A 72089-nucleotide genomic window follows, 5' to 3' on the forward strand; every position below is an offset into this window, starting at 1 on the left:
TTATCCTCAAGCAGAGCTGCCGCCGCAAGCAATGTCGCCAACCTCCGCCTCTCATGATGTAGGTTCCTCCCGCCGACCTCTGCCTCTCCTGATGCAGGTTGCAATAGAGGGTAAATTTTGATCGTAAAGTTTGAGAGGGAGGGAGTTACCAAGAAATAAGGAGATCGTGAGTATTGAAGTAGATTAAAGCTCAAACAATTGATTAGTTAACTTAGCAATCGAAGGTATGATCTTTTGCCTTTTGTTCTTGCGATTCCGAGTACTGATGTGGGCCTCGTTTTCACCTACATTGTTTTGATTTACAAAATTAATAAAACCCAGATGTCATATTTTTAGGGAATTGGGTGCAAAATCTATTTACAAAGAGAGAGATGCATTGGTGTAAAGAATGGTGAAAATTAGGCCATGTATATGTCGATATCTAGATCTCCAGATGATGAATATAACACTATCACTTTGCAATACACACAGGAAGGTTTATTTACTCTAGATAAGAACAGAGAAGGTCATGACGTCATGTTGCAGATTTTGGTGATGAAATAGCAGTTGAACCCATTATATTTGGTTATTTAAATAAGTGGTACCCATTATATTGATCAAATTCATTGGTATTATGACATGAAACAACTAATTTTTTGGAAAAAATAAAAAAGGGTAAAATGGTCATTTCTAGCATTCAGCACAACCAGTCAGTTTCATAATCAAACAATATAGTTTCAATCAGATGCATGTTCAGTCAGAACTTCAAACCCAATTAGTCTCTGACTCGGTCAGAACTGACTCAGACAGAAACTATCAAACAACCCCTAAATGTTGCATTGTTATTGGTAGCTCGGGGAGCTAGTGGAGCAGGAGTTCAGAGAGTCGTCGGGCAGCAGCTAGAGGGGTTATCAGCAAGTTCAGCAAGTGCAGGTGAGTTTCCCTTTATGTGAATGGGTCTAAGGCCACCATGCCGGCCCATGTAGTTATGAGTAGAAGACCCAGGGGTTAGCCCTAGGCACAGTATGCTAGTATGATACCCAGGATGAGGTCCAATAATAGCGGACGGGTGCCCAAGGAATGGTTTATATGATAGTTTATACTTGTTGTCTGTGTGATACATGTATATGCCTGGTAAGGAGGTGAGTGTGGGCGAGGTCCCGTATCTCACCAATAGCAGAGTGTAGATGGTGTTCCACATCTTATTAGCAGCAGAATAGGGGAGATGCCCAAGTTAGGGAAAGAGTGAGTGTGGGTTGGGCCTGTATCTCACTATCAGTAGGAGCGTGGACGGCGTTCCATCACTCATCAGTAGCAGGACAAGGGCGAGGCCCAGGATAGGCGAGGCCTTAGTACATGATCCATTAGTATATGTTTAGCTTATGTGTTGTGATATGTTTATGTGCTATTATATGTTAGCGTGCGAGGCCCGGTGACAGGCGAGGCCTAAGTGAAACAGATCTGTGTCCGAGCGAGGCTCGAAGCCAGGCGGGGCCTGGAGCGGGCGAGGCCCGAGGTAGAGGGTGTGGCTCAATATGTGCAGTATGTGGTTAAGCATGGTATGTGGTAGGTTGGGGAACTCACTAAGTTTCTTGCTTATAGTTTTCAGTTTTGGTTTCAGGTACTTCCGGTAGCGGAGGGAAGAGCTAGGGGTGATCGCATGGTGCACACCATAGATTAGACAGCCTGGGATGTTTTACTTTGATAACGAACGTATGTTTTGGAATTTAATTCTTTGATTATGTTATGGATTGATAATTACGTTTGAAGTAATGTTTTTATAAAAGAAATTTTTAGTCTTGAATTTTGGGACGTTACAGCTCCTTCAACAAAAACAAAGTTCATATTGGAAAGTGATATCCCAACCTCATTGGGTCTGTTAAACATAGTTGATGTTAACTATGATTATCTCTTCGATCCCGCAGAGACAGCTCATCTTTCAGACATTTTGGTGTCTCCGGTAGCACAACAGCAACACGTAGAAGTATCTGGACCATTCCTATCTGAAGGAATGTCTTTCAATACTTCCACCTCGCCGGTTGAGAGGGAAAGTTCAATTCCTTTAGAAGTTAAAACCATCGAGGTTCCAGTATTTGAAGATGCTACTCCAACACCTACCCATAGACCAACCAATCAATAAAATGTATCTGAAGACTCTGAGGATGAAGAATTTGAAAACATTGATACAAGAATGGATCCAAGGATTATTAATCACTCATCAGTCCAGGGGGGACCAACGTCACTAGCACAGGGGGAACTGTCATCAGTTCAGGGGGAACTCCCATCTACAATCTAGGGGGGCTACCTACTGCGGAGCCAATTTTAGCCGTCCAAGATTCATCTATGGGCTGTTCACACATCGCGGGGGAACTACCTTCTTCAAGAAGGCCCGAAGATTCCTTAGACATAGAGGATATTCCCTCTACCGCAGCCGCAAACGATCAGCAATCTCGTGTACACATTTGGACGAAAGATCACCCACTGGGTCAAATCATCGGCAACCCGTCTTCAGGTGTTCAAACTCATTCTTCTATTGATTTAAATAACCATTGGCATTATGCATCAGTCATGTCATCTGTCGAGCCTAGAACCAAAAAATAAGCACTTATGGAGCCCAATTGGATCATTGCAATGCAAGAAGAACTTGTTGAGTTTGAACGTAATAAAAATTGGAAATTGGTACCGAAGCCAAAAGGTCACACCATTATCGGTACAAGATGGGTTTACAAAAATAAGTTAGATGCATCAGGTGTGGTAATTCAAAACAAAGCACGCTTAGTTACAAAGGGGTATAGTCAACATGAAGGTTTTGATTACGATGAAACATATGCACCAATTTCTAGGATGGAAGCCATACATATATTCTTAGCATATGTTGCTCATAAAAACATTATGGTCCATCAAATGTGAAAAGTGCATTCCTAAATGGCAAGCTGAAAGAGGAACTTTATCTACAACAACCTCCAGGCTTTGAAATCGCAGAGTTTCCACATCATTGTTACAAGTTGGAGAAAGCAGTCTACGGTCTAAAGCAGGCACCTAGAGCATGGTATGAGACTCTTTCATAGTTTCTCTTCTCTTTAGGGTACAAAAGAGGTACGATTGATCCCACTTTACTTAGACGAGCAAATGACAACCACTTAATGCTTGTTCAAATCTATGTGGATGATATCATATTCGGTTCAACGGATTAGGGAATGGTAGATGAATTTGAAAAGCTTGTGACAAGAAAGGTCCATATGGCCTTTGGAAATTTTATCCATCAAGAGAAATACACCACTGAACTGTTAAAGAAGTTTTCAATGGATAACAGTTCTTCAAAAAAGGTCCATATGGCCTTTGGGTACAAAATCTCAGCTGACCGTACCGGAGAGTCAGTTGATCACAAAATTTATCGAGGAATGATTGGCTCATTGATGTACCTCACAACTTGTCGACAAGACATCGTGTTTGCTACGGTTTTATGTGCTAGATACCAATTAGATCCCAAAATATCCCACTTGACCGCAGTCAAGCAGATCTTCAGGTATCTAAAAGGGAGTAAAACCTTGGATATTTAGTACCCCGCGGGTAACGAATTCAATCTTCAAGCTTTTACAGACGTTGATCATGCCGGATACAGACTTGATCGAAAGAGTACTTTGGGTGGATGTCAATTTTAGGGTGGAAGATTAGTTGGCTGGTCTTCAAGAAAACAAAATTGTGTTTCATTGTCTACCGTAGAGGCAAAATATGTGGTTGCAGCCAGTTGTTGCTCCCAAGTCCTTTGGATGAAGACACAATTGTTGGACTACGGGTACAGGATGATGTGAGTGCCCATCTATTGTGATTAACAGAGTGCAATAGCGATTTCTCATAACCCTATCCATCACTCAAAGACGAAACACATAGAGCTATGATACCACTTCATCAAAGACCACATCCTTAAAGGTAACATTGAACTTATTTTTGTGCTAGCTCATGAAGAAATACCCGAGTTTTCACTAAAGCACTCGACTCCACAAAAATGAATCGATTTTTGGAAATGTTAGGGATGATGAACGCTGATCCACAGTTCTTCTTGAAAGGATAGGTATCGCCGACCTCACTAGGTCTCTAGGAGTGAATAAATTGCTTCTTTACTTTTCAAAATAAAACTCTTGAAGCACCTTATCCACTGCAGTCTATCTAAAGAATAACTAATATAGTATACACTTCATAATTTCTCCTTGATATACTTTGTATACTGAAGTCACTAATGATCTATATACTCTGCGGGTCACCTTATTTCCATTATTTCTAACCTTCATGATCTAGTTTGTCTTTCAGCTACCGCAGATGCATTAAATGCTATCGCAGATGCATTACATGAACCCACAACCATCACTTCATAAATGCCTTAAATGATATTGTGTGCTACTTAATAAAATTAAAAAAAACATTCTTCAAACATTCATTTTGTCGCACATGATTCTTTAGTCTCTTTTCAAATGAATTTCCTCGTCAGGCCTATTTGTGGATAAAAATAAAGAAAACCGATTTGCCTTCGGTAAAATCTTTTTGAAAATCCTTTCTAATCACATCACGCAACCGTTGGGGTCTAATCCATTCCACTTCCCTATTTTTCACAACGGATAAACCATTCTCACCCAACGTTTAACCGACGTGTCATCATGGGCCTATGAAAACATTTAATGCTTCTCTTTTCCCTAAAACTATTTATTTTTTATTTATTTTAATTCGATCTGATAATGGTAAAAACCCAACGGTTTTTAACTTTAACAACTGTAATTAAATTAATACCAATCTTTTTTGAAATTCGAAGGTATAAAAATCCCCTTTTCTTCCCAAGAGAGCTTTTACGCTTTCTGAACTCTCAAACGATCTCCGTCTCTTTTAGCTCTTTCAAAAATACTTTCGAGCAAGTTCTTCAAACTCGTTTTCCTACAACAATGGTGAGTTCAAGCATTTCAAAGAAAGAATCCAAAGCTTCATCCAACTGGGTCAGAATCGACGATCAAAGACCTAACTCCTTCGATTGCTTCCAGCAATTATAGAAGAATCTTTGATGATCATCCATCTTATAATGAAGAAATCAAACTGATGATCAAGTTCCTTCCATCTTATCCTCTGTTTGGAGCTTTCGATTCATTCACATAAGTTGTACCACAAGAAGTCATGTTCAAGTGTGCATTCTCGGCTTTCAAACCTCATGACAAATCCCCAATAAATTCATCTTAATCTCATCAATGATTCTTTGGTGGTTTTGGCAAAAGAAAAGTTTCTTGATGCAATCAACCTAAGGGTTCTTCCATCAACAAAGTTCTACTCTCCAAGCACAACTGATGTGTTTTCTGCACTCTACCAAATGGGGTATCAAGCTAAACTCAAAGGAGTAGGGGAATTCAAGAAAAGCAAATTACCTGTTGTTTGGCAATTTGTTTGTCATTTCGTGATCAGATGTCTCGCAGGAAGAATAGGAGGGACATATAATATGGGAAAACAACTATTGGACATCGTTTGGAGTATCTACACTAGAAATGCAGTCAACTATGGTCAAATCATCTGGGATGATTTTCTACAATATATCTCCAAGGATGCACCAAAGGAAGGTATGACAGAACTCAAGTTTGCAAGGTTCTGGTCATTATGTCTCGTTGATCTACACAAGGATGCTATACTTAGCATGAGCAACGACAACAACTTATTCTCATCTCGCGATCTTAAGAGGTACAATCCTTCCAAGTAGGGATGTCAACGGGACCAAATGGGAGCGGAAATAGCTGCCCCGTCCCCGGTCCCGCCCCCGGATCCCCCGTTTACATAGCCCCCGGTCCCACCCCCGATTACCTCCATCGCCCCGTGTCCACCGGTTCCCCCGGTTCATAGGCTTTTGATTTTTTTTGCTAAAAAACTGCTTTGTTTTAGGCTAAAAACAACTATTTTTAATAACTTTAAAAGCTTGAAACCTAATCTTTTAGAAACTAAAAAATTAAAAATCCAACATTACAAAACGACAATTCCAACAATCTTACAAATATAAAATACGACAAATCCAAAAAAATATGATCAATTCGCTACATCTTCAACATCCATTAATTGAAAACGGGAAACAGAAACCTAGACTAAACCTAAAATTATAAAATCTATTTTGTATATGTATTCTATATTAAATAAATATTTTTTACATAAATGTGCAACCGGGGCCCTTGCGGGAGTACAGGACGAAAATACCGACACCCGACCCGGATCCCGAAAATAAATCGGGTTTAATTATGCCCCCGCCCCCGCTCCAACTCCCGATTTTTTTAAAATTTAGTCCCGTACTTATCAGGGTCCAGTGGGAGCGGGGTCCCACGGGGGTTTTTGACATCCCTACTTCCAAGGATCAAATTATTATTCTCCCCATTCGTAGATTGCCAATGTATATTTTGGAGTCCACTAGACTTACTACCATAGAGATGGCTGACCACATAATGGCTACGAGTGATATTGCTCCATATCACTCTTCCCCACCAAGACCCAGTCAGCCTAGCGCAGCCCATGACCAGTAGCCAAAACCCAAAAGGGTTAAATCCCTTGTTGTCTCTAGAAAAACTCTGATGAATATTGTGAAGAAGGGAGTTGTTTCCTCAAAGAAAAGAAAGGCTAAGACAACATATTCTAATCCTAAAGCTCATCCTTCCATGTCTAAGGCTCATGATTCCCCTGTTAATGTTATCGATGACAACCAAGATGAGCCTTCAAAATCCGCAAACATATTTCGAAGGAAAAGTTGAAGCTCACCCCAAGTCACAGCCATATGCAAACCAAGGCCATTGCATGAATCTCTCAAAAGACTCCTGCAGCCATTCGAGTCACCGCAGACTCACCCGCAAGAACCCTAACTCACCACTCAGATACAAACAGTGTATCCGTTTCATCTCATAATGGAGACAGACCCCCATCTAGAACCCAAGTGGGTCCAGATGTGAACAGTTTCCTTAAGGTCTCCAGGACTTCACAATTTCAAGTTTTTACTCTCGAGGAGTTGCACTCCATTCTTTTTTGTGTCACACAAACAGAACAATCACATGTTGCACCATAAGGCACTTCTTTCTCTGCCCTTTCCAGAATAGAGCTGAGGCCAAACTTGATTTTAGATTAAGGAGACCAAGGAACCTCTGGAAATCTATACCGCCTCCATTACTTACAAGAGGTTTAGGCATGGTGAGCACAAATGTGCAGGGATCCATGAACCCAAGGGACACCTCGACGAACAAAGTAATTGACGATTATGCATCCGATGATTATGATCTCGATACCGACCAACAACTAAGTCGGGGATCAGGAAATTTGAAACCTTTAAAAGGGCGCTGTAGGCGAGGAAAAACTCAATAGGTTCAACAACAACAAAAGGAGGAATCTCTTCTCCTGTTGGCCAAATATTAGGTTACCACGATCAACAACGCCAAAATAGTTCATGATATCCTTTCGGTTCAGTAATTGATGTCAACCATGGAAGATACTGTCCAAAAGGTTCTTGAAATGGAGAATGTTGTTGATACCTCCAATCCTCCTCCCAATGAAGAAGCTCATGATTTGAACGACGATGGAACCACAATCGAGATCAACTCTGCTCCAATATTTGGTCTTGATGATGATAATCTCGATGATGTTCAACAACCTCCTCCTTCCGACGACTTCGTTATGGTTGTCGATGATGAAGAATCGAGTAGATCGCAACATTCCACTTCAAAGCCTAAGCAAAAGAAGAAAAAGAAGATAGTAGTATCTAGAAAAGAATTCCTCGACCTTCAAGCCAAAGTCGATAAGGTGATAAAGTCTCTTCCTCAACCCCGCAAAGCACTGAGACTCCAACGCTGCAGTCACTCATTGATCGTCTTGAAGTCTAAGAAACACGTGAAAGGATGAAAGCACAAAGTGTTCTCCTAAGGATTGAAATGGGTATCAGGGATCTCGACAATCAAAGAACAATAGATCACAAGGATTTCATGTCCAAGGCTGAAGACTTCATCAACGAAGTAAAATAGTTGAAAATGATGTCCAACAAACCCTACAAACCTAAGCCAGAAAATCCAAGCGGCTTGTGGATGAAACTCATGCCGCATATGAAACCGGGTTTGCGGTACTCCAAGACACCATCAAAGGCTTGAGAAGATCACTAACATCCAAACAAACTGATGATGAAACTCTCCGACTCACAAAGGAGATTCATCAACATCTCTTCAGTTTTGCATTTCCCAACAACCAACAAGTGTGTGCTCAAATGAAAACTCATTTTGATGCCACCTTCCAAAAGATTGATGAATTATAACATTGGTTTGAGGAGCATATGGAGCTTGCTTCCTCAAAAGGGGGAAGTGAACAAATAAATCAAAATCAAAATCAATCAGACAATCACTTTATCACTCCTCCCCAGGATCCATCTTCTCCAGTGCACCGTAGAGAAAAAATGCCTCCTCAAAGCCAAACTCCAACCGTATAGGTCAACAAAGAACCAAATCCACGATCATCTCCTCAAATTCCATCTCCTCAGGGTTCACCTCAACAAAATCATTCTCACCTCAATACCGAAGAAGAAGAAATGTCATTTGATCATACTGATGACTCCCCTTCTACAGCTCGACGAAAACGTGACTGGAGAGCTGCAAAGTTTTTGGATGAAATTTAGAAGGAACAAGGGTTTGACACTATGTTTGACGAGTCCTTAATCAATTCTTGGGTAAACCCTACCCGCAGATTGTTGGATGAAGATTATAGGCCAATTCTCACATATGTTGAACCACCACCAAATGGCTATTGGGACATCCCCATCTCTCCAAATTCCAACTTTTTCCCAGTATTTCAACCTCTTGATCTTAGCATTCCTGGTGAAAGAAGACTCCAAAAATGAAAGTAGCTTATGAAAGGGCATGTGAATTCTTGAAGGCTTTGGTTTGTGACTACGGAAAAATTGATGCTAAAATACATCCTGTCCTTGCCAACAAGTTCGATTTTCCTCCCTTCGATCCTATGCCAACAATCACTAATGGATTTCAAGAAATGTCCCTTGGTGGAACAACCTACCCTGAGTTAGGGATTGTGTACAAAAAGACTCGATATGGTCCAAAGTTCTTCATTCGGTTACCACAATTCATCAACTAAAAAAAAAAGGCAATTGGATGTCACCATGACCTCAGTGCAAAGATAAAAGCACACAACTGATGAGGTTAAGTTCAAGATTACTAGAAGAATCCAATGGCTATTTGAAGCTAGAAAGTTTTGGTGGATTATCATCAAGTTCCTGAAAATGAACAAGTGAAGAAAACAGATGAGAGGTCACTTTAGGGGAAATTGTTGAAATAAAAAGTGACCCTATTTAGCTATAAGGAACCGCAGACTTTTACACATGGTGATACCGTAGAGAAGCTACTATCGGAGACTGTGTTTTGAATGATAAAGAACCGCAAAATCAAAAGATGAAGCAAAAAGTGAAGATTTGCATGAAGATAGCTTAGGTTACTTTAACTGACATTGCTTATATTCCATGTATTATCTGGTGAACCATTCATGTTCACCATACTCAATTACTTTAGATTATTTTTACTATTTCGATGTAAGTTTTGGAACTCTATAAATAGAGCTTCCCACTTCATGTAATCCTTACCGATTTACCAATTCACAAAATAGAAATCTATAGATCATTGAATGTTTATCATATCAGATTGTTCATCTCTTTAACTTAAGTTATCTTAATTGATACTTAACCGAGTGCCTCTTCACTTGTGTTGTTCAACTTATACTAACTTGTGTGTGCGTGCAAACCTTGTTACAATTCAACCTCGTGTCTACTTGTTTACTGCTTATTGATATAAACTTGCTGCTATTTATTTTCCTTACATTTCCGCAATCTAACTTGTATTATTGTTGAGCTAACAAGATCCATTGAGATTAACTTTAATTCCACAACCTATTATCTTGTAATGAAGTTTGTTCAAGTTTTTCTCTCAACAGGGATATCATGGAGTTTGTGGCTAACACCATATATTGGACATTGGATGCGCTTCAGACCAATCCCAGGAGGAGAGAGATCGAGTTAGAGACTCAGGCTAGGGAGGAAAGGGAGGCCCAGGTTAGGGATAGAAGGACAGTGCAGTGGCATCCGGCAAGTAAGCGGACTAAGCCAGAAGGGCCGCACTTGCGGGAAGTGTGGCAAGGTTCATGAGGGGTCATGTCGGACTGGGTCGGATTGCTACCTATGTGGAAAGGAGGGCATTTGGCTAGGGAATGACCCAAGGGTTTTCGAGTTTGTTTCAGCTGCAATTAGATGGGCCACGTGAAGGCCGATTTTCCACAGCTTGCATCCATGGTGGTTCAAACTCCCACCCCAACGATATTGTGTATCACTGATGGCTGGAAGGGGAAGGCCGAGGCATCGAGGGCCCGGGGGAGAGCCTTTCAGTTGACAGCAGAGGAGGCCGTGCAGCTCCAGAGGTCATGATTGGGATGTATTATTTATATTTTGTTAATTTATTTATGTTTCTTATATTGTCAACTATGTAGGTACGTTCCTTGTGAATTCTGTATCTACGCTTGTTTTATTTGACTCGGGTGCGAGTTGGTCTTTTGTGTCACCATCCTTTAGTCGTAGTTTTAGCATTCCGCGTGAGGCCTTGAGCAGGCCCTTGAGGGTCTTGATATCGGACGAGCATCCTGTCTCGGCTACGGATGTCTACCGGGGTTGTTTTACTTGAGATTTTCGGTGTAGGATATCTGATTTATCTCATTCCTATCCCGATGGAGGATGTTTGTGTGATCGTGGGTATGGATTGGTTGAGCCAATTTGGGGCTCTTATCAATTGTGAGTGCCAGATAATGACAGTCTGAGATCCTAGTGGGGGAGTAATAATTAACTATGGAGAGGGTACTAGATTGAGATCAACCTTGTGTTCTGCCGCCAGGGCAAGGCACAGTTTACTACATAGGTTTATGGGTCTTCTAACATATGTGGTGGATACTCGGGTAGAGGAGAAATGGTCAACTTCTGTTTGTGATGTTCCAATGGTATGCGATTTTACTGATGTTTTCCCCGAGGAGTTATCAGGTATGCCTCCTAAGAGGCAGGTAAAGTTTCGGATTGATCTGATTCTGGGTGCAACACCAATCACCAATGCACCATACTGTCTTGCACCTCCTGAGATGCAGGAATTATCCTCTCAGCTACAGGATTTGTTGGGGAGTTCCAATCCTTTTTGTCAGGAAGAAGGACGGTTCGCACCGTATGTGTATTGATTATCGAAAATTGAACAAGTTAACGGTGAAAAACCGTTACCCTTTGTCGAGGAAAGATGATATATTTGACCAATTGCAGGGGTTGTCTTGGTTTTACAAGATTGATTAGAGGTCCGGCTATCATCAAATGAGGGTACGGGATGAGGATATTCAGAATACGGCCTTTTGACCTTGTTATAGGCATTACGAGTTTGTGGTGATGCCTTTCGTGCTTACCAACGCACCGGTCGCGTTCATGGACCTCATGAACCGGGTGTGTAGGCCCATGTTGCATCGATCAGTGATCGTTTTTATTGATGATATTCTAATATATTCAAAGACTAGCGAACAACATGAGCAGCACCTTCGGGAGAGTCATGGGGTTTTGAGGGTGGAGAGGCTTTATGCCAAATTCTCCAAGTGTGATTTCTGGTTACGAGAGGTCCAATTCTTGGGACACCTCATTAATCTGAACGGTATTTTAGTTGACCCAGCCAAAATTGAGGCAATGATGTACTGGGAGGTGCCGAGATCTCCATCCAAAATTTGGAGTTTCCTTGGTCTGGCAGGTTATTATCGGAGGTTTATTACAGATTTCTCCAAGATTGTTGTTACTCTCACCAAGTTGACCAAGAAGGATGCTGCTTTTAGTTCGGGATCTGAGCAGCAGGCTGTTGGATTAGGTGTCTAAGCCCATAACTATAATTGGTATGTACTTGACCCGATAGTGGCATGGTCCTTTTGGGTTGCCTTCACTAGATCAATTTGATAGCATGGACTTTTGAGAAAAGTTTATATGTGACTTATTAATATATTATAAGTATAATATATTAATTGAGAAATCATATTATTTAATTAGTATTGATCAAGAATTAATTTGGAATTAATTTAGTGATCAAAAGACTATGATTAATTTACGGGGACTGATTAAGTATATCAATAATACTTATAGTATGGGCTAATGATCCATGGTTGATTAGGATGGGTTAAACCTATATGATAGTCCATGAAGGTTTAAACCCAAAGGGCCTAAGAAATAGGAAGGGCCATGGTCAATTAGGGTTTGCATGGATGAAACCCTAGTCTTTGCCACACTATAAAAGCACCCCCTTAACCTAAAATCGGCCCATGCATTCTAAAGAAGAACCATAATCGATTTTGGAGCTACCTAGCCTCTCCTCAAAATCCTCCTCTTTCATTTGGTGTTTGTGACACATTAAAGGCATCACATTTGAGGTGATAAAGCTTTTGAAGGCCAAGAACTACAAGCTACACTAAGAGGTAGTCATATAACTTGGTTTTATGTTGTATATCTTAAATTGTGCTCTAGTTAAAGTGTGTGCTTTGGAAAATTGAAACTGCATGTATAATTAGAGAAAACTTAGATCGAAAGCATCTAGGGTTGCATGTGCACCATATGAGTGTTATAGTGCTCAAAACCCAACAGTGGTATCACAGCCTAGGATGGTTTTCTTTTATATTGATGCTATTGTGCTATTTTCAAAGAGAAAAAATTGTAATTTTGGACTCAACAACTGGACTCGACGAGTCCTATGATTGGACTCAACGAGTTGGATAATTAGATGATAAACTCAGTGAGTCCATTGCCTGACTCGACGAGTTGGATCATCAGATGGCAGTTTTCCTAAGTTTTTGGCTAGAATTGGATTAAGATCATTACCACAAACTGTTTTGATCATTAAAATTGTTTTTTCTGATGATTACAGTAGATGTGGCAATATCTACTTAATCAAGCATAAGTCAGAAACCTTTGAAAAGTTCAAGTGTGTGCTTTGGACAACTGAAACTGAATGTATAATTAGAGAAAACTTAGATCCAAAGCATCTAGGGTTGCATGTGCACCATAGGAGTGTTATAGTGCTCAAAACCCAACAGTCGTACAGAGCCTAGGATTGTTTTCTTTTATATTGATGCTATTGTGTTATTTTAAAAGATGAAAAATTGTAATTTTGGACTCTGACAACTGGACTCGACGAGTCCTATGATTGGACTCGACGAGTTGGATAATTAGATGATAAACTCAGCGAGTCCATTGCCTGACTCGACGAGTTGGATCATCAGATGGCAGTTTTCCTGAGTTTTTTGGCTAGAATTGGATTAAGATCATTACCACAAACTGTTTTGTATCATTAAAAATGTTTTTACTGATGATTACAATAGATGTGGCAATATCTACCTAATCAAGCATAAGTCAGAAACTTTTGAAAAGTTCAAAGAGTTTAAGCAAGAAGTGGAGAATCAATTGGGCAGGAAGATAAAGATGCTCCGATCCGATTGAGGTGGTGAGTATCATAGTATCGAGTTTCACGACTATCTTAAGGAATGTGGAATTGTCTCATAGTTGACGCAACATAGGACACCGCGGTTGAATAGTGTGGTTGAGAGTTGTAATCAAACCTTGTTGGACATGGTTCATTCCATGATGAGTCGAGCATCGTTACCTACCTCATTCTGGGGGTATGCCTTAGAGACAGTTGCCCATATCCTTAATCTAGTCCCAACTAAGAAGGTTGCCAAAACACCTAACGAGATGTGGACACGGAAGGTTCCCTCATTAGCACATATCAAGGTTTAGGGTTGCGAGGCTTTCGTAAGACGAGAGACTCACGACAAGCTCGAACCTTGTAGTGAGCGATGTATTTTCATTGGCTACCCGCAGAAGTCCATTAGGTATCTCTTCTATAGACCGAGTAACAATGGTGTCTTCGTTGCGAGGAGAGGGGTTTTTCGAGAGAGAGAAATCATATGCCAAGAGGACAGTGGGAGGCAAATTGACCTTGAAGAGATTCAAGAGTTAATTGATGAAGGAACCTAAAACACTAGCGTTCAACCTGAGGAGGAAACTCCTGTTGAACCGATTGATGAGTCCATACCTCTAAGACGTTCCAGTAGAGTTAGTGTTCCGCCTCTGTTATATGGTTTTTATATAACAACCACAGGTGATACGTTTATCAGTGATAGTACATTGATAAATCTAGATGAACCTAATAACTACAAGGAAGCCACAGCAGGCCCTAAGTCTGAAAAATGGAAAGAGGCCATGGACAGCGAGATTCAGTCTATGTATGACAATAAAGTTTGGAACTTGGTTGAAAATATGCCAGGTTGCAAGACATTTGGGTGCAAATGAATCTTCAAGAAGAAGACTGACATAGATGGGAAAGTACACACATATAAGGCGCGACTGGTTGCAAAGGGCTTTACTCAAACTTATGGAGTTGACTATGATGAGACATTCTCACCAGTAGCAAAGATTAAATTAATAAGGGTCATGCTAGCCATAGTTACATTTCATGATTATGAAATATGGAAAATGGATGTCAAAACCGCTTTCCGTAATGGAAAGTTGGCTGAAGATGTTTACATGTGTGAGCCAGAGGGTTTTGTCAATGAAAAGTAACCTAATAGGGTGTGTAAGCTAGATAGATCCATCTACGGATTAAAACAAGCATCTCGCAGATGGAATCTTTGTTTCGATGAGAAAGTCAAAGAGTTGGGTATTTTGAGAAGCGAAGATGAGTCCTGCTTATATGTAAAAGCTAGAGGGAGTATAGTTAGCTTTATGTTATTGTATGTAGATGACATATTATTCATAGGAAATGACATCCCAACCTTGCAGTAGGTTAAGTCCTGGCTTGAGAAGTGGTTTGCTATGAAGGGCCTTGGGGAAGCTGCTTACATTCTAGGGAGAAGGATATTGAGAAACATGAGTAAAAGACTAATAGGACTTAGTCAAAGTACCTACTTGGACAAGGTGTTGAAGCGTTTCAACATGGAGAATTCCAAGAAAGGTGACTTACCTACCCAAAGCAATACCAAAGTGAGCAAGGCTCAGAGTGCGAGAACTGATGAAAAGATTGCAGATATGAGTGAAGTGCCATATGCCTCTGCTATCGGCTCAATCATGTATGCTATGACGTGTATTCTCACTAATGTGGCTTTTTCTTTGAGCATGGTTAGTCGATATCAATGAAATCCTAGTAGAGCTCACTGGACTATAGTAAAGAACATTCTTAAGTACCTAAGGCAAACTAAGGACTGGGTCCTTACCCTCGATGGGAGTGATGACTTGAGAGTGACAGGGTATTGTGACGCCAGTTTCTCAGAACGACAGAGATAATTTACGCTCTCATTCGGGATAGGTGTTTACCCTAAATGGAGGAGCAATTACATGGAAAAGTTCCAAGCAGGAGACTGTAGTTGATTCAACGTGCGAATTAGAGTATATAGCAACAAGCGAAGCATCGAAGGAGGCGATATGGTTGAAAAACTTCATTGGAGACCTTGGAGTTGTACCATCCATAAAGGAGCCAATGGAGATTTTTTGCGATAATGAAGGAGCGGTCGCCTTAACCAAGGAACCGAGAGATCATGGAAGATCCAGGCATATCGACAGAAACTACCACTTCATAAGACATCGAGTAGAAGGACTCCTCGTGGTAAAGAGGGTATCATCATAGGATAACCCAACAGATCCCCTTACGAAGGGACTCAGTAGGGTTAAGCACTTGCAGCATGCTAAGAGTATCGGGTTGAAGGACGATATTCATTTTAGTGATTCGATAAATATTTTGAAACTTGTAATAGCTAAAATGTAATTACATTTGATGATTGAATAAAAGGAGTTTTATTTATAACTAAAGTTACTATCTTGTGTCAATTGTTTACTATTGTTTCACTTTTGCAAGTTTTTGACTTCCAGAATAATAAGATTACTCAAACTATCTACATTCGATCATACTTTGGGAGTAGGTTATGAGGCTAGACTGTCATGAATTGGCTTGTAGATTGTCTAAGTTGTTACACATAGCAAAGGTATGCTACAACATTCATGAGTGCTCTTGAAATAAGATTTGAGTATTGGATTAAACCCATGCTTACATGAATCACTTCATGGAATTCATCATGAGTGATTATGAGAAGATAATATCATATAGTCTTCAAACCAAGATATATGAGTTGTTGACTACAAGTTGGTTGTGCATTGATGGTATGAAAATGCATCGGTAACTTGATGTTATAAAACGTATTGTTGAGTATGATTTAGTGAGTAGTTAGTACAAGCATATAAGTCAAAGTTTATCTGTTCCTTTTATCCTGAGAGGATTAAAAGCAATATATTGGGCCCCCCAATGATTTTGTTTTGGCTTATGTGTCGGGCCCGGTCAGGACTTAATTGATTTGTTCAATTAAGTTCTTTGTCAAACAAATCAGAAATCGGGAAACAAACTATTGGACAATGAGTATGAATTTATTCCATGTCTTTGTCCACATGATATCTTGTAGAATGGAGGATTATATGTTCCCTTATCTAAAGGACACGTCATTGACTAGGTCAGAGTTCGACACTGACTTTTGAGAGCTAAGATTGCTAATCGGATTTTGAATTTGCATTGGCAGTTATAGTTATCATACTTATCCAAGTGCGAGACTGTTGGATTAGGTGTCTAAGCCCATAACTATAATTGGTATGTACTTGACCCGATAGTAGCATGGTCATTTTGGGTTGCCTTCACCAGAGCAATTTGATAGGATGGACTTTTGAAGAAGAGGTTATTTGTGATTTATTAATATATTATAAGTATAATATATTAATTGAGAAATCATATTATTTAATTAGTATTGATTAAGAATTAATTTGGAATTAATTTAGTGATCAAAAGAGACTAATTAATTTACGGGGACTGATTAAGTAAATCAGTAATACTTATAGTATGGGCTAATGATCCATGGTTGATTAGGATGGGTTAAACCTATATGATAGTCCACAAAGGTTTAAACCCAAAGGGCCTAAGAAATATGAAGGGTCATGGTGAATTAGGGTTTGCATGGATGAAACCCTAGTCTTTACCACACAATCAAAGCACCCCTTTAACCCCTAAAATCGACCCATGCATTCTGAAGAAGAACCATAACCGATTTTGGAGCTACCTAGCCTCTCCTCATAAGCCTCCTCTTGAACTTGGTGATTGTGACACATTAGAGGCATCACATTTGAGGCGTTAACGCTTTTGAAGGCCAAGAACTACAAGCTATACTAAGAGGTATTCATCTAACTTGGTTTTATGTTGTATATCTTAAATTGTATGCTAGTTAGGGTGTGTGCTTTGGAAAATTGAAATTGCATGTATAATTAGAGAAAACTTAGATCCAAAGTATCTAGGGTTGCATGCTCACCATAGGAGTGTTATAGTGCTCAAAACCCAACACATGCATCATTTGAGACTCTTCGCCATAGGTTGTGTGAGGCGCTAGTGCTTGCCCTCCCAGAGGGAGTGGAGGATTTCATAATCTATTATGATGCATCCATTGCTGGTTTGAGTGTCATGTTAATGCAAAGAGGGCATGTGATAACATACACATCGAGGCAGCTAAAGCCTCACGAGATGAGATATCCCACCCATGATTTGGAGATGGGGGTGGTTTTCACCCTTAAAATTTGGCGTCATTATCTCTATGGTGTCTGGTGTACCATTTACACTGACCATAAGAGCCTGGAGTACCTTAAGGATCAGCTCAATTTGAATATGAGGCAAAGGAGGTGGTTGGACGTAATGAAGGACTACGATTGTGAGATCTTGTATCATCCAGGCAAGGCCAATCTGGTGGTCGATGCCCTGAGCTGTAGAGCAGCAAGTACCCCGATCCGAGATGTATGTATGAGGATGTCAGTGATGACTTCAGTCTTAGAGATCATCAAGGAAGACCGGTCGAAGGCCATAAAAGAAGAAAACCGCATGAGTGAACAGGTGGTCGGGTAGGTTTCGACATTTGATATAGACAATAGAGGGATTTTGACTCTCCACGGGCGAGTATGGATGCCATATGCGGGTGGAGCCCGACGGATTTTGACGGAAAAGGCCCACAAGTCAAGATTTTTTATCCACCTAGGGGCCACAAAGATGTATCTTTATTTGAAGCATTATTATTGGTGCCATGCATGAAGAGAGATGTGCCATGGTTTGTAGAGAGATGTTTGACCTGCCGAAAGGTCAAGGCAGAGCACCAGCACTTTCATGGCAAGTTGCAACCTCTGGAGGTTCCCCTATGGAAGTGGGAAAATTATTACAATGGATTTCATTACTAAGTTGTTGAAGACTGTGAGGGGTGTTGACACTATCTAGGTGTTGACACAACTCTTCTACAGAGAAGCTGGTCGAGATTTATATTTTTGAGGTAGTGGCTCGGCATGGAGTGCCGACATCTATTATGTCTGACCGGGATGTGCGATTTACCTCTAGATTCTGGAAGATGTTCCATGAGGAGTTGGGTACCCAACTACATTTTAGCACTGCGTACCATCCACAGACGAATGGGCAGAGCGAGTGGACAATTTAGAAGCTTGAGGATATGTTGTGTGCGTACATTATTGATTTTGGTGGGAGTTGGGACTCTACCTTCCTTTGGTTGAGTTCACATATAATAACAGCCATCATGCCAGCATGAGTCTGCCCCCGTTCGAGCTTCTTTATGGTCGTAGGTGCCAAACTCCTTTATGTTGGGGCGAAGTGGGTCAGAGGGTCATGGGGAGCATTAAAGTCGTGGTCAAGACGACAGAGCTTATACAAAAAGTTCGGCAACAACTTTTTACTGCGCAAAGCCATCGAAAGAGTTATGTGGATCGGAGGCGCTCAGAGATGGAGTTTTAGGTGGGGGGATTTTGTACTCCTAAAGGTGTCACCCTGGAAGGGTGTTATCCGCGTCAGAAAGCGGGGCAAGCTGGGGCCCAGATTCATTGGTCCTTTTTGTGTGTTTTCCAATTTAGGCAAGGTGGCTTACCGGTTGGAGCTTCAAGAGGAGTTGCATCAGATCCATGATACCTTCCATGTATCCTAGCTGAGGAAGTGTATAGCCGATGAGGCGTCTGTGATTCACCTAAAGGACATTCAGGTCAATGATCATCTGCATTATGTGGAGAAGCCTATAGCAATCTTGGATCGTAAAGTAAAAAATTGAGGAACAAGGTCGTGAACTTGGTCAAAGTTCAGTGGCAGCACCGCAGAGGTTCGGAGTGGACATGGGAGCCAGCGTCCGAGATGCATGAGCAGTATCTTGAATTGTTTGCGTAGGATGACTTCGGGGGCAAATTCAGATTCTAGTAGGGGAGAATTGTAACATCCAGAAATGAAGTAGGATTGTTATTCTTGAATCTTTCTTAATATGTCAAAATTGGTCCTTAATTGTGAAAGGTGATGAGTTGGTACATGGGGTGTACGCATGAGTACGTGCAACATACTCATGCACTGTAACATTCCAAAAAATTTGAACAAATTTAAAACTTTTCAAAAGACAAAACTACAAATTTGGTCCTTGTGGTTTTCAAAAACCTTTGGATGGGGTCCAAAAAGTTTCCAACTTGCATGGAAGGTCCAAAATCAAGGTTTTTCTGGGTTTTTGGTCCAAAAAAACTTAAAAAGACGATTATGCCCTTTTATTTTCTTTTTTCTATTTTCTTTATTGTTTTGGTATTTAAATAATTAAAAAAAATAAAAAAAAATAAAAGGCGTTCGATTCCACGTGTACTCTCTTTTCTCTTTCTTTCGTCTTCTCACCAATGAATCCAGCTTAGCTACTTCTTCCCAACATCGACTCTCAAACCCTAAATTCAAATCCCAATTCTTCAAATTATCAATTCTACGATTCTTCAACTCTTCAATCTTCTCCTCGTCCACAACCAATGCTCTGCTCCAAGTCATCCAAATGGCTAAACCGCCTTCGTTCATCCAGAGGATATCCAGACTCCGATAACATCAACCTCGAGCACTTCCTCTCCAATACCCTCGACAAAATTGATCCCCAAACGTCGACGGATCCTTCGCTTCCCGATAAAAGACCCAAACTTGACAAACGGGATGATAGTGGAGCTATCCAAGGTCGTGAAGTGATGAATAATGTACTATCGGAGCTGTTTCAGATGGGAGAATTTCAGGATTTATCGAGAATTAAAAGGAAAAAGAGCTGTAGGAAGCAACAGTGCCCTAGAATCTGTATTGTTTCTACAAATTCGAATGTTCAGAACGTGCCTGTTGGAAAGGACAGGGTTTCCTCGCCACCGCCGTCGCTGTCGCCATTTCCGTTGACTTTGAGCAATCGACGTACAGCAAAGGATGTCAATCGAGAGTTGAAGGTGACTGGACATGTTGAGGAGGAGGAGAAAGGCCATTGGGATCTAACCGCGTATTCGCAAACAGAGGTTACTGTTATCGATTCGAGAAGATGTTGTACAGGAGAAAGAATGTATGGAAGGTTGGGGATAAGAAAGGTAAGGGATTAATGACCAGTGACAGAAAGAAGAGAAAGGAGCGTCTGATTGAGAATGGTGATGTAGAGAAGAAGAAATTGAAGCTGTGTAGTTCATTATCCAAGTCGGGAAATGCAGAACAAGGCGGAGAGAATAAAAAGAAAATGAAGAAGAAGAAAAAGAAGTTGAAGATGTGCAATTCATCGAAGTATGAAGATAAAGAAGAATCCATGGCTCGATCAAAGTCCCCTCAGGAGAAGATTGAAGAGTTGAAGAATCGTAGAATTGATAATTTGAAGAATTGGGATTTGAATTTAGGGTTTGAGAGTCGATGTTGGAATCGAACGCCTTTTATTTTATTTTTTATTTTTTTTAATTATTTAAATACCAAAAACAATAAAGAAAATAGAAAAAAGAAATTAAAAAGGGTAAAATCGACTTTTCAAGTTTTTTTGGACCAAAAACAATGAAAAACTTTGATTTTGGACCTTCGGTGCAAGCCAAAAACTTTTTGGACCTCATCCAAAGGTTTTTGCAAACCACGAGGACCAAATTTACAGTTTTGTCTTTTCAAAACAACCCTTTTTCTAATAAAGATGTTTACAAAATAGTGTTCTCAAAACATTATTTATAAATTAGTGCCTCCCAAGATCAATGACATAAAAATCAGGATGTGTACGCTCACGCCTTCACCTTGCCACGATTCTCTGAAATACGTGAAACCATAAACCACAAAAATTGTAAGCACGAAGCTTAGTGAGTTTCCCCTAAAGTACCAACACAAACAGATAATCATAACAACCACAATAAACAACATACATACAGAGCCTCCAGCCTGTCCGGACTGCCTCATTGGGCCTTCAGACTGTCTGGACCGCTCAGAAAACATCCAACATGTTTGGACCCCCTCACAGGGCCTTCAGCCTGTCTGGGCCGTTGTCCAGGCCTTCAGCCTGACTGGTCCGCCTCAAATGCCTTTAGTCTATCCGGGCCGCCCTGGGTCTATTGGCCTTCAGCACAAAGTAGGACTGCCTCAACCCAACCACACACAAACCATGTCGACACATACTAAATAAATATAACTACCCAATAAACAAACAAACATATCTTACAGGTCACTAGGCATATCATCATCCTATCTACCAATATACCGATCTAACATATCACTACAACATAGCAACATCCTATCCACCAGGATACCGATATAACAGATCACTACATCATACAATCACAAGATAAACCAGGATAACAATCCAAAGGTCCGAAATTGGTGCCTTCGACCCGAGAGTATAGTGAGTACAACTCACCTCGCACTACCGAATCACACAGACAATCCCTGGCTGCTGGCTGACAGATCCCCGAACTATCAATATCAAGACAACACCCCATCAATAGTTGATCCCATGAATAATCTCTGACTGCAGATCCACTAAAATCCACGCGCTATCAAATACCACAAATGACAACCCATTAACATCTAGCCCCTCACTCATGCTATGAGAAAAAAAATTGGGGTAAAAGACCTTTTTACCCTTCCTGAAGCTTTCCCCAAGGCCAAGGCCCAAACTAGATGACCAAAGGCTCAAAATCCAAAATAAGCATCTAAGGTCCAAATATAGCCCAATTTTCCAAATTGGCCCCAATTCCTTTCATGGGCCTACACCCACGAAAGTCCAATAAGTCATGACAGTCCAACCATAAAATCCAGATGGCCAACATGACCCAAAACAACCAAGCCCAAAATGAAGAAGCCCATGTCAGCTGAGTACGCAGGGCGTACTCAACATGTATGCTCAACATACAACTTGGAAGGCTTGTACGCACAACGTACATACTTGTACGCCCAGCGTACTCACCAGCCATGGCCATCTTTCCATATTATCACTTAATCCATTAACACTTGGATCCAAACTCCGATCTGACTTCCCCAAGGTGGTTAATCACATAAAGTTGCCAACTTTATGTGCATGCATGGCTAAATGGCACTCTAGAGCTCAAAGGAGCTTAATACATGCATAGAACAAAAACCAACATAAAGTTTGCTCCTTTATGCCCAAGGAACCCATCATATATCCAAATCTACAATTTACAAGCTTCAAAACCACTTTAACTCCCATTCATCAACCAAAAGAGTCCAAAATGACCAAAATGAACTAAGAAGAAGATCCATGAAATGAAAGAGCAAGGTTTGGAATTTATACCTCCCTAGCCACCAAAAGGAGATGCTAATGCTAGGTCTCAAAGCTTTTCTTCAAAGAACAAGTCTTCAAGCTCCTCCTACTTCTTCTAGATCCACAAAACTCTCCACAAAACCTCACAAGAGCTTCAAGATCGCCAAACAAGGGCTAAGGGTAGAATTAGAGTTTTTAGAGTATGGAGGTTGGCTTATAAATGATCAAAAAGGGGTATCATAAAGCTTATATGGGGTACAAACACGAAAATTAGAGTTTTCCATCCTCCCCCTTGTACGCCCAACGTACGAGGCTATTGCCCCGCGATTCTTACCCACTAGTATGCTAAGTGTACACCAGAGGTACGCCCCGTGTACTAGCTTCTCAGCTAGTATGCCAAGCGTAACTTGTTGTACACCCCGCGTACTAGGGTTCCCTCTTAAACCTTAAAACATACTGAAGACCATAACTTCCTCGATCTAAGACCGTTTCCGACGAACTTTATATTCACGGAAAGGTGACGATAAGCCTTATGCTTCCGACAACTCACTTTAGCCTTAAAACTCCCCGAACCAAACCCATCATTCATAAAGGACTGAATTAACAAATTACGATTATGTCATTGGGCTCCGAAACACAATCGAACACTTAGATAACTTAGACTTTAACACCCTTATCCAATAAGGGCCAAATTATTTCTTCCCCAAGGTCCCAAACCTTATGATAACTGATGATCGGGCCACGGACCCAAATAATGAAGCAATTTGAAACCGGGTGTTACAACTCTCCCCTACTTAAATTTGATTTTGTCCTCGAAATCATTCCTTACCGTCCCCTGCATACACGACATCCCGAGGGACATAAAAACAACCTTGAATGTACAACGACCTTCCTAGGACAACCAACCCAACATAATTTTCCAACATGAATGAGACGAATCCATAATCCTATGTAGGAACCCAACCTACTTTACCTGAAATCTAAAGTCTCGAATTGGTCTGACTCCCTGACAGACCGCCCATACTGAACCAATGTTAAATCCATGACACTTATCCATAAAAAAGTATCTATTCAACTCCTGATGATACCAATTCCATGAACTGAATGAGATACAAGATATTGATTTCTTTAACTGTCGTACCGATATGTTGTTGCTATGATTCTGAAGCCCCATAACTTGCCCGACCTTCACACAGGTAGAACCGTTCCAGGGAACAAACACATAAGCTAAATCCAGAACCCTCCAGCTGATGCTTTTGACATGCAGATATGATCCTCAAATCATACCGATCATGAACTTCACCCAAATCCAAATCCATATGATGTACCACAACCTTAAATAACCCTTGATTCTCTGCCCTGCCATTACTGACCATTTCTCTAATGAGCAGAGATGATCAATCCAAAAAATTTCGCATTGCATCCAACCCCTATCCACTCAGGTGTACCCCCACCTGGAAAACCACTCGAGACATTCATAAAGAAATTCATGACTTGCGACCTCATAACTAGTTCCCAACTTGAAAATCAAAACCCTAACAACAGCTTGCGAACAACCGGAATTAATGCATACATCCCACATAGACTTTCTGATACCTGACTAATACTCCCTACAACCCTTACGACTCCCTTTATCCAAACCATCTTATTGTGAGTATCCCGACTCCAATCAACGGTCAACATCGAAAGTACCACCAGCAGGTGAAATAAAAAAATCATGATTACTAGGCCCACAGCCTATGACTGGAATTCTCCCGACACCATACCTACCTAGGCGTCATTACATCATTCGCCTAACATTCTGAGCCTAAACTCACCTCATTCCATTTCCTTGAAGGAACCTAATCAACGTCCCTCACGGCGCCATCCGAGCACAACAATGCTGCCACAAAAACAAAACCCTACGAAAAGATGGTCGCGCACGACCCAAGAATAGGATAATGGTCGAACTATTGATCCAATTCAAAAGATATAGCCCAACAGAACTGTGAACATAATTCGAACCAAGTGCTCCAATGTTATCTTGCCCAGCTCACATACGCCCCTCACGACATTATATATAAATTTACCACAATGCACATCATTAGGGAACCCATAACCTCATCCAAACAGGGAGAAATACCAGAGTTTAATCAAAACACCACCTCAATCCATAACAGAAGACATCCTCATGATCGGTATAAACAAGATCCCATACTTGATTGAGACTGAACAAATTCCACCAATACGAAACTAGATCGAGAAGACTTCCAAGGTGATCCCGAAAGTTACCAAAACCTGAGTGTGCTATGAACCAAGTTCCACTCCACCATTAAGGGTAAACATACCCAAGGACCAAAGGAACATAGGACATACAAAACTTGATGGTAGGTCGACCCACCCTCTGAAATTTAACCGTCCCAACTTGAATTTTCAGAGACCCTCCGTTGAATGATGATTGAAAAGACCAACGATCGAAGACGAATTGACACTTAATCTAGAGAACCAAAAACCAACCGGAACTGAACATACCCGTCCCTAGAAATGATTCACTGATCGACATTTGCCCAACCTAATATGAAATTAGCAATCCAAACAGTGAACTAAAAAATCCCTCAATGACTGATACTCCACCCAAGAATCCTAGTTCTCCCCCACTTAGGGCTCAACCACCATCCACTGGTGTTAAAACCAAAAATGATGCCAACCGGCTCAACTAGGTACAACCATACCTGACCCTGGAATGAATAATATACTCATAATGATCCTCCCGATACGGATCAAATGAATCCCAAGAGAATCCTAAATTTCAGTCGAAGACCTCTAAAATTCCTAATTATAACCACTTAGAATTAAAGGTTTCACACAAAAGCATAAAGAACTATCGATTTATGATCCAAACATACACTCCTTGCCTGCAATCCCAAATGACAATCTGGCACCTGGATTTCCTATATCCCAAGAATTCGGGCCCTTGATCGTATCACAAAGTACCCATACCACATCAATCCACCTGCACGTACTGGCGCTGACATACCTTCGCCAACAATTGTGACCAACAGACCCCCAAGCGGATTTTACAACCTAACTTTGAATGTCACAAGCCTGTTCACTCCTCCGAACTCAAAGACTAAAAGTTCACGATCCTTTCCACAGATAGCGACAATCCAATCTGCTAATCAACCACTCAACTTCCAGCTGAAACCTCTAAGTCGATCATAACCACCGCTTCCTTCTGGAATCTTGCGACTCAAAGCACGACCTCGAACAAAACCCTCGAGACCTCCAAACCAACATACTCATCTAGGTCTGATCCATTCAACCTAAACTGATATCGCTACTGGGGCCCAGACAAATACCAGACCCATTCTCACGCCTAGAAACCATAGCCAAAAGATCAACACGTACCGAACCACTGCCACGAGTCATGGTATCCCACCATGCCATCACCCCGACCAGACCTTAGAATCCCTGAGACTCTCCTTGATTCGAGTATGGATCCTGTGATTCCAATAGTACAGGACCAATACTACCTTCCATACCTACCCATACTTTTCCTCAAGGATCATCTCAAGTGCTCTAAGACCTATCCAAAAATACTCCCAAAACCTGCTTCACAACAAAACAACCGCACTAAAAAAACTTCCTAAACTCTCCTGGGATTCTACACACACCTCCTCTGCCATCAGCTGCTGAATAACCCCTACCAATGTCAGCTAACCTCTTCATGAATACAATTACATGCAATAAAGCTTAAATAATCCTTTGCTAAAGGACTCAACCCTACAACGGTTAGACTCAGACAAGAGTTGCATAGTAGGTCCAAGTCCTTCATTATGAGATTATTTAACCTTCATAGCATGTAACTTAACATATTCATTTGATGGTTAACCCTCATCGACACAGGCCCCACATAGCACAAAGCAAGCAGCATTTGAGCGGAGGAGCCGACTAGCACTAAAATGCAATAAAATCAGACAGATCCTCATATAAATTCTCAATCTCAAACTCCTAGCATCTCGAGCACACCTTTGCCTTGACCTCACTCTCTCAAGAGTGGCTAATCATTCCTCACACGCGAAAGAGTCATAAAACAATCGATCAGGGATTCTATATGAGATAAGGCATCATATATTCAGAAAATTCTCTCATGCAATTTCTGAAGATCCCTAACCTATCACTAGCATGTTATTCTATCATATCACAAGGTCAAATAACAGTGTGGTAATTTGGGGTCTACTTACTGGCTCCGACTGATCGTACACATCGCATACTCCTTGATTATTTTGAAAAAAATTTGAAAATCATTTATAAAATCTATTTCCTTAGTTTGAGTCTGGATTGACACGAGTGTTCCTCCAATTCATTCAAACCAAGGCTCTGATACCAACTTGTAACATTCCAAAATTTTCAACAAATTTTAAACTTTTCAAAACAACCCTTTTTCTAATAAAGAGGTTTAAACAATAGTATTCTCAAAACATTATTTATAAATAACTGCCTCCGAAGATCAATGACATAAAAATCAGGATGTGTATGCTCATGCCTTTGCCTTGCCATGATTCTTTGAAATACCTGAGACCATAAACCACAAAAACTGTATGCACAAAGTTTAGTGAGTTTCCCCCAAAGTACCAACACAAACACATAATCATAATAAGCACAACAAACAACATGCATATAGAGCCTTCAGCCCGTCTGGACTGCCTCACCGGGCCTTCAACCTGTCTGGACCGCTCATAGAACCTTCAGCATGTCTGGACCACCTCACCAAGCCTTCAACCTGTCTGGGCCGTTCTCCCGGCCTTCGGCCTGACTGGTCCACCTTGCAGGCCTTCAGTCTATTAGGGTCACCCTTGGTCTGTTGGCCTTCAGCACAAAGTAGGACCGCCTCAACCCAACCACACACAAACCCTGTTGACACATACAACATACATATAACTAGCCAATAAACAAACAGATAGATCTTATAGATCAATGGGCATAACATCATCCTATCAACCAGGATACCGATCTAACATATCACTACAACATAACAACATCCTATCTACCAAAATACTGATCTAACAGATCACTAGAACGTACAATCACACGATAAACCAAGATAACAATCCAAAAGTCCAACATTGGTGCCATCGACCCGAGAGTATAGTGAGGAGAACTCGCCTCGTACTACCAAATCACACAGAGGATCCCTGGCTGTTGGCTGTCAGATCCCCGAACTGTCAATATCAAGACAACACCCCTATCAACAGTTGATCCCGTGAATAATCTCTAACTACAGATCCGCTAAAATCCACGTGCTATCAAATACCACAAATGACAACCCATTAACAACTAGCCCCTGAATCACATTATGAATCCAAATTGGGATAAAAGATCTTTTTATCCTTCCTCAAGCTTGTCCCAAGGCTAAGGCACAAACTAGATGACCAAAGGCCCAAAATCCAAAATAAGCATCTAAGGTCCAAATATGGCCCAATATTCCAAATTGGGCCTAATTCCTTTCGTTAGCCTGCACCCAAGAAATTCCAACAAGTCACGACAGCCCAACCATAAAATCCAGATGGACCAACATGGCCCAAAACTGAAGCCTAAAACAAAGAAGCCCAAGTCATCCGAGTACGCGCGGTGTACTCCGCCTGTTACATGCACTAAGAAGGATCGTGAAGGCCACCTAGTACGTTGGGCATACTAGGTTCACTTTGCAAACCCTAATTATTCTTATGTCCCTATTTAAGGAACGTGGTGGCCTCATTTCTAGCCACCTTTATCAGCCTCCAACCTTTCCTTAACCCTAAATCTCGAGTGTGGGCTTGTGGGTGTGATTGTGTAAGATTAAAGTGGTTGTTTCTTGGCTCTTGTAGTGTAAGAAGGAAGTTAGAAGAAGAAGGAGGTGTCATCCAACTTAGAGATCAAGAAACCACCCATCTTTATGCATCATTTCCAGGTATAAAGCTTGTACCTTGGATAGTATTCTCTTAGATCTCTTTTAGTGCAATATTTGAGTTTAAGTCCCCAAAGTTTCGATCTTTTCGAAGTTAAGACTCTTTAGAGAGTTTAGGCTCTCGTAGATCAATAAAAATGGTTGCTTGATCCTTCATTTGACTCCATGCATGAGTAAAGCACCTTAGAATGAATGACATGTTGTTCTAGCCTCTCCTAGCCATGCAAAGGCTTAAATCCCACGAATTTGTGGATTAAGAGACCTTGATTAACTCAAATCTGTAGTTTGAGTATTTGTCTTAACAGATTAAGACCAAAAGAACTGAGAAATAGAGGCCCGAGGAGTACGTCGGGCATACTCCTAGCTACGTGCAATGTAGATATGCAATTCCCCTTCACATGCATAGCCAACAGTACGCCCAACATAGGGAGGTGTACGCCCAACATACTCGTTAGGTGTTGACTTCGGTTGACTTTTGTTGATTTTGACTTTAGGTCAAAAGTTTTGATTGGACCTAGGGAGGGGCAAAATTGTCATTTTTTCCCTTAGTGGGCTTAGCTGTGGACTTGGATTCATGATTTGGTTATGGAACTTAATTATTAATTAAGGGTAATTTATTTGGTTGAATAGGCGGTGTCTAGATCCAGCAGTTCAGGTGCTAGGTTTTTGTGTCATCAGTATCAGGTGAGTCTCCTCGCTTTCTCTTACATGTATGGTAGGATATTTGTAATATTATGACCAACTGGGTCTAGCTGTTACGTTATATTATGTTGTGTTACGTGTTGATTTGATGATTGTCGTGCTGGGGCTGCTGTTAGCCAACTTGGGGTTGCGGATAACCTCTCGAGCATATTATTAGCTCATCGGGACTGTTGATAGTCTCAGGGTTGCTAATAACCCATAGTAGTTTATTTTTATGATATGTTGTGTGTGGTGTCTTGGGGAACTCACTAAGCTTCGTGCTTACTGATGTTGATTTGTATGTGGCAGGTACTTCACAGGACTGCGGGAAGGCGAAGGTCTAATTGTATACACGAACTGGGAATTTATTGTTGGGACATGATCTTTTGTACTCTGCTAGCTAGGACACTTATGTTTTGAAATGATTTGCATTCGATGTGGTTGTAAACTCTGTTTTTGGAAGTTTTAAAAATCGAAATATTTGGTTTAAAAATTTGAGGTGTTACAAAAATCTTGGTCCTTTGAAGTTTTTTCTTGGGATTGAGTTAGCCAAGATAAATGAAGGTTTAGTTCTAAGTCAACGCAAATATATGTTGCACATTTTAAAGGATAGTGGAATGTTGGGTTGCAAACCAAGTTCGTTTCCCATTGAAGAAGGTTTGAAGTTAAACAAAGGGGAGAATGAAGCACGCGTTGATGCAAATCTATATCATCGATTGATTGCTCGACTCCTTTATCTTCAAGCCACTGGGTCAGATACAATGTATTTGGTAAATGTGTTAAGCCAGTTTGTAGCATACCCACAACATAACCACATGGAGGCAGCTTATCATGTCCTTCGATACTTAAAGGCTACGTCGGGCCAAGGCATTCTTCTCTCCCGTGAAGGAGCTCCTTTTTTGACTGCCTTTTGTGACTCTGACTGGCTAGGGTGCCCTTATATGAGACGGTCGCGAACTGAGTATTTTGTTCCACTAGGAGGATCTCCTATTTCTCGTTCTACAGTCACTGAAATTATTTGGCTTCGTTGGTTACTCCGGGAATTGTAAATTCCCATTTCATCTCCCACGTCTTTATTCTGTGATAACGAGGCAACCCGTCACATTGCTAATAATCCGGTTTTTCACGAGCGAATCAAACATGTTGAGATGAATTGTTTCTTTGTTTGGGAACGAGTTGAGTCTAAAGAGACTATTCCCTTTCATATTGACAGCAAGATGCAAGTTGCATACCTTCTAACTAAGGGGTTTGGAACACAACATCTTCATTTCTTACTTGAAGAGATTGGCATTGCAAATTTGCATGCTCCATCTTCAGGGGGAGTATTGTATTCTATTGGATTCCATAATATCTTTTATTTTTCTACGTTATCTTGTGGGTCTATCTCACCTATATTTAATTGATTTTATTTTTGGTACTATGAGACTATTTATGTCCCTTTCTTTGTACGTTTTCTTTCATCAAGAGAATATAAAATAAAATAAAAATGTTTTTCCTATTCCTCCAGAATTTTGGATTTATTTTATCCAATCAATAGGCACTAATTTCACCTCCCAGGTTAACATTAGGTTTAAGCATATGTATTAAATTCCTACAAGGACATTATGACTCACCACCACCATATTAGGTTCCACGATTTGTTACTTTCACTACTCTAGACCGGACTATTTGCTAATATGGTCACTACATCGATTATACTGGGCAACTAAATACTTGATTTACTCATCACATGATACTCCTTAGGAACGAATGGTGTAGCATATTTGGAATTGTCGGATATCAACATTTCGGGGTTTTGACTAAATCTTATGTGCCTCTTTATGATACATTGATGTGCATCAAGTCATTGGAATTCAGGAAAGAAACATGTTATTTGGTGTAGTTAGACGGAAAATATCTCTAAAAGAGTTTTGATTGTCAACACCACGAGAATGTTGAATATGGGGAATTCTATCTACAACATGATGCAAACCGTTTAAGATAGTCAAAACCACTGCTGTTCAAGTCATACAATAAAACTATGCGAATCCCCGTGCGTTGCGCGAGAATAAAATTATATAGTTAAAATAATAACTTTTACCAAATTATTATTTAATATTTCTACTTTGAAATAAAAGGCTAGTAATAAAGCAAACATATAGTTAACATATTAGTTTTATTAAACATTATAGTTTTATTTTTAAGTCATTGTGATATATACAATTATTTAATAATTTTATAAACTGTTTAAAATTGTGTAAATTATATATCAAATGAATGATAATATAACGGGTAACAAAACATATGAACAAAAATATGAACTGCAACTTTTAGTAACATAAAAATAGAAAAACATCTATTATAAAATTTGTATTACAAAAAATAAATATACAACGAATAATAAAAAAAATATGAAAAATAAACACTATAACTTTTAATAACATAAAAACACTAAAACATCTATTATAACATTTATATTAACTCTTCGTATTTAAATCACAAATCTCTTCAAATACATTAATGTTTTTAATGTGAAAAACTTTATAACATTATAAAAGAAAGGAAAATAAAAGTTATTAGTGATTACTAATTAACAATCATAAGTTAAAAACTCTTGAGTTGTAACTAATAAATATACATAAATTAGAAAACTCTTGAGTTGTAGCGTGAGTTTCAAATGAATGCGGTATTTGAAAATGTATTATTATTATTATTATTATTATTATTATTATATTCGTTTAATAATTGGTTTTGATGCATCATTTTAATCCTTCAATTATTAATTATAAATTTATAACATAAATAAGTGCATATACATGTTAAACAAATCACATAATATATATATATATATATATATATATATATATATATATATATATATGTATATATATATATATATATATATTCGTAAATGTCATATGTAATTCTTGTCGTAGTAATATGGATAAATTACTTTCATATGAAGAACATATCATGATAAGTCTATCATAATTACATATCAAATGTTCAAAATTATGTTATCTTTTAAATATGTTGTGTAGGATAACCCAACAAAAAAATAATAGAAAATAAACATAATCAAAATAGAAAAGCTACAATCAAATAAATAAGAGCATTGGGTTGTTGAATATATAAATAAAGATGTTACATAAGCATACATTTAAATCAAAAGAAAAAAACTAACAATCGTCAACTTTGCTCAAACAAAAAAAACCTATATCCATTTTATGAATCTTATTTCTTCATTTAATTCCATTCAACCATAGAAACTTGATGACAATTATTCACTAACCTGCAATCAAAATATTTTTCTTGAAAATGAAGAACCAGAAAGATATATTCCAAGCAAAACATTGATGTTTGGAGAGTCACAATCAAGATTGAGTAATACACACAAATGACATATAAAGATTAAATGAGAAAGTTAATATAAAGAAAGAATAGAAAAGCTTCATTTATTTTGGTTGAAAGAAAAAATCATATTACAATTACCATAGATACGACATAACCCATTTCTTCAAATCATCATATTTGGATCATGAATGCTTCAACTATATGAAGACTATTGAATCACAATATCTTCAAATCTTTCTTACATGTAAAATTTTATATAACACAAAAGACACAAAATATTGGCCCTTTTATAGTAAACTTTTCACTAAATGCTAATTAAACATAATATAAGTTATAAAACTTTTGAGTGTTAAATCATAATTAAGAAATCTTTTGAGTTGCATTAGTTAAAAAAGGGAGTTTCAAATGAATGTGGGTTGAGGAAGTTAAAAATGGGGGTTTCAAATGCATGAGATTCAAGAAAAAATGCTAGCTTTATAAGTATGTATGATATTAAAAAATTAAAATAATAATATTTAATTAATGATAGGCTAATACGATGATGGAACGTCAAATTTCCTTCTTTTTTTACGCCAATTAAGATATTTTATTTTTACTTTTATGTTTAAACTAATTATTTTTATCTTAATATTTATAAGTATATAATTTAATTTCTAAACTTTATTTTGTACATTTTTTATTGATGTTATAATCTCTAAAATAATTTTTCAAAATAAAAAATAAATTTGTTAAAAATATCATAATTTTTTCTTTATGTTAGATTAGTCTCGTGTTAATAATTTATGTCTTTTTTCTCTATGATTGATTAAGCTCATATTGATATCTTACTTGTCCTTAGACGATAGGTGGCCATGTCAAGCTAGCTTGACTTGTCCTTAGACGATAGGTGATTGTATCAGCCGCAACCACATCCGCACCTAACGGATTAATTTTTGTATATGCAATTAGTAAAAAATATAATATTAATCATTTCGGTGCTGCCACTTTTTGTTTCTTTTATTATTATTAACGTCAAACAAAAAACATATTAGAAAAACACAGTTATCACTTGTAACATCCAATTTTCACAACCAAAATTTTTAAAAATTTTTCAAATTTTTCAAAATTTTTCAAAAGTATATATATATATATATATATATATATATATATATATATATATATATATATATATATACTAGGCGAATGCCCGCGCGTTGCGCAGAAACACCTATATAGTTGAAGTCTTACCAATATATGATTTTTTAAATATAAGAATAACGTCATTGTTAAATTTGATATAATAATTTGTATATACTAAATTTATATAATATACTGATTATTTTGAATTATATGATAATATATACATTTATTATACCTTCATAATCTCAATCGTTTGAATAACTTCTATCCGCGAGTTACACATGAATAAAATTAAATAAAATATATGATTTGATGTTATTTATAGTTGTTTTTATTGTTAAATAATTTTATAAAATTCATTTGTTTAATGTTTTAATTTCTATCATTATAATTATTTAAAACATCAAACATCGTTTTTTTTATTTTAAAACTAACAATATAATCATTTATATAGAGTTGTTTTTAACTATTGTTATTGTAAGTTATTTTAAGCTACATATTTGGAAACTTTTAACGATTATAAAAATATATTTAAGAAATATTTTAGTTAAATTGAGATTACAATTTAGTTTTTGCTTTTATCACTGCAATTTATCACTTTTAACTGTTTACAAAATATTTTTTAGTTTTTTTAAATGGAAGTGAAATTTATATTTGAGTTGACATTGTAATGCGCAGAAACACCTATATAATTGAAGTATTTAGAAATATATATTTTTAAAATATAGCACTAACGTTGTTGTTAAATTTAATATAATAATTCGTATAATATATTGATTATTTTGATATGATAATATATAAATCTATTATAACGTCATAATACCAATCGTTTGAATGACTTCTACTTGCCAGTTACACATCAATAAAATTAAATATTATATATGGTTTAATATTATTTATAGTTGTTATTTTTAACTAATTTTTTAAATTTTATTTGCTTAATGTTTTAATTTCTATCATTATAATTATTTAAAACATCAAACATTAGTTTTTTATTTTAAAGGTAACAATATAATCATTTATATAGAGTTATTTTTAACTATTGTTATTATAAGTTATTTTAAGCTTCTTATTTAAAAAATTTTAACGATTATATAAATATATTTTGGAAATATTTTAGATAAACTGATATTACAGTTTAGTTTTTGCATTTATCACTATAATTTATCACCTTTAACTATTTACGAAATATTATTTGATTTTTTTAGTGGAACTGAAATTTATATTTAAGCTGACACTGTAATGTTATATTTAAATTAACAATTTAAGTATTTTGTCCAAACTATTCAAAAATTATAGCTTTAAACTGATAATGGTTTACATGCAACAACATTTTAAATCTAATAAATTAAGTATAATATGTTAAAATTTAATGACATAACTTTATAAATAGAAGTAAAGATATTATTTTAAAATTGAAATTTAGTTTATTTATGATTACACTTTAGGTTTGATATTTATTTAACTTTATTAACCAACTTACAATCATTATTATAAATACACTACAATTTATCACTTTTAACTATTTATAAAATAATTTTTGTGTTGTTTAAGTTAAATAAAATTTATATTTAAGTTGAACGTATAATGTTATATTTTAATTAATAATTTAAGTATTTTATACAAATTGTTCAAAAATTATACCTTTAAAATGATAATGGTTTACATCCAACAATATATTAAAACTAATAAATTAACTATAATATGTTATAAGTTAAAAACATAATTTTATAAGTAGAATTAAAGATATTATTTTAATATTGCAATTTAGTTTATATATGAATACACTTTAGATTTGATATTTATTTAACCTAATTACCAAATTATAGTTATTATTATAAAGAAATTGAAAAGTCCTGGGAGTTTCAAATGAATATGGTGAAAGGAAAAAAGAATGGAGGTTTCAAATGCATGATATTCAAGAAAAATGTTAGCTTTATAAGTATGTATAATATACATATATATATATATATATATATATATATATATATATATAAGGGTTTGAATATTATTCTTATATATTACAGATTGAATAATCATATATGATTATGACAGTTGGTGGCAAAAGAGGTGGTAGTGGCAGAGGTGGCGGTGGTAGAAGTGGCGGGGATGACAGTGGTGGGGTCAGCTGGTGGTAGATGTATATATGTATAATCATATATGATTACTCAATCTGTGAGCAGATATATATATATATATATATATATATATATATGTATAATCATTTATGATTAGATATATACGTATAAATATATATAATTATATATGATTATACCTCTCTATCATATAATTATTTATGATTAGGTATACCTCGCTGCTGCCGGTACGCTGAAACGTTAGAGCGGTAAATGAGAAATATGTGGTTGAGGTTGAATCTCAAGATCTCGAATTCTTTTTTGAATCACAAGTGAATCGACTTATATATATATATATATATATATATATATATATATATATATATATATATATATATATATATATATATATATATATATATAATTTAATTAATAAGGATTGAAAGTAACTTTTCAAAATAAAAAACGATATAAATTGAAAATAAATTTTAAGGGTATTTGTCATAAATGCCCTCAATTTTACACAAAAAAACCGGTTATGCCCAAAGTCGTTTTTTTTTTTTTTTTTGCCATAGATGCCTCAAATACCGGAAAACTGGTTCGATTTTGCCCTTTACCCGGATTTTACCCTCTCTACCTTCACCAACATTGTCGATTTTTCCCTTCACCACCGTCTGCTTCTTCAATCGACGGGATCCAAAGAAACAAGAAAAAAAGATCGTAGCTCTCTTACTCTCCAAAATCGATTGAAGGTTCTTCTTCCTCTTCTGTTTTCACAGCTCTCTCACTCTCTTTTTTTGCTTTGTATTATCGATCCACACTCACCCAGTAAGACTATGACAACCCGAAATTTCCATTCTGTACAATCTATATCACTTCAATAGAAGTTATAGTGTCACTGTTAATTTTCAAACTTTTTCACATAAGTTTGAGTAATTCAAGGTTTACACTTCAGGAAATATCAGGAGAGTGGGTGCACTAGGGTTTTGTGCAACACTATTATTCCAACACTCTATTATATTAGAGATCATTTCTGGAATAAAAATATTTTCTGCCAAAAATATTTCAGGACTATAAATAGATTTCTGAACCAAATTCATTCATTATTCACATTTCCAACAAGAGAAAAGCCATTTTCTCTCTGACGGATCTTCGGGTTTTATCCCAAATTGTGAGTACCCTTTTCTAGTAGTGCTAGAATGTTTATTATGTGCTTATAACATGATTTAGATGGCTAAATCATTAGATCTAGGAGTTTACTCCCCAAGGTGTTCTTGGGCGGTAAACTCCCGAAACGAAGCCAAAACCGACCTTTGTATTATACAACTGCTTAGGACTCTTATGTATGCATATTAGGAATAAGAAAACATCCATAAATCACCCAAGTTTGGGGAGTTCACGGCCAAAGAGATTCTTAGGCCGTAAACTCCCTTTCCACACTCAAAATGGTGTTTTAAGGACTCTAACACTTTAAGGCTTTTATCTAGACTAGATCCCATTTAGTGTAAGGCATTAAACACATCAAAGAACACAAACAAATCAGAGTTTACGGCCCAAGTGTATCTTAGGCCATAAACTCCATAAAAATGGACAAAAGGGGTGTTTTCATGACACCTAAAGCCCTAGACCTTTACAAGGAATTGTTTCCACTTAATTGAAGGGCCAAAACTCATCCAAATCACCTAGCAAAGTGAGTTTACGGCCAAGAGAATGCTCTTGGGCCGTAAACATGAAAGAATGGCACCAAAGTGTGCCTGGGGTCCTCATTTTCCTTAAACAATTGTCTAGAACATGTCCTTCAAAAGCAAGAGACTTGAAAACAACAAAAACACCCCATACTTAGAGTTTACGGCCGTAAACTCTAAGGGGATTGGCCTCAGGGCTGTAAACTCCTATTTGGAGTATTTCTAGACCTTAAACCCCTTCAAGAATGGAACCACCAAGTTAGAATAATTCTATAAAGCATTTGGGACTTCAAAACACACCAACCACACATGTTTGGGAGTTTACGGCCGTAAACTCAAGAGTTTACAACCGTAAAATCCATGTGTGATGGTTTAGGGGGAGTAAACTCACTTATAGGGTCCTTTGGAAACCCTAAACACAAATACCCTGTCCCACAATAGCTTAGATGCAATCCTTACGGCTTAAAACACTTATATAAAGTGCTTATTATGTCTAGGATGTCTTAACTTTATCAATTAGTGATTTAAGACTAATTGAATGCATATATGTGTGATTATATGTTCATTAGGATCGTAGTGTGTGTACAAGTCCTCGCTTGACACCTAGCCATCCTATACCGTTCAGTTCATCCCAATCACCAACTACAGGTGAGTTCATACCCCTAATCAATATTTTAAATGATTTTAAATGCTTTAATGGGGGGGGGGAATACAAGTAGAAACAAACATGTTATTAAATCATTGATATGTATTTTATAACTGTGTTTGTCATTTAACAGATTTCACATGCTACAAAATGTGATGCATGAAATGGTTTTACATCTTAAAAGCACATTGTTACCAAATGTTTTACCCTTGAAATGTTTATTAAAATGACATCAAGTCATTGTTAATTATTGTTCAAAACCCATAAGATGTTTTACAAAAACCATTTTTCATTCTTGAACTAAACTATGCATATACACTTATATTCTTATATATGTATTGATGTTATAGTTTACATTTTTCATTTAGTTTCCCACACCCTTGAGTAGTAAGAGTGTATAAACCTACATGATCAACCAGTTATATTACAGTAAATTATCATAGGGATAATTTGAAGATATCAAACATTACTCCTATTACAAGGAATCACACAAGAGTCAGTTCATTCATGAGTCTTTACTAGTACATTACCTGATACATGAGTACCTTTACATATGCTTACATGATACATGAACACGCTTACATGAACACATTACATGAATACCTTTACGTAGATACATCGACCTGTGTATACTTACATGAATATCTGAACCTCGGTTCATTAGGATGAATTATTAGTACCTTCAGTAAATCGTCCTGCCCATCCCAGTTCAACGGGAGTCAGTTACGGGACTAACCATTCCTGGAACCTATTGTTCGCTACAGAGGTTAATTGGACAATCTTCGGATGTTCATTAGGTTATCTATTTCGCTTATAGCAAGGTAGAGTCAGTTACGGGACTAACCATTCCCGGAACCTACTGTTCGCCACAGAGGTTAATTGGACAATCTTAAGATGTTCATTGGGTTGTTATTACATATATTAGGAGACAGTTACAGGACTAACCATTCCTGGAACCTACCGTTCGCTACAGAGGTTAATTGAACAATCTTCGGATGTTCATTAGGTTATTTACTTCGACTACATCGATGTAAAGTCAGTTACGGGACTAACCATTCCTGGAATCTACTGTTCGCCACAGAGGTTAAATTGAACAATCTTCGGATGTTCATTAGGTTATATCTTTCGCGTCAGCGATGTTGTGTTATCCCCGGGTAACCCAAGAGTAATACTTTCATGGTTATATTTTCCTATTTACTTTATTTTGTGATATATTCACATAAGCGATGAGTTAGACTAGTTACTGTATGTAGTAGTCAAAAGAAGGAAAAACTATCATTTTACACTTCATACTTACAAAACATTCGGGTCTTGGTAGAATACTACATCTCAAACTGATAGAAAATAAGGGATTTTCTAGGGTTTTTCATACGTACATCAACATTTTCATTTAACGTTTTACATGGCCTTCATAACAGATTTTCACAAAACAAAGGCAATGACACTTATATACTTATGAATTCACCAGCTTTAAAGCTGATACTCGCTTTCAAAATAACTTGTATTCTCAGGTCATCAGTAGACAGGTACGGAGGCCAGGTTTTGAGAAGACGGAGCAGACAAGTCTCGTCTTTTATTTTGATTGTATATTTTTGGTGTCTTACTACAATGAAAGAACACATGTATTAAAACTTTACTTATAATGCAATGGATGATGTTGTTGCTTGTTTATTATATTACACTGTTGTGATACTATACATGACGTCCTCCACCCCTGAACGTTTCCGTCGTTCGTGGTTTTGGGGTGTGACAAAGACCTCCGCCTCCAAGCATCGTATGCAATACAGAGGAACACACAAATTGGTTCGGACCTGCAAATTAATTCATCAATGAAGAAGAGAACTTGTGGTCTCAATTCATCTAGATTATCAAACACAAGGGTGTTAGAATTGAGATTAGTCCCTATGATTTGCAGGTCTCTCTTTTCTTACTTTGTATTATTGATCCACACTCACCAAGATTCACAGCTTCATTCTCCCTTTTTTCCTTCAAATTGTATAAAAGAATTTAGTTTCACCCCTTAGGTCGACTAACAGGTTAAATGTTTCTTTTTTGCTTTCTGTGTGTGCACTCTTCTCAGAAAGAAACCGACTTCAAAATTGAAGTATCAATCCCTTTCTTTTTCTCTTAAGCGATGGTGGACTAAGGTGATGACAATGTTGTTTATATGGGTTAATGTTTTTTTTTAGATTTTTATGTTGCAATTTTTGTTTTTGGTGTTCAGATGTGCTTATCAGGGCTAGACGGTGTTTGTGTGGGTGGTATATGTTGATTTTGAAAAAGTGAAATAGGATGATGGTCGGTCCAGATGAGGTTTTTCAGATCTGGGTTCTTCATCACCGAACACCCACCTTCATCATCAACATTGTTGTTCTTTCTATTAATAACCTGTAACTAGTTAAAAAGAAGGGTATGGGCTGATTTTGTAATCCATCGTCTTTCATGGCACCTGCTCAACTAGAAATCGAAAATTGGTATGTAGATCAATGATTTGTTTCCGACCAGAAGATGGGAGAGAGATAGGAGATCGATTTTGATGATCGATGTGGTGGTGATGGTGGATGATGGACGGTAGTGGTGGTGGTGGTTTGTGTGTGGCTGATGGTGGTGCTGGTAGCAAAGGGCGGTGGTGGTGGAAAAGTATGGTGTTGGAGGTGATAAGTAAATATAAGGGCTTCTATGACAAATGTGACTAACCTCAGAAGGTAAAATCAGGGTAAAGGGCAAAATCGAACTAATTTTTATGGTATTTGAGGCATCTGTGGCAAAAAAAATGATTTTGGGTATAACCGGTTTTTTTGTGTAAAATTGAGGGTTTTTATGACAAAAACCCAAATTTTAACTAGGAGGATTAGAGATGTAAAAGTTGTTTGATAAAGTGATTGTTTAATTGGATGTAAAAATTGGTTCAAATAATAATTGATAGATAATATGCAATTGTATAATATATAACTATTATCAAGTCCCATCAAATTGGGTTTTTTTAACCAAAGTTAAAATGGTTTTGATGTAAAAGCGGTTTTTGACCATCTAAATTCGAATAGCATCATCCGTTGAATATCTAATGAAAACTTATTGATATGTGGATATTTAAGTGGAGGACTCACCATCTCACACAAATTGAAAAAAAATGTGAATGAACAAAAATAATAGCTAAAAAGCGAAATACGCTTCCGCTTTTTTAGCTACTATTTTTGTTAATTCGCACTTTTTTCAATTTTCGTACTTCAAACACTTTATTCTAGGTTCATATGGTTTCCAAGTACTCCCCATTTATCATCACAATTCACAAACATTGAGTAACATTGGGCTGATGGACTGGAATTTTGACTAATGAGAATGAGAGTATTCCACTTATAAACACATTCAATTCCCAAACCCATGATCAATTCGAAACTCAGTTAGATTCCAGTTAGGCTAAATACCACTTTAGTTTATGTTAAAAGACTTTCCTGAAGTTATAGTTATTATAAATAGTACTTGATTAAGAGGTCATCTAATATATATACACATGGATTAACAAAAAACACACATGGACGAAAAAAATGTAAAAGAAAAACATAATTAGTAGGATGGAACGATGCCGTATGAGGAATCTGGGGAAATGAAGGTGTCTTCCACTTCTAGATCGATTTCAGTTCGCTTGGCGAATCGTCCTTTAATTCTGGGTCTTGTTTCTGCGTATGCCTTCCTCGAAGCATATCGAATCGTTTTCTCAAACCTCCTGTTCTTCCTCTTTTCTTTGTATCTTAAAACCCTGGCTTCACGATCGAAACCCGACACAGGAGTCGGATATACTTCCGGTAATGATGGGTGGTGGTGGTTGTTTGATACATCCGCCATGGTTGCGTTTGCGTTGTGGTCCGGTACGACGCCTACTTCGATTTCCAGTGAAGATGATGATACCTGATGATTAAATATATCCTGATTAGTTGATATAATGAAATTGAAGTTGTTATAATGAATTATAAGTATTCGGATTTGGTTTGGATTGCACTTACGCTTTGGCTGACGGATTGAGAGGTGAAGTTGTACATGAAAGGCTTAGATCCGGTGTAATCGACGTCATATGCAGGTAATCCCTCCACTACATCTGGAGAAGAAGCATGTGCATGTGGTGGCATCTGGTAATGGCGATTTTCGATCTTGTTTTGCACCGGAACAACTCCATCGGTTGGGGAATTGTATCTGCGAATGATCTGATTAGCCTTTTGATCCGGCGTTTTCAGATCTATATCAAGGTATGGATCGATCTCGTTAAACAAGTACTCCGATTTATTATCATCCTCAGATCCATCAACGATTTTGTTTATATTTGGATCTGGGATAAGCCACGAAGCAGCTTCCGCTTCTTCAGCTTCAGTTCCGGCGACGTTAACATCAAAATCCAATAGGAAATGGTGGTCGTTGTTATCATTATCATTATCACCTCCACCACCTACCTTCGACACGGCAGTTGCAGGATCATAAAATGGCACCACCGGAAACCGCTCGTGACGGCGGGCGAGGGGGTTTGCTGAGTGGATTTCGCGGTCACAGGTAACACAGAGGGTGGCAGCGTCCGCCTTACAGGTGAAGCTCGCCGGAGCTCGCTCACAAACATCACACATCCACACACGCGCGTGGCGAGACGCGAGCTTGTTCGCCGCGTGGACCTTGCCGTCGCATGGTATACAGAGGAAGGCGGAGTCTGCTCTACAGAACAAAGCTGCCGACGTTGTTTTGCAGGAATCACAAAGGGTCGCAGCCATGTTCCAGCTCTCTTTGCTCATGGAGTATATTTGATGGCTTTTGTTTAATTGATTTTGGGTTTTGGTTCTTCAGTGAAATCACATTCTCTCTCCGATATCTTAAAAGCTATCCAAAAGGAGTAGAGGACGAATAATGGATTGACACGTGTCGGAATCTTACCCAAAATGGGTGGAGGGGACTTTTCTAGTATAATTGAGTGAGGACCAAAGTTTGGATTCGGACAAAGTTGGCATTATAACTCGAAAGATTTATGTTTACATTGTAAGACAGTAAGAGTATTTAGTTACTATTTATATAGCTTTAAACGGATAATATCAAAACTTCTTACACAACATGGTTACGGTTACGGATCTAAGGAGTTAAGAGTTTCATTTATAAAATTTTCCGGTTAGAAAGGATAGAGTACCCACACTATTTTTTCTTTTTTATTTTTCTTAATTTTTTCTAACCACAACAAATAACAATCCTATTTTTTTGAATCCATTCAACCCATTTAATTAAAAAAATACAATAATCAAAAGTAAAATCTTAATTAGCAATAGAGTTACCGGCGATACCACTCCCGCTTCAATGGGTTGGTTAATTGGTTTCACTGATCCACTTAATCACCTCTCTACTTTCTCTCTTTCATTTTCTCTTGTATCATGTGTTTTAAAACTTGTATCTTAGTTGTTTTGTATTTTTTAATTGGGTGGGTTGAGTGGTTGAGAAAGATATGATTTTTGTGTGTTGTAGGTTGGAAAAGATGAAAAAAAAGAAGAGACAAAAATTGATGTGATAGTGGGTTGGGAGGGAACGACTCCCTCCTCCCTTATTCGATAAAATTTTAAAAAGAAAAACTGCAATAAATTCCCTACATATTGACCTCATAATCGATTTAGTCCCTATATTTTATTTTTATTCCCTTAAGTCTCAAATACCGGTAATCGTATTCAATTTAACCCTTTGACCCGGTCAACATGTCATCCAACTTTCAAAAATTACATTTCAGACCCAGATTTCAAAAATTATTACTAATTTGGTCCAAAATTTACACTTTTGCCCCATATTTTGAAATTTTGTTACAAATATGGTCCAAACTTTACAATTTTTTGCCCAAATTTAAGAATTTTATTATGAATTCATCCTAACTTAAGTCTTTTTTACAACTTTTTTCTCAAAAAATTGTTCTAATATGTTTTTTCTTTATAAAATCATATTTATACAAAAAAAAAACGTATTTTCACATAAAAATCTTATATTTTCTATATAAAAAGTTTTTTTAAGAAGATTTTGTATATGAAATATCTAGTTATAAAAATATGTATTTATTAAGTATATAAATATATACAAATCCGTTTTTATAAAAAAATGTATATAAAAACGTATTTTACAAAAAAAAAATGTACACAAACACCTATCACCTTTATATATATATATATATATATATATATATATATATATATATATATATATATATATGCACATAAATAGGTGTGTATCTATATTTTTTTTATAAAATCGTGTTTGTGTACATTTTATAAAAACGTGTTTGAATAATTTTTATATAACACATGTTTGTATATATTTTATAAAATCGTGTTTTTATACATTTTATAAAATGTATACAAACACGTATTATATAAAAAATTATTCAAACACGTTTTTATACATTTTATAAAATTTATACAAACACGTATATATTTGATAAAATAGGTGTTTGTATACATTTTTTAAAAATACGTTTTTGTATACATTTTTTTATAAAAATGGATTTGTATATATTTATATACTTAATAAATATCTATTTTTATAACTAGATATTTTATATAAAAAAAACTTTAAAATTTTTTTTATATTGAAAATTTAAGATTTGTATGTGAAAATACTTTTTTTGTATAAATATGATTTTATAAAGAAAAAACATATTAGAAACAATTCTTTTAGATAAAAAGTTGTAAAAAAAACTAAAGTTATGATGAATTTATAACAAAATTCAAAACTATAGGCAAAAAGGGTAACGTTTGGACCAAATTTGTAACAAAATTTAAAATCTCGGCCAAAAGTGTAAATTTTGGACCTAATTTGTAATAAATTTTGAAATTTGGGCCAAAATATAATGTTTGAAAGTTGGATAACCTGTTGACCGGGTCAAAGGGTTAAACTGAATACGATTACCGGTATTTGAGACTTAATTGAATAAAAAATATATATAGTGACTAAATCAATTATGAGGCCAATATGTAGGGACTTTATTGTAGTTTTTCCATTTTAAAAAGTGGGAAAAGAACATGATTAGAAAAGAGAAATCGTATATTCTTTGTTCCTATTTATTACATCAAAATAAATATCAAGGAATATATATATATATATATATATATATATATATATATAGAAAGAGAGAGAGAGGTTCAAATATTTTTCACATCTATTGTGTCCTAGAATATACATATATATAGGAATTTAATATTAATTATATGTATATTAGATGTTATCCTTACTTATAACTCATTTTTATGGAAACTAATTAAATTCATCAATAATGTCAACAATAATATTCTTTCAGAATGAATTTATATCTAGAAGAATGAGAGTGTATTCCAGCAGAATGAGAGTATATTCTAGTAGAATACACTCTCGTTCTTCATATTCCATGCAACTTTATTGTATTTTAAGCGAGTGAGTCCTGAAATAAAATACGAATTCATATATAAACACCTAGATGTGAATTCATTCTGAAAGAATGTTATTGCTGAGATTAATGACGAATTTAATTAGTTTCCATAAAAAGAAAATTATAATTATGGATATCATTTAATATACATATAATTATGGAAATCATTTAATATCTATATTTATTTAATTAAATAATTATTTAATTTACTAAATTCCTATTGGTGCATTCTAGCACACAATAAATATAAGAAACAAAATAACCTAGCCATATATATATATATATATATATATATATATATATATATATATATATATATATATATATATATATATATGCATGTATATAGAGTGAGGATCAAATAAGAGCACCAAAAAGGTTGAGAACGCTAGAACAGTTATAAACCAATCAATATATAAGGGTATAAATGAAATTTTAATTAATTGATTTCTAAATTTTTGGGATTATAAATTCAGTTACCTTATTTGTCTTATTAATTGATTTTTATTTTGTTAAAAAATAAAAATGCACCGATTTATTTTATTGACTTACTAGAAATTTAAAAACCCATCATATTACAATATTGCTTTTTATTTTTTATCGGAACATACCAATAATTGGAAAATTAATAATTTAATATTTTTTTGTTTTACTTATTTCAACCATTATTATAATCACATATGAGCACAATGATAATTCTAAATGAATTATAAATAACTTACAAATAAAAAATCAATACAATTATAATCATAAATAAATTAAAAACAAATTACATAGAATACACCTTTTATTTATAAAGGAAAAATACAAAAAAGAAACAAAATACAATTAATTTGCAATTTTTCTATAATCATAAATAAAATTAAAATAAAGAATATAATAACTAAGTATTATTCTAATCATAATTGAAGAAGTCGTGATCTTCTCCACTTTGTAGCGTTTTCTTTCATATTCGTACTCCGACATTGCAATCAAAATTTTGATCTTGATTATCTGTGGACATTTTTAAATTCAAAATAAATATCAATACCATTAACTAAATAAATAAAATTTGGAAAATTAAATTATATTAACATTAACAGAATGTACCTGTAATCATAAATGGTAGGCATCTAATCATAATAAATACACATAAATAAAATATAAATTGCATCTGAATTCTTACAGTTTAGTTATATTCATAAATGAATATATAAGTATAGAGTAAAATTTACAAAATACTACTGTACACTAAAATTAATGATCATATAATCATAAGTGAATAAAATAATTATTTTTCTAATGTAAAATTGTAATTACAATTTTGGTTTTATATGTATGAGTTCTTATGATCAAGTAATCAAAAACTAATGATCATGTAAGCATTGTTTTGGTCTTTAAAATATGTATTCGGTTCTTATGATAAATAGTCATAAATGAATATGAAGGCTCACTTACAAATACAAAACAACAACAATTAATAAAAAAAAGGCTCATTTAAACTATGTTATTAGTCATTAAATAAAACAAAAATGACAACAATTAATACAAAAGACTTGTATAAACAAAAATAACAATGATTCAACAATAAAATTGCAACATAAAGGGAATTGTACCATATAAACAATAACTTGGCAATCACAAATGAACATAAAAAACATTTTTTGTATGACATACAGATCAATCACTAATGAAACAATAATCACACTGCTTAATTAAAGATTCTTTGCTAATAATGAATTCAATTTAAAAGGTTTAAGAAATATACCATACAGTAATCAAAAATTGCCCGGATACAAGCGTGTTTTGTTTCTATGTTGAGGGTTAGGGCATAAAGATCCAGAAGGGACACAACAAAAATTGCGACCACCAACTCTACCCTTGGATCCTTGTGCCACCCCAATAACGACGCAACACAACCACATCACTGCCAACATGCTTCTAGTGGCCGAATAGAAGGAACAAAGAGATTAATTAGGGTTAGGCAGTGGAAAAACGGCTTCCTAAATGATATCCATTGATTGGATTTTAGATGATAAGAAACCAATGTTGTAGTATTTATCACTTCTTCTTCCTCCTTTTAACAGTGAATGATGGTCATTTCTTATATTTTTCGTCATTATTACTTGTCTGCATAATTGATTAGAAGATATGAGGTAGTGGATAATGTTAGTGGTGGGGAGACTATCATTCGATCTTTTGATTCTGTGGCCAATCGTTAAAAGCCTTAATTTTATGAGAAATATGGTGATTTGGGTATGGTGATGCAACTGCCTTCTGATGGAGATAGCGGAGGTTTTTCTCCCACGAGACGACGGTAAACCCCCTTTCTTCCATCAGAATCTAATCGTCGCAACACTGAAACGCAGGTCTGGTCATCTTGAATCGAAGATGATGATGGAGGTTGATGGTTAAACCTGATGCAAGCGATGGTGGTAGATCAGTGATGTAGTTGTGCAAAATGGTGGCATAGGGATGTAATTATGACGGTGAACAAATGGTGTTGCATAGAATATGGAGGCGATGAAGGCATGCTGGGGTTTACAGCGAGAGATGAAGGACGAGAAATGAAAGGAAATATGTGAGTCATTGAGGAATTATAGGAATTAACTAACGATGCTAAAGGTACAAGTACATTTTAATACCTGTAATTTTTAAAATTTACACAAATTGGTTGTTTAATAATAATAGCCTTTGATTTGATTATTTAAATGATTCAGATTTGTTCTCACGTTCTCAACATTTTTGGTGTTCTCATTTGATCCTACTCTTATATATATATATATATATATATATATATATATATATATATATATATATATATATATATATATATATATATATATATATATATATATATATATATATATATATATATATATACACTAGTAGCGTACCCACGCGATGCGGCGGCGGCGATTCTTTTCATTCCAAAGATTTGATTCATGCGGCGATTCGTTTCCTTTTTATGTTAGATAGTTCATTTCAGACTTTTGTGGATTGTTTGTGCCGGATAATTACCAGCGTGATGCAGCGACAGAAAATAGTGTTTTTTTGCAAGTAATTTTATACATATTGTTTTGGGACCGGTTTCTTTGTTGCAATAGTTACTTTTTGCAAGCAGCATATAATTTTTTTTTGGTAAAGAGTATATTCTCGACTTTTAGTTCATTTTCGTAATTAGTTTTATTTCATTTCTACCGAAGATGAATAATTCATTTTAACGGTTGGTTTTCTTTTCAAAAAGAAATAGCAAAAAAAACATCATATTTTATAAAAAGATATCTTTAGTCAATGTTAGTAAAAATAATCATTAAAAATAGTTTTACTTTTTTAACCTTCTAACCACTAAAAAACATATTTAACAATTAGGTAATAATTATTTATCTATTCTAATTATTTAATATATTATTAAAAAGTGATTGTAAAAAATAAATTCATCAAAAATTATTGTTGTGATTTATTAAAAAAACAAATTCTAAGAAAAAGTTGTGCAACTTTTTTTAAATAACCCTTAACCGATAGACCTTTTTTTGTATAAATTTTGCATGGTTATATATATATATATATATATATATATATATATATATATATATATATATATATATATATATATATATATATATATATATATATATATATATATATACATATATATATATATATATATATATATATATATATATATATATATATATATATATATATATATTCATTTGTGGGTTTGGTATTGATAAACATAAATTGTTTATTGTTGGAGGACTATTTTTTTGAGTTACACACACAAATACATTTTTATTGTAGTTTCAAAATATATGTATTCTTATGTTTTCGTTTAAATATAAAAGGAAATTGTTTTGGTTTATAATATGTGTAGTTGTTTTTGAAGTTAAAAATAAAAATAGGTTGACGTTTTTATCATTTTTTATCCAATTTTTTTTTATCATTTTTTAATTATTGCAAAATGAATAACGTTAAAAGTGTAAAATAGTCAAAAGAGGCTATGTTAACATATCTGCTCTTTTCATATTTTTTATAGCCATGTAAAACACTAAATATATTAAACATGATTTAGATATTATTAATAAAATATATTTGAATATGTGATGCAAATTAATGTAGTACTTGATAAAACAAAATCAAAAGAAGGGAAACATGATTCAACGAAATACAGTAACTATAATTTTTCATTTAGTTACAAAATTTTGAGAAGATGATATTTTAATGACCGAATAGCTGCTTAGCTGCTGCACAAGCTTTCAATAAAAAAATATTATCTCACTGCCATCACCATCACCCACCCATCTGCCAACAAATATAACCCATTAGTTTACAAAATTTTGAGAAGATGATATTTTTGTACAAGAAAACTCATTATTTCGCTTGCATCTCACCCACAACAGACATCAAAAGTCGGCAACCCTATTTCCTTATTTAAAAACTATAAGAAAGGATGCACAACCCAAAACTTTACAATAACTATTATCCATCTACAGTGGATACCAATATCACAATCATGGGTTATCCCCTTCTATATAGAAGAATACCTAGAAAAGAAAGAAAATGACATGAACAAACAAATTAAACTTTATGGTAAATGTAAGAAACAACAACATGCATTCATGTCTTCATATGTTTTTCATGTAGCATGCTTCATTCACATTTGGAGCATTGAAAATAGTTTTCCTACATGGTTGATACTTTTAAAATTGTGTTATTTATGATATACAATACTTGTCTTTGTACAAAGCTCCACTTTCCAATAACCAAAGCATCCATACCAACATAAATAAAGATAACTATGAAATATATGACAATGTTGCAAGGCATGCCTAAAAAATTATGGAAACATATAGGAAATGAGCTCTACAGTTCTGAAAAAAATGGTCTTATTAAGACAAAGGAGTAGACGTATTTGTGGAAGTGACTTGATTTTCCTGACATTATGCCAGGTGTGATAGGAAATGACAATTACATAGAACACTGAGAATTCAACCCAGATAGAATAACTGCAAATAGGATTAAGTGTTACTTAACGACTATCCACAACTAATCATCATATCATATCATATCATACTATATTATAAATGAAGCATCTTTTCTTTCACCACATTCATTTGAAACTCCTAACGTTTCATATTTCCAAACAATATACTTAATTTATTAACTTAAATATGTTTTTAGTTGTAACATTATCATAAATGGAAGAATTTGTGACTTATTAATATGATATACTTAATTTGTTAACTTCAATATATAGTTAAATACATAACCTACATTAATATATCAAATAAGCTTAAATATTTAGTATAAAATTTAAGACCTAAAGTAAAATATCAAATAATGTTTAAAAAAATTTCAATATATATTTTTTAACATAGTTAAAAGGAAAACATTAAATATAATAATAATAAAAGAACCTAAATTGATGAATAGAATTAACTAAAAGGTGTCTGAAAACTATATTCTAACAATATATTTTTAACCTGCGCCGCGCAACGCGCGAGAATTCGTCTAGTATACTTATAAAGGAAACATTTTTCCTTTCACCACATTCATTTGAAACTCCTATAACTTTTTAGTTTCTTTCTAATAATAATTATATACGTTGGTTAATAAGGTAAAATAAATATCAAACCTCAAGTGTAATCATATATAAACTAAATTTCAATATTAATATAGTATATTATATCTACTTATAAAGTTATGTTTTTTAGCTTTTAACATATCATACTTAATTTATTAGTTTTAATATATTGTTGGATGTAAACCATTATCATTTTAAAGATACAACTTTGGAACAATTTGTATAAAATACATAAATTGTTAATTTAAATATAACATTACAGGGTCAACTTAAATATAATTTTTAGTTTAACTTAAACAACCCAAAAATATTTTGTAAATAGTTAAAAGTGATAAATTGTAGTGTCTTTCTAATAATGATTATAAGTTGGTTAATACAGTTAAATAAATATTAAGCCTAAAGTATAATTATAAATAAACTAAATTTCAATTTTAAAATAATATCTTTACTTCTACTTATAAAGTTATGCCTTTAACTTTTAACATATTATACTTAATTTATTAGATTTAAAATGTTGTTGTATGTAAACCATTATCGGTTTAAAGCTATAACTTTTGAATAGTTAGGACAAAATACTTGAATAGTTAATTTAAATATAACATTACAATGTCAACTTAAATATAAATTTTAGTTCCACTTAAAAAACCAAAGAATATTTTTTATATAGTTAAAAGTGATCAATTGTAGTGATAAATGCAAAAACTAAAATGTAATCTCAATTTAACTAAAATATTTCCTAAAGATATTTTTATAATAGTCAAAAGTTTTCAAATAGGTAGCTTAAAATAACTTACAATAACAATAGTTAAAAATAACTCTATATAAATGATTATATTGTTACCTTTAAAATCAAAAAACAATGTTTGATAATGATAGAAATTAAAACATTAAGCAAATAAATTTTAAAAAATTAATTAACAATAACAACAACTATAAATAACATTGAACCATATATTATATTTATTTTTATTTATGTGTAACTCACGGGTAAAAGTCATTCAAACGATTGAGATTATGCAGTTATTATATATATATATATATATATATATATATATATATATATATATATATATATATATATAATTCAAAATAATCAATATATTATATCAATTTAGTATACGCATTATTATATCAAATTTAAGAACAACGTTATTGTTATATTAAAAAAACATATATTTGTAAAAACTTCAACTATATAGATGTTTATGCGCAACGCGCGGGCATTCGCCTAGTACATACTTATAAAGCTAGCATTTTTTCTTGAATCTCATGCATTTGAAACCCCATTTTTAAACTTACTCAAACCACATTCATTTGAAACTCCATTTTTTAACTAATGCAACTCAAAAGTTTTCTTAATTATGATTTAAAACTAAAAAATTTTATAACTTATATTATGTTTAATTAGCATTTAGTGAAAAGTTTACTATAAAAACGTCAATCTTTTGGGAAGACATGCATACAAATTATATACAAATATCAGAAAGAAAACAAACTTAAAGGTTTTGTGTTGGGTTGAGGTCTTATGACCACTTTTGGAGATATGTTATTATATTAGAGCTTTTAATTTGTAAGTTTGTTATACTAATTCGTGTTTATATTTTCTTCGTTTTTGGATTATTGTAATACACTTTTGGAGATATGCTATTATATTAGAGTTTTTAATTAGTAAGTTTGTTATACTAATTCGTTTTTATATTTTCGTCGCTTTTTGATTATTGTAATATAATCGTTTTATATTATGGATTAATCGTTAATATATTGATCATATGTTATATAGGGTGATGTGGAAAATGTTTAATTAAATATTTTAAATATGTTTTTTGTTTTGTAATTGTACCGTTTTAAAAAGATAATTAATTAAAACTCATACATATATTATACTTTCCATCTCTCTCTCTCTCTCTCTCTCTATATATATATATATATATATATATATATATATATATATATATATATATATATATATATTAATAGAGGTCAAAACACTTCAACCAAGATTCATTTAAAATCTAATATTTCAAATGCTTTTTAATAATGATTATAAAAATTTCAACATGTGTTACTTAATTGATTGATTAATAAAAAATATTAATGTTTTGAAACTCCTAACTCTTAAACTTATATTATTTAATTTGTTAGTTTACTAAAATATTTTTCCTACATAAAGATAACATTTTTATGTTTGGTTACTCATATTTGTTTATGTAATTAGAAAATAAGGTGTACATAGAATGACTACTTCAATTTCATATAGGAATCGATATCACTAGAGATGTATGTTATTTTTAACCGGTGGTAAGAGATCCACATACTCTTTTTAATTATTTATATTAATTCTTAGTAATATCTATTTTATATTCCTATTCACCTTAATTTTTTAGGTACAAATTAAGGAAGAGGATTCTCGGCGCACCAACATAAAGTCAAACGTACGCTTTTGCAAAATATGTAATTAAAATAAAATATCATATTTCCTAATCGACTTATTTTAAAACTCTTGATGACATTTATGTATAATGATATATTTTGTATGACTTCATTCTTAATTTTAATGTTTGATATTTGAAAGTTCATATATGAAACCTTGGATATTTTGGTGTAATATAAATAGTGTAATACAAAGTTTATTAGTTCAATATTTTTTATTAATAGCTCAGTCAAAACAACTTATTTCTTATTTTATCCAAAAAATATTATCGGACATAAGAAAAGTAGATTATATTAATGTTATACAAAAACTTATAATATATATTGGATATTATAAAAGTAAAAGTAAAGTTTATAAGGTATGGACTATATTAGATAGTATGAAAATATAAGTTGATGAATTTTTATGTTATTTGATAATTTGGTTAATGCCCAAAACATGACTAAAAATGTATATTTGAACATATTTCTATTTTTTTCCATATTTCTTTTAACCGCTTAAATGCATTCTTGCGCAATGCGCGAGGTTACGCATAGTTTATAAATAAATCATGCAAGTCAAATGTATGGGGAAATATCACTTTCAGCAAGCATATATTTTTAGTTGAATACAACATCGTAGACTAAAGGGCATAACTGGTCTTTTACTTATTTTAAAGAAATCAAGATTTCATGTACTTAAACAAACAGAGCTCAACATTACAAGTTGACAAAGACAAAGACACTAAAGAAGCGATAACAAACCAATACAGAAGCTATAAAGAATCCTAGAAGGCTAGCAAAACCCTTTTTTCCTACAAAAGCCAGAAAAAGGATTAATACCACAATCATTGAATTCTTATAAAAAAAAAAAAATTCAAACTACACTTTTAAACAGGATTTAAAAAGGAGTTACTATTCTTTGCTCTGTTGGAGGAGCATTTGCAAATATAGAAACTAAGGAAACAACCATAATGTGTTGTGTTATTCCAGCCTCACGCAACTACATGTGGGTAAATGTACATTCAACCATTTGTAACCTCCACCTGATCACATTTATCACAAAACAAAATCAAAATAATGACAAACCATTATATGAAAAACATAATCAAATCCCTTACTTCTTTATTTCCCAGACAAAGAACAAGGATAAAAACTAAAAATAGACTACATGTGTGCTTAATACTAACGATATACCTTACAATCAAGCTCTTATTTAGAGCCTCCATAGCTCCTTGCTCTTGATAGATATAGAAAAAACCAAAATTTTTAAAAAATACAGAGAATATCTTACATTCAATTTGTAAGAAACCATAAAATTATTTATGGGAAATCATCGTCTACCAGATGCCAAAAGTCAATTGAAAATAGAGATAACAAATACTTATACTTTATCAAAACAATGATATGTAAACAAAATAAATTAGATCAAAAAAAACAGATTTTGATTTTAGTAAAAGGCTATACACGTATGAGCATATCCTGCTTTGGAAACAAAACAAACAGATTTTGATACAAATAAAGATGGAAAAGAAATAAAAGAATATACAATTAGTAAAAAAAATCAGAATGAGGGTTACTTTCAGCCACCAAATTGAAAATAATACTTACATAGATCGCATGTTGGGTTAGGGTTTGGCTAAACTTTAGTGGTCACAGATCTACGCATTCTTCTTCACTTGACGTCTGGCCAAGCTTTTTTACTCACAAATATGAGAAAATAATAAACAAACTCGAACCTAGTTCTGTGAATATGAAGGAAAATCAAAACAAATCTCAAACCGAAGTTGATTAATACAATCTAAGAAAACCAAAGAATGAATAATGGTTGTTAAATTTTTCAATGGTTGAAGATTAAAGATCTTCCTTTTAACAAAAAAGGTTTACTGAACATGAATTTGGACTTTTGGACGTATTTACCTGGTTAGAAGATAACCAATACCCCAAAATCATTGATTTTCAAAATCATCATTTAGGTGGATTAGGGTTTTTAGATAATAGTGAAAGTAGCATCGTCTAACACTGATGTTAACGGAATGAGGCAATTGGCGGATGTGAAAACGAAGAAGAAGATGATGGCTTCCATATCTGTACAACCAACAAAAAAACCAAACTGATTATCATGAAAAAATTTTGACTATCTGTTCTTTGCATCTATTCAAACAGCAAAAAAACCCAAAATAAAAACAATTTGTTATTGTGATCGGAAACCAGAAATATGCAAGGGAATTCAGAAGACGGATCAGAAGAGAAAGAATATGTATTTAATTTTTGAAGATCTAGAAATAATGAAAAAGAAATGTAACATCCATAAAATTCGAGCCAATTTAAAACTTTTTAAATCATTTAAACCCATTTAGTCATTACAATTTTTTTTCAAAATAGTCTAAACATCAGAGTTCCCAGAAATCATAATCATTAATCGAGGAAGTCTATGGTCACGCCTTCGCTTTCCTGTGGCCATCCGTTGAACCTGAAGCAATAAACTGAAACTGTAAGCCCGAAAGCTTAGTGAGTTACTCCCAAAATACCCATACACACAATAATACACATACAATAACAAACAACATACTATGGGTCCAATCATCCATTGGGATGGAATACCGCAGGCCCTCAACCATTTGGTTGGAATGCCAACATACCGATACACTTAACATAACACATATACAACTAACCGTATGTATTGGGTCCACAACTTTACAGACTGGATTACCCCTGGGCCCATAGTGTGAGTCTGGGTTACCTTCCGGGCCCACAACTCACATCTGGATTGCCATCGAGCCCACAATACAAGTCTCCCTCAGCTCGTATTTGGAATGCTCCCGTGTTTGTTGGTTACCACACGGAGCAGTTTCATCTCAACCCATCCCACATAATATGTCGACATACAACACAACTTATGCACATACAGATAATCACATAATACGACAGGTTGTCATACAGATCCACCTAACTGGCATAAGTACTAGCATGCAGACAATCAGACCAACTATAGGTCACTAAGCATAACCACATCCGATCTATCAGGATACCGATCTTAACAGATCATACTAGCATATAACCATCCTATCTACCAGGATACTAAACCAACATATAACAACAGTTTTAATCCCAATAACAAAACAAAGGGTCGGCCTTGGTGCCTTAGACTCTTGAGTACAGTGAGGAAACTCACCTTGCAACTGATGCGCTGAAGTGATAAGCTCCACTCTCGAATCACTGCCACAAACTCCACCACCTATATTCACCGTAGAACCATATTCATAAGTTTCCAATTTTCCCAAAATGCCCCAGAAGTCAACTAGTCAACCCTTGGTCAAATTCAAATTCAATGGTTAAGGTCAACAGTCCATGTTGACTCGACTCGTCGAGTACAACCAACCACTCGCCGAGTTCCTTGCATAACTCGTCAACTCGCCGAGTCACTTGAGTGACTCGTTGAGTTCCTAATGTTTGCGGCCGTAAACTCCTTGGCCAACTCGTTGAGCTTCCCTTCAACTCGTTGAGTTCATGCATGTCCAAAGGTTGGGAAAACCCTATCTGACTCGCCAAGTCACTCTACTGACTCACCGAGCCCACAACAATCTTCATCGGACTTACCGAGTTGACCATGCAACTCACCGAGTCCCTTCAGTCCTTCATCCATTTAGATGCTTTTGAAGCCATTGTAAGGTTCCATATTGCAGATCCAACTTCCGAAGGCATGTTTATCACGTAAAGTTGCAAACTTTACGTTCATGCAAGGCTCTAAAGTCTTATAATGACAAAAACAAGCTTGAAATTGAGTTTTACACTTAAGGAGGGGTTCATACTTGCCAAAGCTGATAGATTTATAGATTTAGGGACCAAAGAGAGTTCAAATATGAAGTTACAACTTCAGATCCGAGCTTATACCTAACAATAGCTTCATAATATGCTAGAAAAGCCCTAATCTTTATCCAAATGAGATCTAGAATGAAATGAGGTAAAAATAATGACTTGATACCTTCCAAAAGATGCCAACTGAGGTAGATATTAGATCCCCACACGTTCTTTGCTCCTATCCACTTGCTCTCCAAGTTCTTCTTACAAAGATTCACCTCCCAAAGCTTGAAACACACAATAATGGAGCACACTCATGGATTAGGGTTTGCTGAACTCTCAAGAGGCTACAAGCAGACCAAAGGAGGCTAATGGTCCATTAAATAGGGTGTAAAACCCCGAAAATTAGGGTTTCATCCTCCAGCTCCTACTCGTTGAGTCCTTTCTTAGACTCGGCGAGTAGGTCACTTAAACACGTGGACCAACCCGCTGTTAATCGACGAGTCAGGGCATCCAACTCGTCGAGTAGACCTTGAATTATGAAAATTAACCATAAATTAATACTTGAGAATCGGGGCGTTACAATAAAACTACACATACCTGAGAAAATGAGCAGTGGACTTTCCACAAACAAATGGTGAGCACACCCTAACTGTAATCGAAGATTTAAAGTTTCAAAATTCTTTAAAAACCCAAATCAAAAGTCATAACAAGATACCTACTCTGGTTTAAGGTTAGAGATAATGAATAGAGTGAAGTAGGTAGTTGAAAGGGATAGGTGGTTGAAGCCTTCATTTAGGGTTTCTCTTAGAGGGAGGGAGAGAGATAGAGGAAAGTGGTGAAAGGGTGTGGAGTTGAAGGAGATGAAGTTCTAAGTGTTCAACAGAAAGACATAAGATACAGGGGAGACTGGCCAGAATCCTTGTATATTTGCCAAGATCTCGGATTCAACAGGCTTCATTCGGTCAAACACGCTAGCTTTAAAAAAAATTGAATCGAATCACCCATAATCATCTGTTTACTCTTTGAATTTTGTTGTCCAAGTAATTTCAAAGCATAAAGTCATTGTATATATATATATATATATATATATATATATATATATATATATATATATATATATATATATAGGTTCAAATGTGGATGACTAATTATTGTGTGGTTGTAGGGACTAATACGAATTCAGAATAAAAATAGTCATTAATTAAATTAATAAGGATAACTTGGTAATTTCATTTAAAAAAAAGATAACTTCCACAAATATTTTCCTATAATTGTGGTAACTACATTGACTTAACCTAGCCTAGTTTTTCCCCTCTTTAAAAAAGAAATGTGTTCTTCTACTTCCTCACACAACAACCGACCCTTCCTCATCTATCTCCACCATCGGCACCTTCCAGATCGTAGATGTTGCTAGCTTGCTGCTGATTCCTTCGCCTAATACCAGCGACACCCACCTCCTAAACCGCCCTCCGCCAACGCCGCACACCTCCAGCCTGTCGATCGAGTGCTTCCTTCCGCCTACTCCTCCCCTGATTTGATTAATTTCACAGTTTTCGGAATTTCAATTTGAAGATGTATTCGTTTCACAAAGGTAATCTCTCACTTAAATCAATTCTAATTGCAGGTTTAAGTTTCGTATTTCTTTTTCTGAATTGTCTAATAGCAGAACAATCTTGGTTATTCCTTTTCTATGTTGTGATTTCACTGCGTGTGTTATAAGTTTCACTTCTTGCACTTGGGTTTTTCGTAATTGATTGATTTTCTTTTTGATTTTGACTTTAATTTTGTTGAACAGACAGTTCACACAGTAAACTTATAATGCAACTGGTGGTTATATGTGAAGGTGGATCAAATATCAACAGATGGTCACTGTCGAGGGTTCATCCACGAGTTTTATGACGATTTGTGATCTACCAACTGGTTTACAAAAGGTAATTAATTTCTTTCATTCATCGTATTTGTTAATCAAATCAAGGTTTGATGTTTCAATGATGATATTTAATGTGATTGTGATGGATGATTCAAGTACTAATGTACTGCAACAAGTTAATTTGGTAAAAGATTTTAATTTTTGTTGGTTTTTTGTTTTTCTAGGCGCCAAATATCGGATGAAGTTCAAATTATTGGTTGATGGTGTGTGGAGGATTGATGAACGACAACCAATTTTTGAAGATGAGGAAGGTGTTAACAATGTCGTTCTTGTGGAACAACCACAACTAATGCCTCAAACATTACTTTTTGATGATGGTCTACCAGTCATGGATATTGATGGTTATGATGATATAAATCATGCTGATGTTGTACGTATTTATAAAAATATCTTTTTTATAACGAGTTCTAGATGCTCTTTAACTTAATAAAGAAAGTTAGGACCTAACTTTCTACAAATCTGCAATCATTTTTCTTTAACATTTGTCTCTCTCTCTCTCTCTCTCTCTCTATATATATATATATATATATATATATATATATATATATATATATATATATATATATATATGCATCATGGTGTTTCTAAGTGTGTTAGAAAACAATGAATGAACCACATGAATTCTTGAAAATAGAGTGATGTTGTTTTCTAAAAAGGTCATAACACATATAGATTTTAGTAATTGTGAAGTTTGAAGCTGTCAAAGTTTTTCTTGATTCAGCCATAAAACTTAATTTCTAAACCACACGTTTTCTTGTTGGCTTTTGCAAGTAGCTAATGTTTTATCATGATTTTTTTTCATGTTTTTTCTCGTATAATGTCATAACACAACTAGGAACGAACAAAGAAGGAGAATAATGATTGTTTCAAGAATGACGATCTTTTAATTGAAAAAGAATTCAAGAATTACAGGATATTATTTCAAAAATGATGCTTTGTATTTGTGCTTGATTACATACCTGGTGCAACTGAACCAAGAAGGAAAAAAGAATTCATTCAATAATGTAAAAAAAAAAATATTTTTTATTATTTTGCGTGTTTCACTTTATAATTGTATTTTAAGTTCATTATCACAAAAGTGTTATCACATTCTGAAAGAATATTATAATATTACCATTTTAACATTGGAATGATATGTTATTGTTCTCGTTCTAAAAGAATGATTCAAAATTCTTTATTATGTATTGTTGATATTCTCAGAGAATATCATTCTAACATAATGTAATTCTGATGTAATAAAATCGGTTATGATTAAAAATTACATTAGAACTGAAACCGAATTAATTTAGAAAAAAAATCTGATTTTTAAAATTAGGAGAATCAAAAATCCCTTAAAATCCGAAAATTTCCTTTGTTAAATATCGTTTAATTGACATAAATACCCTTTTAATGAAATTTGAGTGATTATATGATATATGTTACCCCATTGTAATATCATAGTCGCTCATTCTTTTCATCTATTGGTCCAGAATATCCTTACGACCACACAACATATGTCATCCACATTATAACCTAACTATATATATATATATATATATATATATATATATATATATATATATATATATATATATATATATATGTTAGGAAAGAGAATTAATGAAAGCCACATGTCATTGTTTTATATAAGTAGGATAATTATGAAGAAGAAATAGGATAATTATAAGAATAACGACAATGTTACATCCGTGGTTCTCATAGTTTCATTTTGTTGTATAGTTGGTGTTTAAAATATTAAATCTAATATGCAACAACCCAAAATTATTAGGTAAAAAATTCATTTTTAATTCAACCAAAATATTAATTATCTTTAAGTCAACACCTAATATCTTCTTAACCAAATAGTCAAAAGTACTTTTATAAGAAAACAGTTATCAGAGTACAATCCCAAAATCATCATAATGCGGAAACATGGGTGGATGTGCTACGATCAAGTCGGGTCACTCCCTTTCAAACCAGAAGTACCTGAAACCATAACCATAAAAGTCATAAACACAAAGCTTAGTGAGTTCCTCAAAATACCACATACCATACATGATAAACACATAATGGGCCCCACCCGCCATCAAACCCCACTCGCTATATAGATCTGTCGGTCATTAGGCCCCGCCTGGCATCGGGCCCCACTCGGTAAACATATAAATAGATAAACATATAAGCACATACAATAATGACAAAACAATATCATACAATACAGTCATCGGGATCCACCCGACATCGAGCCTCGCCTGGTAAGCATTAAAAAACATACTGATAACTAGCATACAATATTCTCATCAGGCCCTACCTTGCATCAGGCCATGCTTGGTAAACATACCATCACATAACACATGCCAGAGTCACACATACATCTAGAATCCTAACATATAAACCATGGGTCCGCATTATTGCTTTCGACCCGCTAAACTCAGTGGGGAGACTCACCTCAATCCGCTGATAACCAAATAACTGCTGGGACCGCTACACCGGATAACCTGGCGCAAACTAACAAAAATACAATCGTAATCAATAGTTAACCCGATAATCCAAAATCCGATGCCCACTTCATAAACCAACTTCCTAAAGGGTAAAAGACCATTTTACCCTTTTCTTACTTGTTCCATAACCCAAGTTCAGTCGAAAAGTACAAAAACCCAAAATGGCAACCCAAAGCCCAAATCAAAATCAATAAAAGCCCATTATGACTTAATAACCTGATTGGGCCCCAAAACCATTATGGACCTACTTCCAAGAAAACCCTAAGTCCATCAATGGCCCAAATTCAGAAGTCGAATGGCCCAACAAGGCCCAAACCTTAAAAAGGCCCAAAATGACTTACTCGGGAGTACGCCTCGCGTACCAGAATGGTAGTCCCCGCGTACTCTCCATCGAGGCAGAAAGTACAATTCCTTGATACACAAAATCAACATTACGTTGAGCATATGCCCAACGTATTCCTCCAGGGTCCAAAAATCCAAAATAAGCTCTTAATGGTTAAGACAATGACTTTTAAACTTGGATATGACCCTGATGAGATGTCTTAACACGTAAAATCGGCAACTTTACTCCTTTATAAGGCTTAATGAGACCAAAGCATTAATATAGTCCATAACAAACTCATGCATGCTCCACAATAACTCATCAAGATGACATTTTTATGAACAAGAGACCTCCCAAAGGCCAAGATCCATCATTCTAAGTTCTTGGAGTAGCTTATACTCACAAGGATGACTTTAAGGACCAAAAGAACCCTAAAATACTCCTTAAACTAGATCTAACACATAGAGTCATCAAGATAAAAAATTTATACCTCCAAAATGTAGATTAAGATGCAACAAGCCTAGATCCAAAAGCTTCAAGCAATCCTACACTTCTCCAAGAAGTTCCCTCTTCTTTTATGAACACCAAAAAACATGAAATACCACCAAAAGCTCAAAAACCACTAGTTTAGAGGGATGAAGGCTGAAGATAATAGGGTTTGGTGGTGAGTTAAGTAGCTTAAATAGTGTCCAAGACCCTAAATTAGGGTTTGGGTCTGACTGGAGTAAGCCCAACGTACTTCTGGTATGCCCATCGTACTCCCTAGAGCACCCACGATCAAATTGCTTAGTACGCCCAACTTACACCATTGTACGCCCCACATACTGGCCTTAGCACTAGTATGCCATGCGTACACATGTGTACGCCCCGCGTACTTGTTTTAAACCCTAAAACCATGAATCTTCTGAAGGCCATAACTTCTTCGTTATAAGTCTGTTTCTGACGATCCTTATATCCACGAAGAGGTAACGAGAAGCTCTACACTTCTATCAACTAATACTTGCATTAAAACTTCCTAAAAAAATATATATAATTTCCATAAAAGCCCGAACTGACACTTTAACGAGATACCCCTGGCTCCAAAACACAAACCGAACTCCCGGATCATCCAAATTACATTACCCACATCCAAATGTGTCTAAAATCTCTTTTCCTCAAAGGCCCTAAGTCTGATGATAGTCAGTCTTCGGGTCACCACCCTGTATTAGGAAACAATTCAGAACAGGGCGTTACAACTCTCCCCCACTTAAATTAGATTTTGTCCTCGAAATAACTCCTTACCACCCTCTTGGAAACCAACGCTCTGATCAAAGCCTTCTAGTGCTAAACGAAACATTGAACCCATAACTAACGATCCAACGCGATACTGCTAAAATCCCGAAATCCCATCACTTGCCTAACCTCCACATAGGTGGAACCAATCCGAAACATAATCACAAGAGTCTCGAACAAAAGCCAACTCGGTACATAACTTATAACCGGAGATCCAAGGATTTACACTTGTATTTCATCTGAATCTTCTGACTCACTACATCCATTCACAAAACCAGGATATAAAATCCCCAACCACCGATGAGGCAACTAGTCTCACACCTGGTCCAGCCACCAGGTTCCTGAGAGTCCAACAGATAAGGCTATGCTAGCCTATGTGTAAAACCATTCAAAATAGGTCAACAACAATCACGTGTGATTATGACAATCAAGTAATGTGATTATGTCAAACAAGTAATGTAGTAAACTCACTATGTAGTTCATGGTAAATTATAATATAAGTATGAAATTTCATACATACTTTATGGTATAAATCAAAGTATACGTCCAAACGATTCCAAAAATATATAGAATGTCTAAATCTGACTTCGCATGAAGAAGTTATGATAAATTCTAACACTATAAATCTCTATAACAAGAGGAATTTAAAATAGAATTAGAATTAGCTATTGGAATCTAAATTAAAGCTTTAGTACTTGTAAATACCTACACATGGATATAAAGAACGTCAAAAACAGAGATCGTATGCAACAATTATGACCTTCTGAAGATATAGTTATCTGAGAGCATGACATGTTGCAGAAACCCTAATCTATCAGGGCTCACAACGTGAGCATGTTTTCTCACCATGTGAGGAGTGTTACAGACACCTCTCAATGATAGAATATATATGGAAAGTCTACAGAGTGATAAATCAAAAGCTCACGACGTGAGTATATATTCTCACAACGTGAGGACTCAAATGGACACCTTCCAAAGCTAGGGACGCAAATGGCAAGTCTACGAGGTGATGCAGCTTGGCATCACGACGTGAGCAATGATTTCTCACGATGTGAGAGTGTCTTGGGCAGCCTATAAATAGTAAACTCAACCTTAACACCGTTGGATTATTGTTTAAGTCCATAACTATAATTGGTGTATACTTGACCCGAGAGTAGCATGGTCCATTTGGGTTGCATGGCAACGGAACAATCTGAAGGATGGATAATTGAGAAGAGGTTATTTATGGTTTATTAATACATTATAAGTTATAATATATTAATATGAAATCATATTATTTAATTAGTATTGATCAAGAATTAATTTGTAGTTAATTTTGTGATCAAAAGAGACTAATTAAATATATGAGGATTGATTATGTAAATTATTCATTCTTAAAATGTGGGCTTATGATCCATAGTTCTTCATGTTGGGCTAAACCCATGTGGTTACCCATGGATTCTCCATGGAGGTTTTAACCCATGGAGCATGAGGGATATGGAAAGTCATTAGTGTTGGATCTATATGCCCAAGAATCATTATTGAGTGACATTGCTAATGACATATGATCCTATAGGGTCACACCTTAATCAAGTTGGTACTTATTCAATATTTATTATATATATTTGATATTAATAAATAAATTCAACTCTTGTATTTAGTTAGAGAAAAATTATTGTTCTATGAAAACAATATTGTAAGAAGTAAAAAAATAGCCTTTATATGATATGGTATCATAAACTAAGTCATGTACAAAGTTTTGGACACTTTGGCCAACCATGATTAAATCAAAGGCTTACTCTATCATGGTTAAAAGACTAGTAGACAATTTTTGTCCTCTTTAGAGGACATGGCCAAAAATCAAGGCAATGAGGTTGATAAAAGTCAACCTCCAACATTCTTGTCTCCCATGCTTAAATTATGTCTCTCGTTACTTTATAATACTTTAGAAAATTATAATAAAAAAGGCTTACTTTACATGGGTTATAAATAGAAGGGTCTTCACATGGAGAGAAAACAAGTTTTTGGTTATAAAATCTTCTTCCTCTTCTCTCTTAAAACCGTGAGCTTCAAGAGCTTGGAGCTCTTTCCTCTTTAAAGATATTGCAAGCTTTTGGTGATTACTTTGTGTATTTCTTTTGGTGCTTAATTGTTTAGGCACTTAAGGATTCAAGAACAAAGTTGTACAAGAAGAAATCTAGCAATTTTGGTACCTTACTCTTGTTGGTGGATTACTTGTAGAGAAGATCAAGCTCCTTGTTCTTGCCATCTACTTCAACACCCCAAATCCAAGAGGGTCCAAAGGCTACAAAGGTTATATTTTCTAAATGCCCTATGGATGTAATAATATCATTCTAATCTCTTTAAAAGGATCCTTGATGGTTTGTTTTGTTGCTAGACTTGAAATTTATAAGAAAAAAATTTAAAGCTTTCGTTGGAGGTTTTTTGAAAACTATTTATTTTATGCAACAAAACCCTTCAGTGGTATCAAAGCTATTTTTTAAATGTTCGAATGATTTTTATGCTATAATAATCTTTGGTTTTTGGAAAACAAGCATGGATTTCTTTTTGGCTAAAGAAATGTCCATATTTGTTTTCTTTGGCAACTTGTTGTTAAAAGTGTTTATTTTTTATATAACCATTTTTTTCATGCATAATGGTTATATAAAAGTTGCCTTAGAAAAAAACAAAGAGTTTTTTCTTGATATGTTTGTTATGTATAAACAAGCCATTAGGACATTTGTGGTTGATATTTATTTGTTCATGTGATAATGTAATAGATAAATAGGTATTATTTGTTCATTTTATATGTAATAAATTAGTTTTAGACTAGTTGTATTTTATTTTTCATAAAATGTAACAAGATGGAGCATAAAGTTCTTATGAAGACATGGAGCCTCTTGAAGACCTTGAAGTGTCCTAATAAGTCCTTTAGAAAATGACTTAATATTTGTTGTGATGGCTCATAATAAATATTACTAGAAAATGACTTTGTTTATATATTTTAAATGCATGCTTGTGATGTTTATTTTTGTTGTTATAAAATATTTTATGTATGATAAATTTGTTTGCCAAGCTAAAAACAATTTCACAAAAGTAACATCAAACTTGGGGTTTAGAGTTTTATATAAAAGTTTCAACATAAGATGTCAAAATTGAGTTTTTTTTCGTTAAAAGGAGTTTTTGAATTTTAAACTCTAAAGTAGCCAAACTTTTGAGATATAAAAGATTTAAAATATTTATTTTTAAACTTAATCTAACTTCATAACTTAATAATAAATGGATGTTTTATTAACAAAGTTAGAAACCGGTTCCAATCCGTATAACGTCGAATTAAAATTAAATATGAATTTTAAGCGGTAAAATTTTATATGAAATAAATTCAACTTTATGATTTTTGGAACACCTTAAATGTAACATGGAATATTTTATGCATGAAATATTCAAGATAAAAAATGTTTTAAAATGCTAGAATAATAAAACATTGATACAAGCCCTTATTTACAAAACTTCAACTCTATACAATCCATTTAAAATTCACTTGGGATTTTTGCACAGTTCATATGGATTTTTGGGTCACCTTATTCATGTGAGTTGTCAAAAATAGTCAAGGTGTTTTAGTATTTGTTTATGGGAAAAAGGTCACCTAACCATTTGCGAAATATAACTCACATGTCGTTTAAATGGATGATTTGATCAATTTCTTATGTGAAAAAGGTCACTTAAGCATATGAGTTTGAGGCATAGATGGGATAAACATGCCATATAAAAACAAATTAATGTTTTTGGATCCCATAAATCTAAGAATTACATAAGAGTTGTAATTGGTTATCGTAACCTACCAATCAACAAAATCACTTGAGTAGTGGGTCGCCTCCTCAAGTTATTTTGGGTGATGTGGATCTTAGCATTTCAAATTTTAATTTGAAGGGTAATTATTTTTGAAAAGAATTTATATCGAAGATATTAAAATGAATCTTATTATTTTGTAGATGACTACCCCAACTGTAACCACCTCATCACTCACCATCCGATGCATCCTTGAAAAAGAAAAACTAAGTGGTCCCAACTTTCTTAATTGGTTTAGACAACTAAGAATTGTCCTCAAACTTGAGAAAAAAGGACTATGTCCTTGATGAACCTATACCAGAAGAGCTCCCAACTAATGCTCCCAAAGCATCGAAAGATGCTCGGGCGAAACATGTTAATGATTCGACTGAAGTGGTTTGCATCATGCTTGCAACTATGACTCCTGAACTTCAAAAAACTTTTGAGTTTTATGAAGAAATCGAAATGATTGAACTGTTGGGTTTTGATCATTCTAACACTCCTAAGTGTACATGCAACCCTAAATACCTTGGATCTATGTTTTCTCTATTATACATGCAAATATGAACATCCAAGGTATTATCCTAATCTAGCATACAAAACAATGAATATAACAAGATAGAATACATACCTCTTTGATGTAGAATGTCCTCATGAAGCTTGAGTGCCTAGTGCCCCAAGTGTGACACCTCAAATGGTTCACACAACACCAAATACACTTGGAATAACTTGAGAGAAACTTGAACACTTCTAAAATCGGCTAGCCCTTCTCCTATTACCCATAGTCACCGATTTTCCCAAGAATAAGATCTTTATATAGTGTCACAATTAGGGTAAACCCTAATTGTCATGGCTTTCCATTTCCTTGGATCCATGGGTTCAAATACACCATGGAGCATCCATGGAGCATCATATGGGTTTTAGCCCAACTTGATAATCCATGGAGCATTAACCCACTATACAAGTATGGATGATTTACACAATCAACCCATATATTTAATTAATCTTCTTTTGATCACTTAATTAATTCTAGATTAATTCTTGATCAATACTAATTAAATAATTTTATTAATATATTATAACTTATAATATATTAACAAACCTTAAGTGTTATTTCTCTCATTATAGTCTATCCAAATGCATGATGCCATGCAACCCAAATGGACCATGCCGAGTCGGGTCAAATCTTACCAATTATAGTTAGGGACTTAGACATTAATCCAACAGTCTCCCACTTGGATAAGTCTAAAACTATTATTGCGTATGACTTCAAGAACCAACTGGAAATCGTAGCTCTCAAAAGCTTCCGTCGAACTCTGACCTTGCCAATGATCTCTGACCTTTGTCAATGACTTGTCCATTACATAAGGGATCATATATTCCTCCATTCTAGATATTATATGGACTGAGACATGGATTGTAAATCATTCTCTCTGTCCATTTGTTGTTTTCCGATTTCCGATTCATGACGACTGACTGATTGAACAAATTAAATCAATCCTGGCTTGGCCAAGCACTCACATGTATCATCATTAAATCATCGAGGGGCACACAGATATCGCTTTTATCCCGAAGGTAAAAGGAATGGATAAACTTCGACTCATATGGCTTGTTCTACTACTTGTTGAATCATACACAAACACACGTTTTATAACATCGAGTTACCAATGCGTTTCATGCAATCAATGTATAACCAAGTCATAGTAACAACTCATATCTCTAGGTTTGAAGAATATAAGATATTATCGTCTCATGATCACTTGTGATAAAATCCATGAAGTGATTCAAATGAGCGCGGGTTGAATCCAATACTCAGAACTTATGAGCACTCATGAACGTTGTAGCACAACTTTGTCCACCAACTTGGACCTCTACAAGACAACCCATGACAATCTCGATTCACATCTACTTCCAACATATGACCGGCTGTGGATGGTTTAAATAACTTAGTCATTCCAGTAGAATAACCTAGTTATTATGGAAGTCAAAACATGCAAAGTGAAACACAAGAATAAATGAATCAAATATGGTATCAAACCCTATGAATATAAATAGACCACTTCTATTTATCACCATACTGATTTCTCATTATTCATTGTTTCAGTTTTATCAACTTTATACTTGAATTAAAACACTAGGTATCCCATGCTCCAAGCATGTACACTATGTTTTCCTAAACAATAGCTTTGCCATACACCAAGTATGCACTCTATGTTTATCTATGATCCTTGCTTTGTGAAATAAACCAATTGACCAAACTTTCAATGATTCTAATTTCACACTCCCAAATCGAAATCTTGTTAGGCTTTAAACTTAAATGCACTACCCTCTTGCAATGAATGTGTACAAAGTCACAAAGACTTGTCAGCAACCATTACAGGGTATTCCAATGAAGACCTACTCCATGGACACAAAGCCTTATGTTCAAAGTATACATTGCTTTGAACATGCTTCTTGCACTAAGTTCTTTCTAATCTTACACAGATTGCTACTATCTATAGAGACAGCTCTATATTCCCATTTTGACTACTACTTCTGAACAAGAGTTGCTTCTTTTCAGACTATGTCAATATGGCCCTTCCAAAATTCACACTATACTTCCAACTATCCTTGAGCAACCAATCTTTGGTAAACCTTAGATTGTCCTCGACAATTGCTTAATCACTTTAGTCATATCCAATTCTAGACATTTTCCTCCTTAATGCCCCAAGGCATTTGGAAAATTCAGAAAGAATAATTATTATAGCACAAGTAATCGCTCTTGTACCCGAAGTAAATGGGATACGATTCATGATGTTTCACATAAAGACATGGTTCTAGACCGTCTTTTTCCATAATAATTTTTTGTTTGCCATATTCTCAAAATTTTACTATGAAAAGGGATGCCGTAATCATAATCGAATTTTGAGAACGCAATATATAGAGTTTTCTTAAGTTGAACCAATCCAACATGAAATTCATATATATATATATATATATATATATATATATATATATATATATATATATATATATATATATTCTTGACTAAAGGTGATAAAAATCTCAATATAAGCTCTTTAGAATGATTATAGACTCAATCTAAGCTTTTCATAATTGAAATGAAGTATAATTTCCTCTCCCTTAATTATAGCAAAACAACTTTTTCAACCCCTGCAACCTCACGAATTGAAACTTTTGTTTTTCTATAATTAACATTGCTAACTTGCAATAATGATCATAATTACCACGCTCCCACTAACATGATGATTATTAGCATAACACTTATGCTCCCACTAGCTTTGACATGTACTCAGAAATCAGCTATTGACTTTTTTTTTACCAAAGTTCAGATTTCTGATACTAGATTGCTTTGATAAGACTTTATCAAAAAACATACACCTTATCTTAGATAGCTCAAATCTGTGTCTAAACAATTTCAGAACTATGAAAAGGGATTCCATAATCACATTCTTAATTGTATAGACCTTTGCTATTTCTCATAAGTCCATGTTAGTGTGCCTACTAACAACTTTGAGAATGCAAAGATTACTATCTACTTACAAATCTACTTAGTGGAAGTGTTTCCTCTCCATCATTTTCATGAATCGGAGAGAAACCTTACGACACTTAGATTTTTATGGTGTATGAGTTCCTACCCATATGAATTTATCAAAACCATAATCACAAGACAAGGCTAGTGACAAATCCAAACTCATATGGATTGAACTTGTGCAATCTTAAGTTCTTGCCATTTGGCAGCACAAGGGCCTGCCATAGCTTCCAAGTAGCTGTGCAAACAATTGAGAACATGTAGAACTCAAATGTATAGCCAACTTAACTGGAATGGGCACAAAAATGTCATCACGATAGGTTATAAACCTCAAGTCGTGTGCTAGTGAAGAACCTCAGGTTTTATTCTTGATTAGTTCTTGAGACTTTCAAGACCTTTAAGACTCCCACTGTCCTCTTGACATATAAGACTCTCTTGTCAAATATTCAAGGGATAGTGTGGATTCTTTATCAAGACAAACACTTCACACAATTGGCCTAAGTTGGTCTTTGTTTTATCCAAAACATCACAACTTACCAACTTCAAATGTACAAGAGTAGAACACTTTTACTCTTACATTTGACACATGTTTTTAAACCTTTCTATAACATATGTCACTCAAGTTACAATCTTAGAGTATAACTCTAAGGATTGTTTTGGAACGAAGTATGACTCATCTTCTTGATTTAACCACTTTAACAATTCATAACTCCTCTTCTTAGCTATCAGAATGCACTTAGAGGATGAATTGTGATAAGGTCTCTTAATCATTAAGATGATCATATATATCATAAAGTACTCTCCCATCTTTTCAGATTTGAGAAACTTTTATCCTTCTGCCTAATTTGATTCTTCTCATTCGTTCTGTCATACATCGAAAATTTTCCAATGTATTAGAATTACACTTAAGCTTGTAAGTATAACCATATTTACTAAACTTTAGTACATCATGACGAATAGTCTTATTGATTATTTGTGGTGGGCTTGATCAATGCACAAGAATGTGTACTCGATCCCTTAGTCCTTTACTTGACTCACACATCCATGTGAACAAGTAATTAGTCTTAATTTTCCAATGCTTGAAAGTTCTCATCCATCATACTATACAACTTGCATGATTCCAAGTATCGGTCCAATTGAAACTTGGGTGATGAGAAATTTTCTTTATTTGGTAAATTTAGACATTACCACAAATGAAAGAATCAATTTCATATTTCCAGTCTTGCTATTAATGGAATCTTATAAGCAACAAAAATTTTCACAGATGCCATTGTAAGGATCTTTTAAATAAATAAAATCAGAAAATTTTCTTTTATGTTAAAAAATTTGCGGAAGAACTTATCCTTACAATCCATATGAAAAACTTGTTGTTATCTATTCCTAAGCAATATCTCATAACTCCTAAGAAGTAGCTCAAGAATCCAATCTTCAACCTATGCGATAGAAATCCATCTAC

At 34.9% G+C, this 72089-nt stretch overlaps 2 protein-coding genes across 2 annotated transcripts; one reads left to right on the top strand and one right to left on the bottom strand.

Moving 5' to 3' along the window:
• The first annotated feature begins 19909 nt into the window (after positions 1–19909).
• LOC128134213 (uncharacterized) lies at positions 19910–20506 on the top strand. The gene has a single exon (XM_052771690.1). The coding sequence runs from the start codon at positions 19910–19912 to the stop codon at positions 20504–20506; it is 597 nt and encodes a 198-aa protein (XP_052627650.1).
• Positions 20507–41573: 21067 nt separating this feature from the next.
• On the bottom strand, positions 41574–42929 carry LOC111897546 (zinc finger protein CONSTANS-LIKE 4). Its single transcript, XM_023893500.3, has 2 exons — positions 42111–42929; positions 41574–42015 (listed from the first exon to the last, which is right to left on the bottom strand). Exons 1-2 carry the CDS (start codon positions 42879–42881, stop codon positions 41674–41676), a joined length of 1113 nt encoding a protein of 370 aa, XP_023749268.1. The 5' UTR covers positions 42882–42929; the 3' UTR covers positions 41574–41673.
• Between the last annotated feature and the right edge of the window lie 29160 nt (positions 42930–72089).

The sequence above is a fragment of the Lactuca sativa genome, chromosome 5 (genome assembly GCF_002870075.4).
Source record: "Lactuca sativa cultivar Salinas chromosome 5, Lsat_Salinas_v11, whole genome shotgun sequence".
NCBI classification, from domain to species: Eukaryota; Viridiplantae; Streptophyta; class Magnoliopsida; order Asterales; family Asteraceae; genus Lactuca; species Lactuca sativa.

Coding starts and splice junctions, on each gene's coding strand:
- LOC128134213 (XM_052771690.1), top strand. CDS start 19,910: ATGCTCTGCTCCAAGTCATCCAAATGGCTAAACCGCCTTCGTTCATCC.
- LOC111897546 (XM_023893500.3), bottom strand. CDS start 42,881: ATGAGCAAAGAGAGCTGGAACATGGCTGCGACCCTTTGTGATTCCTGC. Junction 42,016..42,110: donor CTCAATCCGTCAGCCAAAGC/GTAAGTGCAATC, acceptor TTTAATCATCAG/GTATCATCATCTTCACTGGA.